The sequence below is a fragment of the Dasypus novemcinctus genome, chromosome 2 (genome assembly GCF_030445035.2).
Source record: "Dasypus novemcinctus isolate mDasNov1 chromosome 2, mDasNov1.1.hap2, whole genome shotgun sequence".
Lineage (NCBI taxonomy): Eukaryota > Metazoa > Chordata > Mammalia > Cingulata > Dasypodidae > Dasypus > Dasypus novemcinctus.
In genome coordinates this window covers 169,440,624-169,512,712 of record NC_080674.1, presented here as the reverse complement: position 1 = coordinate 169,512,712, position 72,089 = coordinate 169,440,624, and the positions used below count along the sequence as shown (strand labels likewise).

The window sequence follows — 72,089 nt, the reverse complement described above, 5'->3', positions numbered from 1 at the left end:
CAGGGAAGCAACATCCTACTGATGTGGCCCGATCAAAGACTCAACCATTGTTTAATCAAGTAAAAGTGAAACCTCTGGCTCCAATATCATCTAATAGGCCCAGAGGGACAGACCAGTTTAAAAACATAATCCAATATCTAGTTTTGGAATTCATAAACAATATCAAACTGCTACAGATATGTTGTGAGAATTTAATAAGTTAGCACGTGTAAAGAGCCTTGAACAGTGGCTGACACTTAGAAAGTGCCTACTCTTGCTTTCTATGGCCCCCAAGTTACCAACTAGGAGGAACTTGAGAGAAAGGGAGATCCCAAGATCAGGTGGGAGATAACCCCATTACATGCGCTATTACGAAGAGATGTGTTGTGGTTTTGCTTGGTTCCCAGAATGCTTTGTAACCAGTAGTGAACTAACTGCAGAAAAAGAGGCTGCTGGGACTTACATGGTAATAAGTCTTCCTGCAGAGTAATGGAAGGCATGCAAGCAATGACAGTTTTCATATAATCTGATCCTAACCCCCTCACTTGCAACAAGCATGCAAGATGTGCTAGTTTGAAATGGCATCTGGCCTCCTACGTCCAATCCATTCTCCAAACCACAGCCAGAACAGGCTCTCTGAAATGTAGGGCTCTGCAATGCCCATCATATTCCTGCTCCACAACCCACCATGTCTCCGCAGTGCCCCAGGACAAAGTCCAAGCCCCTTACCTAGCCCTTAAATCTCCAACAATCTTCCTCTGGCCCCATTCTCTACTACTGTCCCTCCACCATATGCCACCCCCCCCCCCCACATACACACACACACCATTGGCACTCTAGACTACTCAGTGCCCCAAATGTAAACCACATGTTCATATTTAGTGCTTTTCCTTAGTTGGTTTGTTCAGTCTGAGATGCCTTTCCTCTCTGGCAAATGCCTACTGATCTTTTTTATTATTATTTATTTATTTATTTCTCCCCCTCCCTCCATTGTCTGCTCTCTGTGTCCATTTGCTGTGTGTTCTTCTGTGTCTGCTTGTGTTCTCATTAGGCGGCTCTGGGAACAGATCCTGGAACCTTCTGGGGTGGGAGAGAGGTGATCATTCTCTTGCACTACCTCAGCTCCCGGGTCTGTTGTATCTCTTATTCTCTCTCCTCTGTGTCTCTTTTTGTTACATCATCTTGCTGCATAAGGTCTCTGTTTGGGTCAGCACTCCGCATGGGCTAGCTCCCCATACGGGCCAGCTTGCCTTCACCAGGAGGCCCTGGGTATCAAACCCTGGACCTCCTATATGGTAGATGGGAGCCTGATTGCTTGAGCCACATCCGCTTCCCTGCCTACTGATCATAAATGTAACCTAGTATGGAACCATAACACCAGTAGCCTTGCCTCTGTACTCCCCCACGCACTTCATATACACCTTTGTCAAAGCCAGTGGAGCACTGGCAAATGTTTTACAACCAGCTCCCAAGGGAGTGGGGGCAGCCCTGATTCAGTGTCTGCCAGTTTCCACTGTATAGATACTCCCAGCATGGCCAATTTCAAGCTATGACAGTTGGCACTCGTGAGCTGATACAAGCCAGCTCCAGCATGCCGTGTTCCATACCGTCCTGCCCCTCAGGGGCATGTACCAACCCCTAATAGAGCCCGCACAGCCTCTGTGTCTCCCAAGCAGTACCTCCCTCTCTGAAATGGCAATGTTTCCCGTCACATGAAAGAGCCACACTTACGCGCTCCAGGCCTTTGCTCAGGCTGATTCCTCATTCGTGAACACTTTCCTCTCATGGCTAATTTCTAGATATCCTTCAGGTCTCTGTTTAAATGCCCCTTCAGAAGCCTTCCCTGGCTGCCCCCACAAGTGGTTCCTAAAGGGCTTGTTTCCTTGCTTCTCTCCCTCTGGATAAGATGTGGCTCTGTCATTGACCATTGCCTCCTCAGCCCCTAACATAGCACAGTTTGTAGGAGGGGCTTAAAAACGTGTGCTGATTGAATAAGTAAAATATTTATTGATAAGTGGACATTTCACTGTATAAATGATGGAAAGCCTCTTGAGAGGAGGTAGCAGCTTCTTCATTTTCACATCTCTAACACATGGCACAATGCCTGGTGTCTGGTAAGTGCTTGACAGATGCCCGTCAAATGACGGCATAAATAAACAAAGCATCCCCGCTGCGATGTGCTCCCACTCTGTAGGTTTCACCCTCATCAGCAGACTTAAATGATGCTGCCGCCCAGTACACCTCTCACCAAAAACCAAGACTAACAGCCCATATTTACCACATTTAACTAGTATTTATTTACTACTTACTATCTCCAAGCCCTGCTCTAAATGCCTATAAATTCATTTAACTCTGAAAAGAGAAAAAGAAAATCCGTGAGGTAAGTGGTGTCTTAACTCTGTTTTACGGATGAGGGAATGAAGCCCAAGGGGTAAGGCAGCTGCTGCCGGTGTGCGCGTCCAGAATCCAGATTCTTAGCCTTTATGCCTCAGTACAGCAAAGCAACCAATCAGGAAGAGTATGTAACTACGCTACATCCAGGTGGATCATTCACCTAGGTATATACACACATGCATGCATATTTATATATTTATATCCCTTTATTTTAAAATATTTCTCAAGTACCCACTCTGTGCCAGGAGCTATTCTAAGAATGCAGCAATGAACAAGCCAAAGTGCTGCCCTCACATATCTTACCTTATGCTGGGGGAGGCAGATGATAAGAAGATAAATATAGAAGTTGTCAAAGTGGGTATAAGTGCTATAGAGAAAGACAGAGCAGGGTCAGGAGCTGCAGCACCCTGGAGTGAGAGGTGCTGTGTCATAGAAGGGGGTCAGGAAAGGCTTCGCCGAGAGGGGGACATTGATGCAAAGACCTGAAGGAAGAGAGGGAGCAGATGTGGGGAAGTCTGCAGGGGGGATGGGGGAAACCCTCCCAAGCAACGAGCAAGTTGCTGAGGCAGATGTGGGCTTGGAGTGTTCAAGGTCAGTGTAGTTAGAGCAGAATAATGGGGGAGGGTTGTTAGGAGATAGTTAAGAGCAGCCAGGGGTCAGATCCATCGTGAAGACTTGGCTTTTAGTCTGAGCAAGATGGGAAACTATTGGAGGGCTCTGAGCAGAGGGGTGATATGATCCAGCGAATTCTTTCATAGGATCATTCTGGATTGAGAGCACGGATCAGGAGCCAGAGGGCCATCCAAGCTCCATCACTAACTAGAGGTATGGCCTTGGGAAAGTAGCCTCCTCAAGTGGCTGTTACAAGGAGGAAGGCAAGTTAATACCTGTAAAGCACTCTGAAGAATGTCTGGCACGTAGGCAGCATTATTTAAGTATCTGTTTTTAAAAATGAATAAAGTAAAAACAACCGGCAGATTGTGTTAAAGGATCGCTCTGGCTATTATGGAGAATAGAATGACTGGAGCCGAGGGTGGAAACAGGGAGACCAGGTGCGCAGCTAAGATGCAGGGGAGAGACGGCGGAGACTTGGACCAGGAAGACAGCAGAAAAGTGATAATGTCTGAAGGTTTGGCCAATGACACTTAGTGGGGTGTAAGAGAAAGAAGGGAGTTGACAATGGCACCAAGCTTTTTGGCCTTAGCAAGTGGAAGTTTGGTGCCATTTGCTATGAGGGGAAAGATCCTGGGAAGAGACAGTCAGGGGTAGGGATGGGTTTGGCAGAGAAATTAGAAGTTCCGTTTTGGGCCTTTAAAGTTTGAGCTGTGGTGGGGCAGACATCTGAAAATGTCCAGGGGCAGTTGGATTTATGGGTCTGGAGTTCAGGGGAGAAGACTGGGCTGGAGACTCAAGCATGAGTGTCATTAGCAAAGATGGGATTTAAATAGAGTAACCACTTATACACCTGTGGATGATGGTGGCTAGCACCCCTTTTGCTTTCAGAAGTGCCCCAATTTGGGAAGTAAATTATAAGATTGCAGATATTTGAGTGAGGCTGGATGAGATCACCTGTGGAGTGAGAATAGCTAGTATACTAGATTCCTGGGGCTGTTGTAACAAATCATCACAAACTAGATGGCTTAAAGCAACCTCAGGGTATTCCCACAGTGCTGGAGGTCAGAAGCCCAAAAGCAGCTCCCCTGGGCCAATATCAAGGTGTCCACAGGGCCCGGCCAGGTGAGAATCCATTCATTGCCTCTTCCAGCTCCAGTAGCAGCTCACACTCCTTGGCTTGTGGCCACATCCTTCCCCTCGCTGCCTCTGTGGCCACATGGCCTCCTCCTTTTTAATGTGCCAATCAGCAGTAAAATCCCCTGTCTCTCTCTATGACTGCATTTAGCATCCACCCAGATAATCCAGGTTACATGCGCCTTCTCAAGATGCTTAACTTAATTATTAATTCATCTGCCAAGTCTTTATTGTGTAAGTTAGCACTTACAGGTTTAGAGATTAGGAGAAGGAGCATCATTCAGCCTACCACAGCTAGTAAAGAAAAGAGAACAAGGAGAACCCCAGTGTTTGGAGGCTGGGAAGAAGGGACAGAACCGGCAAAATGATTGCGAAGGACATGAAAGCAAAACCAAGGGAAAATTAAATGTTTGGTGAAGGAGAGAGTGTTCCACTGTGCCAAATACTTCTGGGAGTTTAGGTAAGATGAGAACCAAGAATTGGACCTTGAATTTTTAATGTGGGGCTCCTTGGCGACCTTGACTATAGTTTGTTGAGGCAAATGCCCAATTGCATCAGGTTCAAGAGAAAACAGGAGGAGGGGGAGGGAGAGACAGCAAATATGAAATAATTCTTGGAAGGACTTGTGCTGCAAGGGGGAGCAGAAGGGGGTGGTAGCTGGAGAAGGGTGTGGGGTAAAGGGAGGGATTATTTTTCATGATGAGAAATTTCCAACCTAGTTTTTTGCTATTGGGAATGAGACTGTTGTAGAAGAAAAAACTGCTTATGCAGGAGAGTGAGGGAGAACATTTGAGCAATGCCCTTAAGTAAGAGAGCAGAGCTGGGATCCGGTGCTGGTGGAGAGGTTGGACCAGATAGGAGCAGACACCTGCAGTAGCAGGAAGGAAAGCCGGGCTCAGGGGCAGTGGGTGGGTATGGAGAGTGGAGAGCGCAGCATTCCCCAGTGAAGTAAGAAGAAGGACCAAGGCTGAGAGTGGGGCTGGGAGGGGGAGGTGTTGGAAGACTGGGAAGAGCTCATGGAATAACTCTCTGGAGGTGCAGGAGAGCAAATGGCCAGCGGACATGTACCAGGCTTGCCAGGAGCATCACAGCCTGAAGTCAGAACTGCACTTGCCATGCGTTTTCCATGACTGAGCCACAAGGTCCTCACAACCACCCCCCACGGTAGATATTATTATCGCCACTTAGAGATGAGGAAACGGAGGCTCAGAGATGTGCAGATCTCACCAAGGTCGTGCAGGTGATAAGAAGTAGCAGGCTGAGTAAGGTGACTCCAAAATCACACACTAAGCAGTTTATCTTTAAGGTCCCTTGGGGAACACACAAGCTGGATCCATATGGCATTACAAATTAATCAGAATTAATCCATGCAGGAGTCAGGATGAGTGTGATAGGAGCTGAGGAGTTTAGACGAGGAAGTCAGCAAAGGCTGGGGGAAGGATTTGAGCCATGCTTTGACTAGCAACAGAAATCATAACATGCTTAGATTTGTTACAATTCTCATTTCACAAAAGAGGAAGCTTAGCTTAGAAGAGAAGAGCTGACCTCTCCAAAGACACACAGCTCATAAGAGGTGGAATTTGGACTTGCACATCAGTCCGCCTGGCCCCAGTGCCTGGGTTCACAGCCCCAGGTCCCACCACCTGACCTGAAGGGACATGGACTAACACAGATATACGTAAGGTTGGTATGCCCCCGGCAAGGGCGCCAGAGGGAGTGATTTGTAGCCATGCTGTGAGATCCTGCTCTCCAGGGCCCTGTCCTTAGGAATGGCTTGTCAGAGGGCACGGGAGAGGCCTACTCCGGGCCTGGGAATGCTCACTCACCTGCTTGCTCACTGTCACATCACAGGCACAGAAGGTGAGCCAGCCAATGGGTGGCCCAGCCATCTGGTGAAGAAGATGCGCAGAGAGAACATGGCTGGATGCCCAGACAGGCCGTTCCGAGATGCACCGATAATACATGGCACAGAACCTGGAGAATAGGCAGCCAGCTCTCTGAAGCTTCTCTGGAACAGAAAGGGCCTGGTACAGCATCACTCTGTGTTGGGGGACCCCTGTCCCCCACAACTGTGTGTTCTGTGGCGGGTGGTTAAGAACATAAGTGCCATATCAGACAGGCCTGGGGACCAGTTCAGCTGTGCAACTCTGGGGCTGTGAATTAACCTGCCTGAGCTTTAATTTCCCCATCTGTCAAAGGGAGCTGATGGTGGGGCCTATGAAAGGGCTGTTAGAACTAAATGACTCATTACACATACAGTGCTGAGAGCTACACTGGGCACAGAATTTGCATCCATGAAGTGATAGCTGTCATTGTCATCTGACCATTTTTTTCCTCCACACTCTACCACACACCCAGCCTCTCAGTGGCACGGCACCTTGCAGCAGCCACTCTCTCTTTAATCCTCAGAATAACTGAGTGACTGCCCAGAGAGACAAAGCAAGGTGAAAATGATGTCCAACTTGGTGTTTACGGGAAATAGATGAGCAGATGTGGGGTTGGACTGAATTTGGTCATTCTTTTTTTTTTTTTTTCCATTCAATTATCTAACAATTAGATGTTGAGGGGCAATCGCACGTCAGGCCCTGTTCTAGCTCCTGGCATCCACGGCAAACAGAACAGACGTGGTCCCTGCTCTCAAGAGCTCACCTCCCAGAACGGTGCTGACCACTAGGACTATCACGTGAGCACACAGGTGACTTTCATTTTCTTGTGGCCACCTTTTAGAAAAGAGTAAAAAGAAACAGGTGCAAATAACTTTAATGATATGCTTTATTTAGCTCAATATGTCCAAATATCATCATTAGTAACTAATTTATTTGTAGCAGTAGTAGTAATGTATTGATCAAATCATGAATACTTTTTCAAAATTAAAGATCAAAACTTATCTCAGAAGTGTGATAGTTGTATTGTGGTTAGGTAGAAAAATGTCTTTGTTCTTAGGAAATAGGTGCTTAGAGATGCAGCTAGTGTATCTGCAATGTATTCTAAATGATTTAGCAAAGAATACGCTTGCGTGCATGCACGAGTGCTTCTATGTGTACAGATAAAAGATAAGGCAAATGTGGCAACACGTAAAAAAAAAATTTTAAACTAGTGAATCCATGTGAAGGGTCTATGAGTAACCACTGATTTATTCTTGCAAGTTTCCTGTAGATTTATAAAAATTTAAATAAATGCTGGGGAAAAAGAAAAATATATCATTTCAACATGCATTCAATGTAAAAATATTAATAAGACTTGCAATCTTTTTGTACTAAGTTTTCTAAACCTGGTGTGTATTTCACAGATTCAGCACATCTCAGTCCAGCCTGGCCACATTTCAAGTGCTCAATCGCCCCACGAGGTTGGTGGCTGCCATATTGGATAGTGGAGCTCTGGCGTGTGTGTGAGGGGGGCGTCCACTAGATTTGATTGGAAAGACACAGTGAGGGCTTGTGGGGGGGACCCCTAGTGTCTACCACAGAGGAGGCACTTGACACACCTTGGATGAATGCAAAGGACCACAGGCCAGCGACCTGGGCTTCCCTCCCACTATTTGCGACATTAAGCAAGCTTCTTAACCTCTCTGTGCCTCATATCCTTATTTGAAAAATGGGAAGTACAGAAGTTCCTAATCATGGGATTTTGTGGGGATTAAATGCTAGAAGACCCTGCTGACCATGTAGAACGTTCTCACTACCTGTCAGTGATCACCATCGTCACATCGTCAGCATCACCAGCTCTCGTCACTCTGCCTCACTCTCAGCTTCATCTGCAGTCTGTGCTTTGCTTGGGCTCAGCCCTCAGCCTAGAGTACCCTTATCTTTGACCCACTGGTTCATCACACCCAACCCTGGGAGACTCCATGGCACAGTAGAGCATGCAAAGCTGTGTAGGGCAAACCTGCGTTCAGAGCCCAGCTCTGCTACTTGCTAGCTGGGAAAATTTGGGCAAGAACCTTACTTTGCTTTGTTTCTTCACCAATAAAATGGGTACAATAATACCCATCTTATAGATCATTCTGAGGGTTAAACAATCCCATAGATTTTAAGCATCTGACCCCTCACCAATGCCCCTCCTCTCTGCTACTTCAGATCTTCTCTGAAGTTTTATGGCCACAAAAACACTTAGGTGAGACTCTGTTCATAGCAGCTCTGTTCATAATACCAAAACTGGAAACAAACCAAATGTCCATCAACAGTAGAAGGATAAGTCAACTGTGATATGGTCATGCAATGGAATACTGTCCAGCAATGAAAAAAAACTACTGCCACAAGTAAAAACATAGATGAATCTCCCAGAAATAATTTTGAGTGAAAAAAGCCAGACAGAAAAGAGTGCATACTTCATCATTTCATTCATATGAAGTTCAAAAACAGGTAAGATAAAAAATGTGGTTTTTGAGGTGAGGATGCCAACTGGGATGGGAAAGGAGAGAGGCTGCTGTGGTATGTAAAACTTCATCAATTTTTATCATTGAAATTCGTGTACTTCCTTGCATATAAGTTATAACTTTTAAAAGTTTTTAAAAATGGAATTACTGTGGTTGAAGCAGCAAAGGGAGTCTTTTTTTTTTAAGATTTATTTTTTATTTATCTCCCCTTACCCCCCCTCCCCCCAGTTGTCTGCTCTCTGTGTCCATTCACTGTGTGTTATTCTGTGACCCCTTCTATCCTTATCAGCAGCACCGGGAATCTGTGTTTCTTTTTGTTGCGTCATCTTGTTGTGTCAGCTCTCCGTGTGTGCAGCACCATTCCTGGGCAGGCTGCACTTTCTTTCGCGCTGGGTGGCTCTCCTTACGGGGTGCACTCATTGTGCGTGGGGTTCCCCTACGCGGGGGCACCCCTGCGTGGCAGGGCACTCCTTGCGTTCATCAGAGCTGCGCATGGGCCAGCTCCATACAGGACAAGGAGGCCCGGGGTTTGAACTGCGGACCTCCCATGTGGTAGGCAGACGCCCTAACCACTGGGCCAAGTCCCCTTCCTGCAACGGGAGTCTTGAAGACCCATTTGTCAAGCCTCTACCCCGTTCCTCCTTCCAACCACCTCCTCAGTCTGCTCTTAGTTTCCACATCTTTTGGTCTAAACGATCTCTAAGGTCCTTCCAGCCCTGACAGTCTGTGATTCACCTTTAAAATTCAGATTCAGCCTCAGGTGACAGGTTCTTCAAGCAGCTGGCTCCCCATTCCACAGTCATCCTTTCTCCCCCTTGTTCTTGTTGCCTTCTTCTCTGCCCTCCAATCCCCAAAGCCCACTTGTTGCCCCCAGGGTCAAGGCTCCCTACTCACCTTCCCTAAGCTTCCCCATCTGCTGCCAACTTCCAAAGTAAGCCTCATGCCAGCTTACCACCTGATGATATGCACAGACCTCAGAGACTTTCCACCTAGGTTCAAATCCCTGACCCTCTCTCTGTAGTGAGATATGCTACTTATCTGTATGCCAAGGTTGCTAATTGTATATACCATGTTGAACTGTTTGGAGGATTAAACAGGTAAGTGGATAGCCACCTTTTGAGTAGACTCAGGAAGATTAAGCCACACAGCTGGTCACTGATGGAGTCAAGACTCAAACCCAAGTCCTCCCAACTCCAAAGACCATATGCTAAGCCTCTGTGCTACCAGAGAGATGCCCTAATCCTAAAGGAGTGAAAGTCTGCTGAGGTCACTGGTGTCATAGAAAGACCCTGGAATCAGATAGCCCTTGGCTGGAATCCTGGGATGCATGGCTAGCCAACTTTTTGTGATGTTGCACCAAAATTTTTTAACTTCTCTGTGCCTTAGTTTGCTCATCTCTAAATTGAGACAGCATTACGGAAAGCACTAAATGATCTTAATAACTGTAGGCAAAAGGAAAGAAAAGTTAACCCTGGGGTTTTCCAGCATCACAGGATTCTAATGGGGAATGATTTGGGGGAAGGGACCTTATCATCCATGCTTCACCCGGCTCTTTCTCCAGATCCAGGGGCAACCCCTTCCTAAGATCTGGGACTTTCTAAAAAATCAAATGATTCTAAAGTGCAAAGTGTTAACTTTCCCTGTGGTTCTGGTCTCTCTTCCTCTGTTTCCAGTTTTAAAACAGTTGCTAAAAACTAACCTTCCCTCTCAGCCCGCCTTCCTCTTCTTGTTGCTAAGACAAAGCCTATGAGAGAATTCAAGGCCGTTGTAATTTTCAAGTTGCCCATCTTTCTAATTCCCTCTTCCTTCTTGGCCTTCTGCCTTACTTTCCCTCCTGGCCTCACTCTGCTCTACAAGCACAACTATGCCTTGAGTGAAGAGAACTGGGGTGGTAGCCTAGACCCCATGTCTATAGCATTCCCAGGTTGCCACAGGGAGGAGGTGGCCGAAGCAGTGACTTTGAGGGAGTCATAAGGGAAGAATTTGGCAGTCAGTGTGGTAACAAGAGGTGTGACTCATACACCAATCTGAGCACACCCTTTACCACCCCTGAGAGGTAAGTGGGAGCAGGCATGATATCTCACTCACTTCCACACAAACCTCTGAAGCTGCAAGTTCTCCTGGTGACCCTCTCCCCTCCTGTCCCCTGTTCTGTTGCCTTTGATGGGCAATGTAATGAGATTCCCCCCACTCCCCAGACCTGACTAAACATCAACATATGAGGTGGGCATATCCAAGCTGCTGGGGCAAGTTCAGCCTTCCTGGGAGGGCATTTTGACCATAAAAAGGAGTGTGGGGGGACGTGGGGAGTGGGGTATGTGGGAACCTCTTATATATATATATGTATTTTTTTTATTTTTTTTATTTATTTCTCTCCCCTTCCGCGGCCGTTGCTGCTCTCTGCATCCGTTCGCTGCGTGTTCTTGTGTGCCCACCTGCATTCCTGTCACACAGCACCGGGAAACTGTGTTGCTTTTTTTTTTGTTGCATCATCTTGCTGTGTCAGCTCCCCATGCATGCGGCGCAACTCCTGGGCGGGCTGCACTTCTTTCACGCGGAGCAGCTCTCTCCATGGGGTGCACCCCCCGCACATCAGGCACCCACACACAGGGGATATCCCTGCGTGGCACAGCACTCCCTGCGCACGGCAGCACCGCACGTGGGCCAGCTTGCCACTTGGGCCAGGAGTCCCCAGGTATCAAACCCTGGACTCTCCATATGGTAGACAGGTGCTCTATCAGTTGAGCCACAACCACTTCCCATTTAATGTAACATTTTGAGTGATCCATGTATCTTTTAAAAATAATAATAATAGTAATAAAATGTTTAACTTAAAATAGAGAATTAAAAGAGGGATACCTGATAATTCTGGTTGTACCCAGTTTATTAAGGAGCCTCAGCTCCTCAGGAATTAAAGCACAAAATTGCCGCTGATCATGTGCTATCAAACTTTCTTTAATGATTCTTAACATTGTCTCCATCCAATCCATCAATTTCCAGTTACTAGTGGTTAGTCACATTTTGTTTTGACAGGACTTAATCCTGTACATTTCAAAACTGTAAACTCATTTTCAAAAAATAACTCTCTTCTTTTCACCACCCCTCACCCCGAACATACACACAAATGCTCGACTTGTGTCTCGAAGCAGCTTAAAGTATTTGGGCGGGGGTGCAGAGCATGGTGTGTTTTCACTACTCCCATCTCCTCCACAACATGTCCTCTGGTTTGGGGGCAGGACGAAAGGAGGAAAAGGCAGGAAACGGACTTTGGTCCAGTGTTTAGGGCGTCCATCTACCACATAGGAGGTCCGCGGTTCAAGCCCCGGGCCTCCTTGACCCGTGTGGAGCTGGCCCATGCGCAGTGCTGATGCGCGCAAGGAGTGCCGTTCCACACAGGGGTGTCCCCCGCGTAGGGGAGCCCCACGCGCAAGGACTGCACCCATAAGGAGAGCCGCCCAGCGCGAAGGAGGGAGCAGCCTGCCGAGGAATGGCGCCGCCCACACTTCCCGTACCGCTGGCGACAACAGAAGCGGACAAAGAAATAAGACTCAGCAAAAAGACACAGAAAACAGACAACCGGGGGAGGGGAGGGGAATTAAATAAATAAAAATAAATCTTTAAAAAAAAAAAAGGAGGAAAAGGCAGAGATTTCTCCTTACTAAACTGCCCATCATGAAGAGCCGATCACCTTTCTTTCAGTGGTTGCTGCTTCCCTGGATAGAATGGACTGGCCTTCGGCTCCCTCTGTGTGGCTGCCTCTCAAGGCAGAACACACGTTCTTTGCAGAGTATCGGGGGCCACCTCTTGTGTAATCACCTACCTAGGTGACCTGCCTCAGACTCTGTTCTAGTTTGCCAGAGCTGCTATGACAAATACCCCACAATGAGTTGGCTAAACAACATGAATATGCTGTCTCACCATTTTGGAGCCTAGAAGTCTGAATCAAGGTCTCGACAAGCCACGCTTTCTCCCTGAGACTGCAGCATTCTAGTGCTGGCTTGCCACAGTCCTTAAGGTTCCTTGACTTGCACCTCTGTCCCCACCACATGGCTCCTCCTTCTGGCTTCTGCTTCTCCTGCTCAGTCACCTGTACCTTACAGAAGTACCTTATAGGAATTTCAGCCATATGCATTAAGGTCCACCCTATTTCAATCTGGACTCACCTAAATAGGATCTTGCAAGATTTTATTCACAGATAAGCCAGAAACTTAAGTAATAATAACATCTTCAAAGCCCTAATTACAAAGGGATTCACACTCACAGGAGTGTGCATTAAGACTTGAACGTGTCTTTTGTGCAGTACATGATTCAATCCCAACAAGCTCCAACTGCTTCCTTCCTTCTCCCCAGCCAGAGACAGTTCACCCCATAGCCCTCATCTCCCTCAGTGGGAAGCCCTCGTGGGGAGAAACACTAGACAACTCAAGCCCCATTTTTTTTTAGTGTGGTACATTTGTTATAACTGATGAACACATATTGGCACATTGCTACTAACCACACGCTCAATAGTTTACATTATGGTTTACATTTTGCACAGTAAATTTTATAGGTTTTGACAAAATGTATAATCTTTTTTTGTATTTTACTCATTATTTTTAAAGTTATCATCGTTATGTCATTTTCCTATTAATTGTATTTGGATATTTTGTTGCTTCTATTTTGAAGAAGTTTTGGATCACAGAAGGGTTATAACTGTGGCAGGTGAGGATCACTGAGGTGTGGTGTCCGATGGGGAATGCATGGGAAGAGGTTCACTTAGCGTTTACCTATAAGGCATATGTGTTCAAGTCTCCATGGGACATAGTTATAATGGGTGGAGTTTCACACATAATAACCAAAAGAATATTGATTTCCCATCCTGGGGGGAAAGGGAGAAAGGGTAGAGACAAGTGAGTTCATATGGCTAAAAGACTTCAAAGTGCGTCGCTTATGCATGTCCTAGCAGGATCTCATCGACTGCCAATGTAAATATTGCCTCATATAACAGGGCTCCTGAGGGCTCTAGAGACATCCAGACACTCTAGGCAGGGCAGACAGCTCAGGAGTTTGGCACCCTGCCAGTGGGCACTCCTTTGGAATTTATGCTCCCTAGTATGACAGCGTAGGACTCAGTTGTTGTTTCCCTACACATGGCTCTTCTGCCCTTTCTATTTGAACCTAGAGTAGTACTAGCATTGATAGGTATATGTCCAAGAGACTTAAATCTTTGGGCTGTCCATATGCCAGCTAGACCCTGAATCTCAGCAGAGTTACAACACCTACACTCCAGTTCATAGGACTCACCCAGGACAATTAACAAGGAGATGATGATGGACAACACTCATCCCAAGGAACAGAAAGAGTCTGCAACTGTAAGCAAGATAGTTCCATCCATCTGCCCCATGGGATCTAAGACCCCTCTCAGTTAGAGGTGGAGTGGGCATCACCATCCCAGAACCCTCAGGATTGGGGAATGAACTGTGGGCTAAAGTAGGCTTACTGGTATCCTAGTAGAGACTTATTGTGATTCTAGCAATTGAAGATTTTATATCATTGATGTTGATACAGTGGCCACTGGAGGTTCTTAGCGGAGGGAGAGGGAAAAACAGGTATAATATGGGGACATTTTCAGGACTCGGGAATTGTCCTGAATGACATTGCAATAACAGATACAGGCTATTATGTATCTTGTAATAAGTTACAATTATGTGCAGAAGAGAATGTAAACTACAATGTAAACTGTAATCCACACTTAGTGGCAATGCTTCAAAATGTTTTCATCAATGAAACAGGTGTACCACACTAATGAAGGATGTTGTTAATGTAGGACAATGTGGGAGGGCTAGGGAGCAGAACATGTGGGAATCCTCTACATTTTTTATGTAACATTTATGTAATCTAAGTATCTTTAAAAAAAATAAAATAGATAAAAACACTTTTTAAAAAAGTATAATGGTCTGTACCCTCATTGCAATATCAAGCAGAACAATTCCAATGTCCCAAAAAAGCCCCATGTTCCACCTCTTCTTCCCTTTCCCTCCCCTTAGAACCTCTGGTGGCCACTGCCTTTGTATCAATGTTACAAGTTCTTCCATTACTAAAATAATAATGTCTACTTTAGTCCATAGTTGCATTCCCCCCTTATGTTTGTTCATTTCTCAAACTTGAGGATTTGGGGATGATGATGTCCATTCTGCTTCTGATTGAGAGGGTCGAGTCCCATTTTTTAAGGTGTTTTCTCAACCCAGGGGAAATGTATGTGTCCTTGTCACACCTGAAGGCTACAAGTGCCTGTCACCTGCCTATTTCTCCACATTCCAGACCACCAGGTATCTGTTGATCCATGTTGCTGCCTCCCTTCACCCCTCCTCCTTGCCTTTGTTATCTCCCTTTTCCAGCCGTTGCTATCCTTCCCGCCAGTCCCGTCCACTTAGCCAACTCATAATCTGCCCCCTTTCTTAATCACCGCCTACTTCATAGCTGCCTGCACAGTTCCGCCTATCCACTACCGCCCCGTAGTTTACTCGCCCCAATTCCTACCCCTCCCTTGACCCGACCTTATATAATCAAGTGTATTTCCGCAATAAATGAGACTAGCTCATTCTCACAGGCTGTCTCCGTGGTTTTTACCGCGCGTCCCCCACGCCTGGAGAACCTAGGCCTACGCGTTGGCCTAGGGGCTCACCGCCGAGCCGTGGAAGCCCGCCCGGTCCTCGTAGGTTGCTAACTTAGAATAGCAGCCCACAGCAGGGGTTGCTAACTTGGAATAGCAGCTCACAGATCCATGCTTCAGAAACTGTCAAAGGAAAGATAATCACCAGGTCCCAATTTAGTAGTGTAGGACATTGATGGAGTAAGACTTCACTAAGTCTCCAACTTTTCAAGTGATTCTCTTTGGGCCTCCATCCCTTGACTTTACGGAAGGGAAATACCCTTTTCTATTCTCCAGTAGAGAAGTGATGAGAAAGGTCCAATAATCAGGGACTGTATAAATAAATTATGGCATACCCACAGAATTGACAAGTTGTTTTAATTACATGACATAATGTTCCTAATAGGCTAAATGGAAAGAACAGTGTAGCCAATTGCATTTTCCAAGATGGCTGCAACAATATTTCCCATCTGTGTGCTCTTATTACAGTACAACCTTGACACTCCTTCCATCAAATGATGGGTTGTATGTCACCTCCTCTTGAACCTGAGCAGATCGTTGTGTCTGACTGTATCTTAAATATGCCATGTGCTTCCACCTTGTTCTCTTGGAACCCAGCCACCAGCAGTGAGGAAGCCTTAGGCATCACATGGAGAGGCCATGAGTAGGTATTCCAACAGGCAGCCAGTTGAGGTCCCAGTTGATAGCCAGTCACTGGCAGACACGTGCGTACTGAGCCCTCCCATGACCAGTTCCCAGCCTTTGAGACACCCCCAGCCTTTGCACCTCCCCAGCTGAGGCCCTAAGCCTCACGGAGCAGAAATAAGCCATCTCCCATGTTGCTTGTCCAAATCCCTGACTTACAGAATCTGTGAGCAAAAAAAATCATTGTTGCTTTACCCCACTAGATTTTGCTTGGTTTGTTATGCAGCAGTAGTAACTAGAACAAGCATGTACGTACAGCATGATCCATATATTTCAAATGGGTATGATATATATATAGAAGAGTGAAAATATTTAAAACTAAAGGTGACTGGGAAGCGGACTTGGCTCAATGCATAGAGCGCCCACCTACCACGTGGGAGGTCCGCGGTTCAAACCCCGGGCCTCCTTGACCCGTGTGGAGCTGACCCACGCACAGCGCTGATGCGCGCAAGGAGTGCCGTGCCATGAAGGGGCATCCCCCGCATAGGGGAACCCCACATGCAAGGAATGCACCCTGTAAGGAGAGCTGCCCAGCGTGAAAGACAGTGCAGCCTGCCCAGGAATAGTGCCGCCCACACGGAGAGCTGACGCAGCAAGATGATGCAACAAAAAGAGACACAGATTCCCATGCTGCTGACAAGAATAGAAATGGACACAAAAAAAGAACACACAGCAAATGGACACAGAGAGCATACAACTGGGGGTGGGGGAAGAAGGGAGAGAAATAAATACAAAATAAATCTTAAAAAAAAAAGCTAAAGGTGACTGTAGTTGCCTCTCTTCTAATAGAAGCAGCGTAATTTAAATGGAGAAAATAAATCTCTATAATGCTCTATTCCCCTCGCAAAGATGGGTGGAGAGAAAGATGAGACTGTCAAATCGTCTACTTTTTTTCTCTATTGGTAAAGATGGAAGGCTAGAATGGATGACCTTGGTTTGAGCGGTATTCATTAGTTGGTCTTTAGATATGGAAAGGAGACCCAAGCTCAGAACTGTGTAGGACTTGGAGAGCTAAATTACTTTCTATCACAAAGTGAGAGAATTTGAAAGTCATAAGGAACAGAGAAGACAGGCAGTGAGGTGGAAGGCTAGAATCTTCAGAGCAAGGTGGTCAGTGAGAAAGGAATTCCCTTCAGCAAGGTCTTTTCCTGTAGAGAGATATCTAATACCTCATTTTAAATTCTTGGTGTTATATGATTTTTTAAAATCCCACCCGAATCCCCACCCCTGCAGTGAAGTCTGCTATACACACACTCATTGGGGGAAAAGTCCTGCTGGGATATAGATCATGGGCAGAGGGGAGCAGATGTAACTCAAGTGGTTGAGGGCCTGCTTCCCACGTACAAGGTCCTGGGTTCAACCTCTGATACCTCCTTAAAAAAAAGAAAAGAGCTTTGGCTGAATTCCACAGGGAGTCAGCGGGTGCCGAGGGCTGCGTGCAGCCCCTGGACTCCTCAGAAATCCACAACTCCCAGAGTCATCCAGGAGAATGTCAGCCCCAGAAACTGGTGGCAATCTTGGGGGAGACCCTGGGCTTCCCGTGGAAAATAAGATAAAAGCACTTCAGTCATGTGTATGTAAACCCAAAGTTCAGGGTGACCTCGACTGGCATCTGAATGACAAACGAGAGTGGCATCTTGCCCAGGGGTTAGGGTGTCAAGTCTGAGCCCCAGGTAAAAGTTTCAAAGAGTCAAAATATTCTTGAAATGCCTCAGCCTGATACCACATGGGCGATGGGCATTACTCTGTCAATTCAATCAGTCATTGTTTCCCTGAATGTTCAGAGAGACCCCTGACTCTCAGCTAAAGTAGTTGGTTTGAGATGCTCACCGGGAAACTGAGGCCTATGGAGTGAACAGCAGATTCCTAGGGAATCCTCTGATAGAGTGGAATGGGGACCAGCATTGCCCATGCTTTGAATCCTCTCTCTTCCTCTCCTCTTCTCTCTCAAACTCATACAGTTGCGCTCACGTCACTTGACAGCATGTGAACAGCAACTCCTCTCAAAAAATATATTAAACATTAAACGTTAGGCCAAGAAAAAAAAAATACCAGAAGGGAATACACCAAAATTTTACCAGGGGCAGTCTTTTTAAGTACTTGATTTTCCAAAGGTTTCACAAGAAGCCTATAAAATGTCTATGATGGTAAATACTCCATCGGGTAGTTCTTGGGATTGGTGGTGCTTAAAACAGAGTGTGTGTGCACAGTAGGCCTTCAATTTGTATTGCCTTATTATTATTATCAGAAAAAATAAAACTTACAACTGTGTGAGCAGAAGAAAAGAGTGGACAGAGGAAACGGCCTGTCGGCCAGGGATTCCCCTCCCACCGCGTGAGCCCGTGGGAGGCTTCATGGTTTCTCATAACCCCCGGATGACTTCGGTATTTTTGCTGAGGGAGGATCCCAGAGGATTATGTGGGCAAGATGTCAGCCAGGAGTAAACCCCTAAAGGGTCCAGGAACCCGGGAAGAGAAAATGAGAAGGTGGAGAGGGTAGGGGAGGTGGAGACAAGAATTTCCAGAAGGAGCTGGATTAATACTGTCATCCTGGGTGGGGAAGCTCTGGGCTGACCTCCCTCCAGGGGCTCAGGAAGGAGGAGGAGGGAGAGCAGTCAGGAGCTCCAGCTCTGCCTCCCCTCAGACCCGGACTGTGAACCCCAGGGCTGCCATTTGGACAAGGTCCCTAATCCATCTCCACCTCAGTTTCCACATCTAGACAATGAGGGCGAATAACATGCGTAACATTGGGATGTCAAGAAAATTTTGAAAGGTGTCGTTCAGTGAGTGCTTGAGCACAGGGCCTGGCAGCCAGAAGGATTTTGATAAATATTATTTGTCAAATAATGTAAGTAGCAAAATAGCGTAAAATGTTATGTCATTTTACCAGTGTCATTGTCTGCCCCTGAAAGATTACACATGGTAGTAAGTACATGGATTGATTCTTGGTATTGCAATTTACATACATAGAGTACTTTGCTGCTTAAAAATAGATCTTTGCAATACGGATTGAAATGTGTCACCACCTATTACCTATCAAATTCACAATAATATTGCCCAGTGTTTGTGAGAAGGTGCAGAAACGGGCACTCCTGTGCTGCTGGTGGGAATGTAAATGGTACAACATCTGGGAAGAGCAATTTGACAATACGTCTCAGGTGCCTTAAATGTGCCCACGCTGGGGCCACGTGGGACAGACAGGAAATTATGTGGTGGCGAGAGGTAGAGAAGAGATGGGAGCCGGCAGAGGTGAAATGCAGAAACCAGGATGAATCCATGGCATCTGCGAGCCTTTAAGGAGTCCCAGAAACTCCAGGGAGGAGCTATTATAGAACGGTCCTGTGTGGCCAAGCAAAATAAGGGCTCAGACCACGGCTATTCAGGTGTTAAAAAGGACGTGAACCCTTTCAGGATGGAAACCCTTCTTAAAAGGGAACCTCGAAATGCCAACTGCACACCCCACTCGGAGGTCTCACAGGTGTCTGCAGCTCACCATCCCCATCATGGGCCTCTTGCTTGCCGACCCCACACCCAGAGCTGTTCCCCTCCCACGTTCCAGTCTCAGCAAAGGATGCCCCGACACATATAGTAGCTCAAGCCCCGACCCTAAAATGCAGCCTTGGCTTCTGCTTTCCCTTCACCAGCATCACCGCCAACTCCACCCAGGACCCCCACCTCACCCAGTCTCTCGACAGGTCCTGCCTCTTCTTCCAAAGCAAATCCTGCATCCAGTCACTTCTCTCAGTCCCCAGTGCACCACAGCACCTCCCGCTGGGCTACTGCAATAGCCTTGTCGATTACCTTACTCTTCACGGCTCCCAGCCACTCTCCATGTAACGCTGGATGCTCCTTTAAGAACATAAACGAGGCCGAGTCGCTCAACCAGCCAGCTTGGTTAACAGTCGCCAGTCTCTTTACGTTGTCCACCTCTCTGTCTGTGCCTGCTCTCCATCCCCTCTCAGCTCTACCCTGCTCTCACGTGGACTCTTTTCTGTTCTGCGGGCGCAGCACGCTCAGGGCCTCTGTCCTTGCTCATCCCTCTGCCTGGAAGACTCTTTCTTTGGCTCCTCTCAACACTCAGGTCTCTTCTCAAAGAGGTCCTCTCTTGTGCACCAACTAAAAGAGCCCCTCCAGGCGCCAGCTCATTGCCTGGTTCTTTTTCTTTCACAGCACTTACCTCGACCTGAAATTCTTTGCCCACCTGTGAGGGGTTTCTGTTCCCTCCTCCTGCCGCTAGAATGTGAGCCCCGTAAGGACAGAAGCCCTCTTGCCCTGCACTAGTACAGTGCCTGGCACATGGTAAGGGATCAGTAACTGGTTGTAAACAAATCAATGAATTAATATTTGGGTCACATTAAGTTTCTGGCCCTCCCATGCTCCAGCTTCCTCCAGTCATCTATGAACACAATTTTGGTGGTAGGATGGAGGGGACAGAGAAGTGGAAGAGGTGTCAGCCATAGGATCTGATGGCAAGATGGGCACAAATGCTTCTTGTTGAGCCAAGGGGAAAACCACAGAGAGCTCAGGATTTGGTCTGGAGTTGCAGAGCAAGCCCACGGCAGGACCGGCCCTTGACGTTTGTCTAGGTGATTGCGCCACGCGTGTCTTGTTCCCAACACTGCAGTGTTATTTCACAAGGGCGTTCAAAGAACGCGAATTAACTCCATCCCAGAGGACCTCCTCTTGTGACACCAGGTCGCGTGGCACGTAGGAAGTTGGCCAATTAAAAGGCGTTCCGAGGATGAAGCGTTGAAACACCACTGGCTTGCGCAGCAGAGCCGAGCTCCCTTGGCTCAGTATTCAGAGCATTCCACTCTTCAGTCTTTTTCCAGATTTGCAATCTCTCTCTTGACCTCAATTTATCTGCGTGGACAATGGGAAGGAAATGGTCAGCGAAGTCCCTTCCAGCCCTGAAGTTATAGAATGCTGCCCTGTGACATGAATTCCTTCCTCGGCAGCACTGGCCCACTATGTCCTTCCTGCCCCCCGCCCCCACCTGTACATACAGCTAAGAACATCGCCTTGGCTTACACTGCTCCACTACCGACAACGCTGTCACTTCTCTGCTTTTTGAAATACTGTGTATTTCCATCGCTTCACAGGGCAATGGAATGTCTATTCCCAGTTTTCTTCCTTATTTGTCCCAGCTGAAAATCTCGCCTTTTTATAAATTCTTGAAGCATTTATTATCTAATTCAAGGGTTAATAAACTAGAGCCCACAGACCAAATCAGCCCACCTGCTAAATCTTTTTATTTTTGTAAATAAAATTTTATTGAAACACAGACACACCCATTCTTTTCCATGTCAGCTTATGGCTGTTTTTGCATTATAATGGCAGAATTGAGTATTTGTGGATAGGGTCCACAAAGCCTAAATACTTACTATCTGGACCTTTATGGAAAAAAATTGCAGACACCTCAGTCCCTTGACCAATCCCTGCTTCTCAAGCTTGGTACCCAAAGATCCAGACAGAGGGTGTCCAAAGCCATGGGGTCAACGTGGTGTACCTTCTTGCATCATCAATGCTATTAGAAGACAGGGAAGAAAAAAATTGTAATCAAATACACATGTGGACATTAAAGCAAACACATTTATATTAAAGAGTAGAATTCACCATCTGCATGAAATTACAAGCTAAAATCCTCAACATGACTGAAATTTCAGGCTTGGGGTGGACCTTTTTATATTGTTACTGCTCCTCTACTGTTACAAATATTTTGCTATAAAATTTGGGGAAACACAGATCTATGCTCTTCTATTTGAGGTGAGAAGATGTGTCTAGTGGGTTGTATCCTCACCACATCTTGCACTGTGATTTACTGTAACAACCTCAGAAGGCTAGAATCATTCAAGCTAGGTGCTATAAGGCCTTGCCAGGGATGTTTTTATGGGATCCTGTCTGAAGGCAGAGGGCTGGCCCAGATGACTTCCCTGCAGAAGTCATAGTCACTGGGGGTGCTTATTAGGGCCTTGACTATCACTATGACAATGAAAAGCTCAGCAGGATTTTGTTATATTAACAATATTCTCAGCAACGTCATCACTAATTTCTAGGGCAAGTTGTTTTCCTCCCAAGCTGAAGACACAACCAATCTATGGATAAATGACCTGGATGAGAACCTACCCAGGGTCATTTTGTTTTTGTTGTTGTGGTTGTTGGTTTGGGGCTTGGTTTTTGCATTTTGTTTTGTTTTCTTTCTTGAAGAATTTTTGGCTTTATTTTATATGCAAAGAGCTAGCACTGCTCCTTCAGGCAGGAAGATGTCTTGGACAGGCCATTCGCAGATCACTTTGTCCAGCTTGGCGATGCCTGTGTCCTTCATGTACTGAAGGAAGCATTGGCGGCACATGTTGAGGCCGTATTTGCAGATCAGACTGTGCCAGGGCAGCAGATGCAGCCAGAGCAGGGATCCAGGCCAAATTTTTGTGGGTGGTTCCGGTAGAGCTGCTGGTGACTCATCTTGCTTTTAGGGATGCCAGAAGACAGAAGATGGTCATTTCACTGTTTTTGTTTGCCTTTTCCTTTTTCTTTTCTTCTTTCTTTTTTCGTTTTTCTCCTTCTGAGGGAGGGGGGGATGAGGAGGAAATGCCAGGCATTCTATGCCGTCCCTGGCCCCCCACATCACTGCCATTAAGTCCCACCCCACATCCTTCACCCCAAAGGCTGTTTCTCCCTGACCCCTTCTGGGATCTGAACAATCACCATTTTGTTGTTTGTTGTTATTGTTCACCTTTGTTTTGTTTTTAAAGAGCAAATGTTCCTAGGAAAGGATAGAATATTAAGTTACTAAGCTTTTAGCAAGAGTTGGAGGTGGTTTGGGCAAAGGGAAGCAGCCCCAGACTCACAGTCAGAGAAAATCTGAGGCCAAACCTCAACTGTGCTGCTGACCTACTGGGCAGCCCTCAGTAAGTCACTTGCCATTTCTGCACTTTTATTTTCTTTTCTGTAGCATGAAAGAGGGAGACTGAGTGATCTCCAAGGGCTTTCCCAGCTGCACAATTCTACTGTTCAAGAAAATATAATTAATCACATGGATGGGCCTCGAATACATAAACCTGATTGAAAAAAAATGGTAGTTGCAGAAGGAAACATATTGCATGATACCACATTAAACTTTTAATTAATTTTTTAATGTTTAAGGAATATATTTAAAAGTCTTCCTCCCACCCCTCCTTCTACCCCTCTTTCATCCCACAGGCAGAACTATTAGTTTTTGTATGTAAATGCTCAGTTTCTTTTATGTACATATGAACAAATATGAACACTTATTTTCCTATTTGCTACACAAAAGATAGCATACTGTACATATTTTTCTGCACCATGCTTTTTTTTCAGTTAGTATGTAATGGAGAATTTTCCATATTAGTTCAGAGAGTATCTTCATGCTTTTATTTAACTGCATAGAAATCCATTACATGGCTACATCATATTTTATTCAACTCATCTCCTATTGATGGATATGTAGATTGTTTCTGACCTTTTTATTTCAAGCATTGTTACAGTGAATAATCTTAAACACGTGTTCTTTTGAAATTGTGCCAACATATCCATAGACAAATTCCCAGAAATGGAATTTCTTTTGTAATTTTGTACATTTGCATTTTTTATAGAGATTGTCGAATTGCCCTCTACAGAGATTATAAGCATTTACTCACCATGATCAAACTTTGAGTGCCTATTTTCCTACAGACTCTTCAACCCACTGTGTTATCAAATGTTGGATATTAGCTAATGTGACAGGTTAAAACATGGTATTGCAATGTGGTTTAAATTTTCATTGCTCATATGATGATTGAGGCAGAGAATCTTTTCTTATATTTAACAGCCATTTGTCTTCCTATTTTTGTAAATTAATGCCGTTATGGGAAGCAGATGTGGCTCAACCAATTGGGCTCCCGTTACCATATGGGAAGTCCAGGGTTCAATGCTCAAGTTCTCCTGGCGAGGGCAAGCTGACCCATGCAGAGTGTTGGCCTATGCTGGAATGCCACCCCACGCAGGAGTGCCCCACTGGGTGGGAATGCCATCCAGCGTGGGAAAGCCGCCCTGCTCAGGAGTCCCGGCCGATGCTGAGAACTGGCGCGGCAAGAGGAGAGAAAATAAGAAGCCATAGCAGAGCGGGGAGTTGAGGTGGCACAAGAGAGTAATTGCCTCTCTCCCACTCCGGAAGGTCCCGGGATCAGTTCCTGGGGTCGCCTAATGAGAATACAAGCAGACACAGGGGAACACACAGCGAATGGACACAGAGAGCAGACAATAGGGGGAATGGGGGGTAGGGGGGTAATAAATTTTTAAAAAATCTTTAATACCATTAGCCCTCTTTCACATATGGAAAATTTTAAAACATACAGCACCATGAATTGTTTATGACCATGGGTGTATGTAAGGGAGGTATAAAACGTGGTTGGGAAGGACACTCCAACCTTACCTGAGAGCCTGCCTTGGAGGGAGGAAGGCAGGGGACTGCGAAGAGAAGGGACACAGAGGGACTTCCACTGCATGTGCAAGGTCTCATTTCTAAAAATGAATAAATAAAGAAGAAGAAGAAAACATCAAGGAAAAAGAAAAGTGATAGAGATAGAGGGAGGGGGGAGAGAGGGAGAAGGACAGAAAGACTTTAAAATCAGTCAACCTGCCTGAGCTTGAATTCCCAGCCCCACCATACAGTCTGTGGCCTTTGACAACCTCCTAATCTCACTCATTCTCAATTTCCACACCTATAAAAGGCATTGTAGATAATATCTAGTTTACAGAATTAGTGTCATGACTAAAACTAATCCATGTAAAACTGTGATGAGCACATCACGGTTGCTCAATCATCACCGTACAATTGTTAATATTAATTTGGTTCTTATAATTCATTGTGTATAGTGCCTCAAGCCAAAAGAAAAGGTCTGGCTTCTTTCCCTCACTCAACTACCTCTTCTTCTCTTGGAGTTCCCAAGGGTGAGCTTCGTCCTGGGATTGCCACGCCAATGGTTTCATCCTCTCTAACCATTTTACAAACGTCCACCCCAGACCGCCCCTGTTGGCATGACTTATGTGAGCGGGAAGCCCGAGTGTGAGAGAAGCAAGGCCGTGGACAGGAGGGGGAGTTTCCTCTGTGTTGCAACCCCTGTTGCCAAGAGCTGTGACCTCGCCTAGCACCCGATGAGACTTTGGTTTCCCACTGAAGCACCATCTAGAAGGTCCAAACCCAGTATATTCCTTCCCTCGGAGCAAACCATGGGCAAGAGTCTCACCATCAGCCCTGAGCAGGGGATGGCAGGGAGAATTACATCCATGGATTACCTGCAGCCTGTGATCCCTGTGGCCTCGGAAGAGGTCATTTCCTCCCCATCACCTTGGTTTGCCTTATATCAGCTGCCCCCCCACCCCACAAGACAATGCTGCTTCTGGCCTCTTAAAACCTTATTTCCCCCAAAGCCTTGGAGAAACAAAAGAAATGTTCCCTTGAACTAACCTCCTTTCATCAGGGCAGGGAAGATGATGATAGCAAGCTTTGTACGCGCCTTCTTACACGATTGGGTTATTCCTTAGTTGAAATGCTTTCTGTTCTTTTTCATTATCTTGATCCTAAAATATCAGAAAACTAAAGAGGAGAAAAGAAAAGAAGAAGGGAGGAAGGAGGATGTCAAAAAGAAGGAAAGGCAGAAAAAGGGAAAGGCTTGAAATAAATAGCATCTTGGCAACACTTATTAGAGTTCTCCAGAGGGGAGGTTTCTGAAGCAATCTAAGGGTACGCGTGGGGCACCACCAGGTGCCTGAATGGCTGAACTTCTACTACAGGAGACAACACTGGCACACACAGCTCATGCCAGATGACCTGTGAGAGAATATTGGGTGAGCCTAAAGACCCGATAACATCTGGAAGTTTCTCCAAGCCAGCAAAGACAAAACCCTTCAATTCCTTCCATCATATAGGCAACAATGAAACACACACACACAAAAAAAGCCCATCAATCGACTAATGAACATCATGAGGAAAGATGTTCTGATTACTCACAGCAGGTGCTCTATCCTTAGCGGAAGTGATCTGCAGGGAAATTGCAAGGCACCCAAAGTTTAACCTGACATTTGTGAGAGTTTCTTTCTTCTTTTCGTGACCTGAGTTTCTTAAAGCCAGGAACCTCCTTCAATAACATCCCTCCCAGGCCCTGTCAATTCCTCTCCTCTCTTCCTTTCATCCAAATTTCCCTTTCTTTGACCACATTCCCCAACCCCCAGGCCTTTTGCTGGGAGATAGCTACCTATTTTGAGAAATCAATTTGCCTGGCAGTGATAATGGATGCTGTGATAAGCAGAATAATTCACCCCAATCTCCCCCGAAGATGCCCAGGCCCTAATTCCAGAATCTGCTGGCAAAAGGGACTTTGCAACTGTAATTAAGATTCAGGACCTTGAGATGGAGAGATTTGCTTGTATTTTCCAAGTGGGCCCAATCTAATCACAATCTACTTAAAAGTGGAGAACTTTTCCCAACTGGGTTAGAATATTGGAAGCCCAAGAGGGACTCACATGGCTGGCTTTGAAGGTGGAGGGAGCAGCCACGAGTCAAGGAAGGTAGGGGCCCTGGAAGCTGGGAACAGCCCTCAATGACAGCCAGCAAGGAAACGGGGATCTCAGTCTTGCAATCACAAGGGGAACTGAATTCTGATGTCAACCTGAAGGAGCAAGGAAACAGATCCTGCCCTAGAGCCTCCAGAAAGGAGTGGAGCCCTGGCCCTGATTTTAGCCTGGCAAGACCTGAGTCAAATGTATGAACTTTTTTTAATTAAGATTTACTTATTTATTTATTGTCCCCCCTTCCCCTCCTCCCACCCTGCTGTGTGGTTTTTTTTGTTTTTTTTTTGTTTTTGGTTTTTTTTTTTTTGCTGTCTGTGTTGCCTTCTCTTCTCATTTCCTCTCCTCTAGGATTCACTAGGATTCGACCTTGGGGACCTCTGATGGGGAGAGAGGTTCCCTGTCAGCTATACCACCTCAGTTCCTGGTTTCTGCTTCACCTTGACTCTCCCCTTGTCTCTCTTTTGATGTGTCATCATCTTGCTGCATGACTCCCTTGTGCAGGGCACTGGCTCCCCACGTGGGCACTCGTGCGGGCACTGGCTTACCACACGGGCACTCACTTTGACCTACAGAACTTTAGGATAATAAATTTGTGCTGCTTAAGTCATTAAATTTATAGTAATTGGTTATTTTCCAGAAAATTAATAAAGGTCCTTACATGAGACTCAGTTGGTGGAACTATTATGATGCCAGAGGAGAAAACACTTATGTATTAATATATATTAGAACAGGCAGGTTGTTTTGCCACGATTCATAACCAAACATGTCATCAACTTCCTTCTTTGCCCTGCTCTGTAAGTATTTTATGGAGTGCCTACTGCGTACTAGGCACATAGCTCCCTACACATACGGCCCCTTCTAAACCATGCCTATAGAAAGTGGACACAGACAGCCAGTGAATCAACCACTGTTCACTGAGCTTCTATTATGTGTCCAGTACAAGGCAGCTCAATCAGAATTCATGGAAAGTTTCTTTTAGCTGCCAGATAAAGGCTAGAAAGCCTGAGACACCAAGTCTGGCAAAGGAGGATTAGACCCAACAGCTAAAACTTATTATTATCTCCCTTTCTTTTTTTAAAAAAAGATTTATTCTGTTTATTTCTCCCCTTTCCCCCTGTTGTCTGCTCTCTGTGTCCATTCCTGTGTGTTCTTCTGTGCCCGCTGGCATTCTTGTCACGCGGCACCAGGAAATTGTGTCACTTTTTTTTTGGTGCGTGATCTTGCTGCATCAGGTCTCCATGTGTGTGGTGCCACTCCTGGGCAGGCTGCACTTTTTTTTCACACAGGGCGACTCTCCTAGTGGGGCGCACTCCTTGCACGTGGGGCACCCCTATGTGGGGGATATCCCTGCGTGGCACGGCACTCCTTGCATGCATCAGCACTGCACGTGGGCCAGCTCACCACACAGGTCAGGAGGCCCTGGGTTTGAACCTGGGACCTCCATATGATAGGCAGATGCTCTATCAACTGAGCCACAACCGCTTCCCTACTATCTCCCTTTTACACGAGGGACCTGAGGCTCAGAGAGACTTCATGGCTTCCCACACTGCAGCTGACCAGATACATGGCATTTTTGTTTGTTTGCATTCCATTCTTTGCAGGTCAGATGGAGCTAGTTTTATCTAGTCCAATCTGTGAGTGGGGGAGAGTGTAAACTACAATGTAAACTATAATCCATGCTATGTGGCAAATCTCCAAATGTGTTCATCAATTGCAATGAATATACCACACTAATGAAAGAAGTTGTTAATGTGGGGAAGGGTGGGAGGTGTGGGGAGTGAGGCATATGGGAATCCCTTATAATTTTTTGTGTAACATTTTGTGTAATCTAAGTATCTTTTAAAAAAATAAAAAATACATTAAAAAAGATAATCCAATCTGTTCAACTTTGCTAAGAATAAAGCAAACTCCTTGGCTTTACCTGATCCAGCCCCTCCCTACCTTTCCAACCTCATTTTCAACCAGTTGTTATACTTCAGTAATATTCACCTTGTTTCTATGTCTCAGACACACCAGGCTTGTTCCCACCCCAGGACCTTTGCATTTGCTGTACATTCCCCTAGGACTGTGCATACCTGGCCCTTTCTCATCATTCAGATCTCAGCTCCAGTGTCACCTCCTCAAAGAGGTCTTCCCCAGCCACCTATCAAAAGTAGCAACTCCCATCACTGTCTGTCACTTTATTTTGTTTCATTTTCCTTATAACTACCTGAAAGTTATTTTTGTAATTGTTGCTTTCTTGGTTATTAGCTGTCTCCTACAAAAGAATATAAATTCCATGCAGAGATGTTATCTGTCTTATTCCCCCAATATCCCCAGATCATAGAACCATGCTTAGCATATACTAGATGTTTATCAAATATTTGTTGAATAAAAGGATCTTTATTGTAGCATTGCTTATCATATAAATGATAGAAACAGTATAAATGTCCATCAGTGAGAAATGGTCAAATAAATAGGGAGTGGGAGGAAGAGATGAGATGTGGAGGCGTTTTTGGGGGTTGGAGTTGTCCTGGGTGGTGCTGCAGGGACAGTTACCGGACATTGTATGTCCTCCCATGGCCCACTGGTGGACTGTGGGAGAGTGTGGGCTATGGTGTGGACCATTGACCATGAGGTGCAGTGGTGCTCAGAGATGTATTCACCAAATGCAATGGATGTCTCATGACGATGGAGGAGATTGTTGTTATGAGGAGAGGAGTGGGGGGAGAGGGGTGGGAGGGTATATGGGGACTTCATTTTTTTTAATGTAACATTAAAAAAATAAAGGGTGGGGGTGGTGGGGGCGAATGGGGACCTCATTTTTTTTTAATGTAATATCTTTTTAAAAAATGAATAAATTGAGTAGAATTTGGAAAAAAATAAAATAAAATAAAATAAAAATAAATGAAGGTGCATAAAATGGAAAATTCTACAACCATTAAAAAGAGTAAAGTAGACCTGTAATTATTAACAAAAAAAGAGTATCATCAAAGCAATAAATGTACTATAATTTTAGTTTTGGAAAATATCAAAAATATATATCTATATGAACGTTTGGAACTATACACAGCAGTAGTTATACCTGGGGAACCAAGACTATAGGTAGAAGGGAGGAGAGTAATTTTCTCTTTTGACTGACTTTACACACTCAGTATTGTTAGACTGTTTTACAATTTGCTTTTATAATAAAAAAAAATTGTTTTACATCTGATGAAGTATTTAGGGGAAAGTGCACTGAACTGATGTTTGCAATTTGCTTCTGAAATATATGTGTGTGTATATATATATGTAATGTACAAGGACAGATGGATATAAGGTACACAGTTGCACAGATATGTGACAAAGCAAGTATAGGAAAGGTTAATTATGGACTCTAGATGGTAGGTATGTAGAGATTTACTAGATACGTCTTTTAAATTTCTGTATGTTTAAAAATAGTCACAATAAAACTCAGAGCAGAAGTCTTACTGTTTATTCAATGTACGTTTCTTGAAGGCCTGTTTTGCGCCAGACATGAACTGTAAGCTTCTCGGATGTTTTTCTTTGTGCTGCAGCAAAGGCACCTGTGGTGGTTTTGAAGCCGAACAGAAAAACATGTTGCTGAAGTCAATCCATTCCCGTAGGTGTGAACCCACTGCACGTGGGGCATTTTGATGAGGTTACTTCAGTTAGGGTATAACCCACCTCATTCAGGAAGGGTTTTCATTCTCTTACTGGAGTCTTTTATAAACAAACGAATACAGTGAGAAGGGAGAGAAGGCCACAGAAGCAAAAAGCTGAAATCAGCGAAGCCCGGAAGAGAAGGGAGAGACCAGCAGCTGTTCCCACGTGCCTTGCCGTGCAACAGAGGAGTCCAGGATCACCAGCAGCCGGTCTTTGGAAAGGAAGCATCGCCTTGATGATGCCTTGATTTGGACATTTCCTTGGCCTCAAACTGTAAGCTAATAAATTCCTGTTGTTTAAGCCAACCCATTTCATGGTATGTGCTCCCAGCTGCCTAGGAAACCAAAACTGCACCTCCATGTCCTGCAGACCAGACACCATCCTCAAGCCCCCTCCTCTTCATTCATCCTCCAGTTAGGGCCACACTCCAGGCCACATGCCTCTGAGCAGCCTAGAAAACGAGGGTTCACCATGAAGCTGCCTACATTTGGATCAAAGTTTTCCTTATAGAAGAGAGCCCAGCATCCCAGGTGAAGGTTGGATCAAAGTGTCATAGAATCTGTATCAGTTCAGGTCCCACCAGAAAACAGGCAGTACACTGGAAATGGTTCACAGAGCTAGAGAGAGGGGTGGCAGAGCTAAGGGAGCAGCCAGCGACGGAGACATGCCCAGGGATGCCCTGACCACCTGGCTTAGTTTCCAGGCTGCTGTAACAAATACCGCACAATGGGCCAGACAAAACAGCAGGAATGTACTGCCTCGCTGTTTCAGAGGCTGGCGGGTCCTTCTGTGTTGGGTCAGCAGCCTTCTGGCTGCCCAGCAATCCTCGGGTTCCTTGGCTTTCCTATCACATGGCGAGGTCCCCTCCTTTCTCTTCCAGGTCCCATTGATTTCCAGCTTCCACTTCCTCCCCATGGCTTTCTCCATCTATGTCTGAATTTCTTCTGCTTACAGATGTGGATTAAGGCCCACCTTCATTCAGTTGGGCCACACTGTAACTAAAACAGCACCCTCAAGGGGTCCTATTTACAGGGAAGCAGATGTGGCTCAACTGATAGAGCTTCCGCCTACCATACGGCAGGGTCCAGGGTTCGATCCCCAGGGCCTCCTGACCCGTGTGGTGGGCTGGCCCGTGCACAGAGCTGCTGTGCACAAGGATGCCATGCCACACAGGGGCACCCCCACGTGGGGATGCCCCACGTGCAAGGAGTGCGCCCTGCAAGGAGAGCCACCCCATGTGGAGAAAGCACAGGCTGCCCAGGGGTGGTGCCGCACACACGGAGAGCTGACACAGCAAGATGATGCAACAAAAAAGAGACTCAGGTTCCCGGTGCTGCCGAGGATGCAAGCGAACACACAGTGAGTGGACACAGAGAGCAGACAACGGGGGGGGGAGGAATAAATAAAGTAAATCCTTAAAAAAAAAAAAAGAGGCCCTATTTACAATGGCTTCTCTCCCGCAGGAACGCAGATCAAGACAAAGGACATTTCTAGACTGGGGTACGTAACTCAGCCCACCACATCCCTAGGCCTGAAGGGGCAGGAATGTCAGTGAGATCAAGGGGCTGCCCCATGGGAGTCGTGGGTGTAGGAAGCAGCCACTTCAAAGAAGGCAGTGAAGAGGACACTGAGGGGCTAACACTCCTACTTCGCGCTCCTCCTTCACCCCCATCTTCTGCTGATGCCTCCTGTTAAGGGTGGAATTGTACCCACCCAAAGATATACTGAACTCCTAATCCTTGGGACTCGTAAATGTGGCCTTACTTGGAAATACGGGCTTGGCAGACGTCACCAAGTAAAGATGAGGTCATCCTGGAGTTGGACGTGTCCTGATCCACTGTGGCTGGTGTCCTCCTAAGACGGGGAGAAGAGACGCAGAGGGTTACAGAGAAGAGAATGTGAAGGGGGAGGCACGCCGGTGGCCCCGTGAAGGTGGAGGCAGATTGGAATTATGCTGCCACAAGCCAAGAAGAAAAAAACACTGGGGGCCACCAGAAGCCAAAAGAGTGAAGGAAGGATTCTTCCTTATAACCAGAGCACAGCCTGCTGGCACCTTGATTTCAGATGTTTACCTGCAGAACTATGAGAAAATTCATTTCTGGCATTTTAGGACACCCAGTTTGTGGTACCTCTTTACAGAAGTTCTAGGAAGCTGGAAGCCAGAGAGCAGGGAGTCCAAGTGACAGCATCTTTGGAGGTCGACATGCCAGGACACAAGAAGGGCAGAGCATGGACCTGGGGTGGGCTGGAGATATAGATGGGCAATAAGGAAAACATTTTTAAGAAAGCTAAAAAAAAACTAGTGAGAAAGATGGCATCATCCCACTTTAACACAGATGAAGGAATGGATGGAGACTCCTGGCAATGAAATGATCGTTTGCAGACTTAGAACCCAGATATTCTAACTGCAAAGTGCTTTGCTTTCCCCTCTCCACCTTTGTGCCTCTAAGGAAGGTATTTATCCAACAGAGAAGAGTGAAACTTAGTTTTGTTAAAACCATTCTTCACATTCTTCAAAACCATCAAGGTCATAAAAAATTAAAATAAAAAAGGAAAGCAGAAGAAGCTGCTGCATACCAGAGGAGACTAGGAAGACTTGACAAGTAAATGCAATGTGATACTCTGCATTGGATCCAGGAACAGAAAAAGGACATTTGTGAAAAAAACTGGTGAAATCCAAATAAAAGTCTGTAGTTAAGAGTAATGTACCAACATTAATTTCTTTCGACAATGGTACTTTGGTTATGCAAGATGTACACGTCAAGGAAAACTGAATTGAAGGATATGAGGGAATTCTCTGTCCTACCTTTGCAACATTTTTTGCAAATTTAAAATACCCAAAATGGAATACATTAATTGGATACATGGTAGATAGATAGAAAAAAAAAAGTTAAGGACAAAATGTTACAATTGGGAGACTTGTTATAAGTCTTGTTACTTGTTACAAGGACAAAATGTTACAACTTGAATTAGGCTGATCTTACTGTTTATCATCCAATAAAGGTCACTTTGAGAATGAAAGAGACTGTTAAAAATAATTAATCTGGGTGTGCAAGCAAAACCAAGACACATGGCCACTCTACTCATCTATTCCAATACTCTCAATTTACAGATGAGGACCCAGAGGCCCAGAGAGGTAAAGTGAGTGGATCAAGGTTGCACAGGAGGTTAGGGATAGGGACAGAGATAAAACAAAAAGCCCAGGTCAGGGTCCTTGATCCCTACCACTGGGTCACTCTGCAGCTCCGGTGTCTTCCTCTTTCTACCCCAGTCAGGCTCAGTGAACCACCCTGCAGCCCTCACATTACTCCGGGAAAGGTCAGCTCATTTTTCTGTCCCAAGAGCCATGCGGTTGGAAGCTCCTTCTTTTCTCCTGTTTTTCCTTCCCCCTTTTTGTAGCCAAATGCTGCTCTGGTTGGAGGGGAAGCACTAAGGTGTCTGTGGGGTTTTACTGCTGTTTCATTACATAAGTGAAAGCCCTACAACACATCAGTCCCATTTCGTTGCCTCCTTGGTTGGCCCAGGGAGGCTCCCAGGACTTCTCGTCACCCCAGGGCGCAGCCAGCTTGTCTCTGGGGATGGGCTGCGGGGACTTCAGGGAAGTATCCATTTGGTATATTCCTTATCCAGCCAATATTTCTTGAGCATTTGTTATGTGGCAGGCACTGTGCTGGGCACATGGTGTAAACGATTGGATGAGAAAGGCATGGTTGCTGTCCTCATAGAGGTCACATTCTAGAAGGAATAATAAACACACAAATAAATTACAGACCGCGACTAGTGCTCGGAAGGAAACAGTGCTCCAACAAACAGTAATAATAGCTAATCTCAATTAAATTCATCATTTACCTGCAACTGCTTTTTTTTAAATAAAGGTCACATGTTCTTTATTTAGTCCATATAATATACCACTTTTAGAAATTTAAAAATTATTTAAAAGAGCATATTAAATGGCAACTCTATGAAGTTTCTCTTCATGAACAATGTCAAAACAAAAATTTTTGAATTACAAAATGTTAAAAACTATGTAGGTACTGAATCATTTCACTAAAGCATAAAGTTACAGGTATTTTCTGAAGAAAAATAGCTGTGCCACTTATCTATTTTTGCTGTTTCTATGAACTTTTTTATTCCGTACATAGGGCATTTTGTACAAAATACGAAGTCTACATTTTTATTACTTATTACCATAAAACAAAGATACAATGTATGTACAATATTTAAAAAGCAACCCCTCTTTGAGGTAAATACTATTACAATCTCCATCTTATGGATAAAGAAACTGAGGCACAGAGAGGTTAGGTGATTGCCCAGGGCCAAGGAGCTGGTATGTGTCAGAGCTGAACCTGAGCCCAGGGCCTAGTTCAGAGCCTGCGTTTTCAACCACCAGCTCTACTGGAGGGGGTACCAGGGCTGTGAGGAGAGCCCACACTTTAAACAGGTCAGCAAGGCCTCTCTGAGGAGGTGGCATGTGAGCTGAGATGAGGCAGAATGAGCCGTGGGAAGAGATGGCTGAAGAATTTCCAGGCAGAAAGAGGAGCCTTGTCTGTGCCAAAGGTGGGGAAGAGCCTGGCAAGTTCTGTGAACTGTGCGGAGGCCCGGAACTCTGGGCCAGAGGGTGGATCGCATTCAAGGGGCACCTTACTACAATGCATCTTTGTTCTCTCATTTGGTCATCAGACAGCCGCGTGATACCGGGAGGCCAGTGTTAGTATTATCCATGTTTACAACACGCTGTTCTGAAAACATTGTGTCTGGGAACGTGGAGAACAAGGTGAGACCAGAACCCCGTCTTTGGACTCATGCCAAGTACTTTTCTCCTCAGCCTCCTCGCTGAGGAACAAATTGCCTCTTTGCTCCCTCTAGTCCTAATTCCAAGGCACCGTCGCAGGGCCGCCACCTCTTATTTCATTCTCCACCAGCTCTTCCACCTCAGGATTCACCTCTCCAGCTCTCTCAACAACTCAGTTTCTGGAGGAATCTGATAAAATAAGAAAAAATCCCATGCTCATCTGTTAATGGCTAGTGGAGCCCTGATGGAAACCCACAGACCAGCTGCCTTCACATCCCTGGAAGATCTGACAGAGCCCTTCCCTTCCTTCCGGCTTCAGATCAGCCTCCAGCTGCCAGCATTTCCTTCTCCGCCAGAGGAAGTCTCTAGCTAATTAACGGCGTATCCCCAGAGGAGGCTTGGCCGGCGTCTGCGTTGGCTAACAGGCGGCAGCTGGCAGGTGCCAAAACCCAGGCACCGTTCACGTCTGTGACTCTGTCCGCATTCAGAAACCAGCCCAGAACAACAGGGCCGCCCCCCCCCCCCCCCGGGGCTCGGAGCTCCTCCGCAGGCACACAGCCCCCCGAGCCCCAACACTGCCTTCCTCTGCACCCCAACTAGTACCACCCCCCAGGCCCTCGGCGCCCGGATGGCCCAGACCCGCGACAGCTCCGAGGCGGCCTGGGTCCTCCCACTCCGTGCTGGGGCTGCTCGCCTGCTTGTGATGACCTCCCCCTTCTGCACCTGGCTTCACCCTTTACAGCTGCCAAGACAGATCAGGTGCCCCCCTCCCAGGAAGCCCTCCGGCCGTCTTCGAGGGTCTGGGCCATGGCTGTACTCTGTTAAGCACCGTCCACGAAGCATCTCAACCTGATAGTAATTCAAAAGGCAGAGTATTATTCTTCCAGTTTCACCAACGAAGAAACGGAATGACAAGCAAATGTCCACAGTACAGCAATAAATGTTGGAGGTGAGAGACAAGCCCAGGCGGTCAGATTTCAGGAGCTGTATCAGCTGTTTTGTTTTTTGATTTAGCCATATGTAGGCAATTTTATTAGAAATGTCTCATCAATAAATAACATTAATAAATTAAGTATGTTGTATTTATAAGGAAAATATATAACTTGGACCTGTGAATAATGAATAGATCAAATCTTTTTTTAAAAAAAATATGTTATTCTACAGACTAGTAAGTTTTCAAAACAAAACAATACATACCTTGAGGTAAAATCAGATGTGCAGATAGGAAAGGGCAGATAACAAAAAATGGACAGCTCTAATTTTTCCAAGTTAGGACATGAAAACGAAGTCAACCTCTGACTATTCCCAGCATTCTTTTATAAAAAGACATTTTTCCACAAAAAAATTATGTCTTACAGTGAAGTCTTTTCTGGTTTTTGATCAGAGTGAAAATAATATGAATGCAGCAGTAGGGAATGGAGAATACTTCTTCAAGAAATTTGACTTTGAAAAGGATGGAGGGGAATTGGGAGATGGAAATTTAAAGCAGGAAATTTTTGTTTGCTTTTGTGTGTAGGTGGGCTGATAATTACATATATTTAGAATTGAGGTAAGAGAAAAATAACTGATGGCTGAAGACACTGGAGCCAGTTCTAATGACTTGTACCTGGAGAAGCAGAAAGTCTTTGATCTGGAGAAGGATCCTGGCACCAGCTTTCCACAGACGTTGTTTCTAATCTGCCCCGTGGAATGGCAAACCCCAGGCCTCTGTTCCAGGCAGGAACTTCAGCGGGTTGGGGTTACTGCTGTAGCTGGGCCAGGATGCATCCCCGAGGTCTCTTCTGTCCTGGAAGCATTGTTTACAGAAGAAACGCTTCCTTTGGAATCAGCTTCTGACCTGATACGTGACAGGTCCAAACGTTTTGCCGGCACTTGTTTTACCTGCCAGATGTCGACATTTCTGGTGTGTCTAAAATGGGTCCACGTTGTCTCCAGGTGGGGTTTGCTGATGGGCGCCGCCTCAACCTCCAGGATGCTGTGCTCGTGTGGTCAAATTCTCCCTTTCTCCAGATCTTTTCCTTTTTAGGCATCAAGTTGTGCATCTCAAAATTGTAATCACCTACTCTCAAAAGTACTAGGACTACAGCACCCAGTATGGGACTTTCCAATCCTCTCAACACAAGGCTTTGGTTGAGCAGAAATATTTCCCAGAAATGACTTCTTCTGCAGCCCAACTGGACAGGGAGAAAGAAGTTTCCAGAAGAAGAGGAAAGAAAAGATCATGGGACAATTCTCTAAAGCAGCTCTTCCTCTGGATGAGGTGATTTGATCGCCCTCATCGCTGTGCTCACCATCACAACTAACATTATTCAGGCCCCCACTGTGTACCTCACAGAGTTCCAAGCCTTTGACATGCATTTGCACATTGAGCTTCCATAATAATCCTACAAAGTTTTGTTACTATGAGGTAGTTGTGAATATCTCTATTTTGAAGGCCTGAACACTGAGGCATGGACAGGCTTACTTATTCAGCCAAACCACACAGCAGACAATGCACATGCAATGCACTAAAATTACCCAGATTAACTGAGACATTAGTAATCTACCAACACTCCTTCTCCCTCTCTTCCATAATAACACAGGGTTATTGTTAAACACGGCAATGTGCCCAGCTAAAAAAAAAACAAAAAAACACCAAAGTAAAAGCTAAACCAGAAGTATTTTCCAACCTCCAATGCAGATAGGGCAGCCAATGAAATATAACTCAATATTGTTGGAATGCGACTTCCAGAAAAGGTATTTAAAGAGGGAGTACTCAGCTAGCATGTAGCCTTCTGCCTTTTTTCCTTTCTCCTACTTCCTCTTAGAAGCATGAAGTCTAGATATCCAAGAGTCATCTCATGAAGCAATCCCACAAAAAATGGCGGCGCAGCGGAGAAAAGGCTGGGTTCTTGATGAAAACACAGAGCTGCCTGGCCAGCTAGCACTGCCCAGCTCCAAACTTCAAGGAATTTGGAAGAAAGATAAGCCCTTTTCTTGTTTAAGTCACAGCAACTTTGATTCTTTATTTCTTGAAGCCAAGTGCAATTCCTGGCTCAGTTACGTGGCCATGCATCTGACCACCCGTGCCTCATTTGTGTCTGTACAGATGTACCTAGCACAGGATCATATTACTGATCTGAATTGACCCTGGATATTATTTTGCCATTTCTTTTCTCTTCCTCCCAGGTACAGACAAAGGAGCTAATACTACCCAAGAAGTTTCCCTCCTTAAGAGAAGGAGAAAGGATGGCATGAGGGAAGAAGGTTGGCTCTAAAGATACGAAGCACAGCCACCAGGATAAACCAGCCCAGCTTCCAATCTGCACAGGTCTGAGGAGGGCAGTGGCTAGCTGAGTGACAAAAACTACCTTTGCTCCTCTACCTGGGAAACCCAGGGCTAGCAGGCATATTAAACATGGAGAGTGAAGTCATCAGAGTACCTGAGATGGAGCTGGCTGTCAACTTATGCAAAACAGCCAGGCTCCCCTGTATTGCATTTTGAGGCACACTGGGAATCACCTCACTTCTCCACCTCTCCTCTCCATACCTGGAATCTGTCCAACAAGGCTGTGGATACCACAGTTATCTTTAAGGCTGTGCCTCTGGAATAATGAGGACATGGCTGTTGGGCAAGTCAGAAGAGTTAACCTCTGGGAATCTCAGTTTCCTCATCTGTAGATTGGAAATAAAACTACCTACCCCTATTTCCTTCAGGGAGCTGCTTAAGAGGGCCAAGTATAATGATGATGAGAACGCCCTTTTGTAAACCGTAAGACATTCTGGGGCCTCAGCTTCCACAACTATAGAAAGTTTCTTCCAGTTCCCAAATTCTATATTCATTACAAGCTTTTTTACACTAACAAATAAACCACTGATCCTTTTCTAAAATGAAAAATGTGGGAGGGGGGGTGGGGGTTCTGTAACAGTGAAAAGAGAAAGCCAGGGCTATGGAAGACAAAACACGTAAGAGACCATGCAGTTAGCATAATATGTGGCACTGGGCCATGGGAGGAGGGAAAGGACTTGGGTGTTTTTGTTTATTTGGTGGGGGACTCCTCTGAAGATAGAATATTCAAGCTCCAAATGTTCTTCCTTAGCTCAGACATTAACAAAAAAAAATTGTTTAACTGTAGTTAGTTCTTTTAGGGTTAGGGCACTAGGAGTTAGGAAGGGAGGACAGGGACTTTTGTTTTTTTCAGGACACAGTACAATAGTCATCATGAGTTTAGCAATTTATCGCAACCACATCTTGTGATTAAGAGCATCATTTTCTATTTTCAAATATTTAAAAATAACCTCCATGTTATCGTTTCTTTTAGATTTTCTAAATAGTTTCATCATTTGAAGTCTAGGTAAGAGACTAAGCTTAGTGAATGTTTTTAAATTCAGGAACAATTTTACTGAAAATTCTGGAGTGCTACTGAAAACTTTGGAATCCTAGTAACTTACAAAAGAAATATGCCTTTCCTTGGGGTGATTTTTACTCTGTGTGTGCACGTATGTGCACATGCCCACGCACGTGTTCCCCAAAGTGCACACACTCCATTTGATTTCTTCTCCACTTCTGTGCAGTTTAGAGCCGACAGCGCCCGACTTCTGGCAGGTCCATTCGGTGGATTTCAGGAATGGAAATCCCGCGGTGTGCGGAGAGAACTAACCTGCTTTGTGTCATCTTACCAGAAGTGTGCTGCCCTACGCTGGATGTTGACTGAAATCTAATCCCATCAACTTTTCCTGAGGTTGGGCAAGGTGCGGTCTCCTGCTATGGGCTTCCCTTTGTTCTTTTGAATCTGCTGCATTATCAGGGGTGATGGCATAGTTGTCTCCTGAGCGGTTGGCAGGACCTTGAAATAGCTGTTGTTGGTTGGTTGGAGTTGTCATGCACTGGGGGCAAAAGAAAAAGGAAGTCAGGTTTCTTTTTTCCTAAAATCTGTTCAACAGGAGGCTCTCTCTGCTGCAGAATGAGACTCACTGAGGGGACCTGAGAGTCGTGGTACTTGCCTGGTGAATCACCGTTGAGACGCAGAGTTGCCCGTGTTTTCACATCATACGATCCCATATTCTCTTCTAGAACATTTTCTTGAAAATGTCATCTTCTGCTATGCTTAAGATGGGACTTTTACTTCTTATACCTTCCTAGGTATTTTTTTTCTCTTTTTATCATGAATATATTGTTTTCACAACTTTTTAAAAGTATTGACATGGTTATGAGGCGCTTACAACGTGATTAAAATATTAACTACTTAAAATTGCCATGTTTTTTGTGTTTGTTTTTTTTTTCAATATGAGGCCATCACAAGATACAGAAACTCAGGATTTTCAGTCCAGTCATTAGGCTCCAGCCATCTCATTAACACCACAGTTGATAGGAAACAAGGCTGGGTAACTTGCCAGCTCCTGTCCCGCCCTGCCTCTGGCAACGAGAAAGACTAAGAATGGTTCCTTGCGTGTAGTTGCAGGGATGTTGGGCACAGATGTGTGAAATTCCATCATTTGTCAATCCCCCAGGTCCAAGAATAGGAGGGATGTACTTTAACCCAGTCAGAGCAGTAAGTCATGGGAAGAGTTGCACATTAGCTAATGTGCCCACGAGGAGAGATTTGCGTATGTGATTAGCTCATTGCCTCCACTCATTCCTCAATCTGGAGAGAATAGACAAAGATGTGCTCGTTTTAATGGAATGCAAAAAAAAAAAAAAAGTTAAATTTATAGCTCAAAAGGACCTGAGGGATGATCTAGTCAGGGGGGGTGTACACTAGAAAGCTCTGGTTTTATTTGTTCACCAGTGTCGTGATGTGTGTTCATTGAATATGCACCATCTATTTGCTCACCTTCTCCTCCTGGCTCTCTTATACCTGTCAGCCTCCCACAGTGCTGCATTATCTGTTTGGCCTCTTGAGTGGTTCTGCTAGGGGTAGTGCAGGACCCTTCGGTTAGGGCTAAGCATCTAAACAGATGACCAAGGGATGCTTACGAGGGGTGCAGGGTACCCCAAGGAAAAGAGGATGCCAAAAGGGATAGGAAAGAATTGGACAGACAACACAATCTCTCTGAGTCTTGGGGATTTCTTCTATAAAATGGAGCTAGGAGTAGCAGCTCTGCCACCACCTCCACCCAAGCCCCGGGTGCTGTGTGGGGTTGATACCAGTCATCTGGACACCTGATTCCTCACAAATGGGCTACTGAATGGCAGAGATCAGTCATCACAAACCAGCCAACAGCATCTCACTGGTTTCTTTTCCCTGCTTTGTTCTTTTGGAGAACAAGACATCCCACAGCCAGATGCTTGACGTGGGAGTTGTCCCTGGGTCTGTTCACTGTCTCCCCATGTACCCCTAGCCACCCAGTCATCTCAGCAACCCAGCAAGACTTCCGTCCATTGGAGACAAAACCATCATTTGACAGCACGGAGCGCCAGCATCACCGTGGGGCCTCATGAGCTGGGTGCCAGCTCCAGCAAGCCAGCCGCAGGACTCCTGGGTCCTGGGCCAGGGTCCTACGTAACTTGACTTGACAGAGCACCACGTCGCAACAGAAACCAGGAGGGCTGGCTGGGCCGAAACCTCACTGGAAAAGACTGACCTTACGTCTGAGCCCGCCTCTTCTTCCTCTCCCTCCTCATGATATTATCTTTCTTTGGATTTTCCATGGAATTTCCTTTCTTAACATTTGGTTCCTTGGGGTTTGGGTATTTTACATTAATTTCCTCTTTGTCACTAGGTTAATTTCACTCTTCCTTCCACCGCCTCCTCCCCCTGCACATTTCTTTTTCTTCCTCCTTTTTCTCTTCCCTGACTTCTTCCTGTAAACATTCCTTGAAATGCTTCCATAGAGACCTGTCAGAGAGAGAGAGGGAGAGAGGAGTTTGTGGGTTAAAAGGAAGAAATTTGGTGTCAGCTCTGAGACTGAAGTGAAAATTTGCCATTCAGGAACTGTGCCACTCTGGGCACATTACCTAGGGCACCCGAGCTTCCTCATCTTGACAGCAGATCCAGCAAGCCTCCTTTCACGGGATCCAGTGCAATGCTCTGTATGCAAAGCGTTGTCTTAGCAAAGTGCCTAGGATATGACAAACTTTAAATAAAATTTAGCTTAGGGGTAAACGTATTAACACGATCTTCATTCTTTATCATGGTTTAAATCAGTAGGACTCCAACTGTGTTCCTTGAAAGACTAAGGCTCCAAGTCTTGCCCGGAAAGGGAGGGTGGGGAGTGGGTGCCAACAAGCTGAACCCTACAACCCCTGCCCCCTTTCAAAACAGATTCTATTTTTCCTCCTTTTTCACATGTTGGATATGTGGGTAATATTCTCACAAAGGCTTCCATCGCTATACTTTTATGTTTCTGGAACTGGTTTAAGCTCTTTTTTCACCCGTTCTTTTTTCCAGAATTATTTCCAAATGAGAAAGTCCCTGGAATCTGACAGGTCCTTGTTCTACTCCCCATTGCTTCCTTGCAACTTGAACCGCCACCCCCATTAAAATGTAACTGACATTTCTATTCTGTAAGGAAGAGTTAGAGGCGTTTAGCCGCCAGCGGACTCTCTTGGGAGTTCTTTTCACAGGTCTCTGCCGATTGGATAGTGAATGACAGTTAGTAGGTACTTGGTTTCTTCTGAGGAAGGCCGATTGCCCATTTTCTTTACTATTAGAGGAATGTGGTTGCATCCAGAATTTCATGCAAAGGCCTGAAGTTTTGAATCAAATCTGACAACGCATTCTCTATACTAGGCAATGTTGTTTCACTACCTTAAAAAGTAATTTACCTTAAATCAGAAAAAAAAAAAAAAAAAAAAAAACCTGACCTTTTTGGAGGCAGACCAGAATGAAAGGTCATCTTTGTGACCTGTAACTCCTTTTGTGGCCTCCTCGAGGTGCAGGCCCTGGAACCCAATTCCCACAAACGTGTACAGGCTTTGACGAGGTTCAGAGTTTCTGTCCAGTCAATTCAGATGCCTCCTTCTGCCCCCAGATCCATGTTGCATCACCACATTTATATGGTGGTGTCTCTCTTTTGGTAAGGGAGGTAGGAAGTTGAAGGGAAGGTATCTAGGGAGAAGAGAAAAAATCTGAGATGTGTGACCCTCAGTCCTACATGGTTATTGGCTCCAGTCGTGCGAGCATGTGGTTTGAGGTGCGCCACTGTAAGATAATTTTCCTGAAAGATGATGTGCTCAGGCAGCCCTGGTCCAGGCCTCAGGAAATCAAGGGGGGCACGAGAACGCAGTCAATGACAGCATGACAATTTCACAGATCAGTGTATCCCTAGTGCTCAGCGCATTGCTGGCAGAAACTCAAGAAAGAGCTGCTGAGTAAAGAATGAATGAAGAAAAAGCATAGAAGCGAGCCGGTCTCCCTGCCTTCCCCACCTACCCCATGGCCGCCCACAAGGGGCTGCTAAGCTTTCGACTCCCCCACCGTTGCCCTCCAGTCCGTCCTCTACACTGCACCAAGCATGACCCATTGGAAACATAAATCAGGGCTCCTTACTTCCCTGCTTCAAATCCTTCACTGAGGATGTAAAATAGAACCCAAAAGCTTTGCCTGTGGGACCTAGCCCCTGGCTAGCTCAGAGGCCCCAGCTCTTCTCTTCCCCTCAATCTAACCATTCCAGCCACTCTGACCTTTGGCCTGTTCCCTGGGGAAGCCAAGCTATCCCTGCCATAGGGCCCTTGAATGCTCCTCCTCCAGATTTTCAAAGGAAAAGAAACTTTCTTGTCATTTCCATTTCAGCTCAAAGGATGCCTCCAAAGAGTGGTCTTTCTTGAACACCCAATCTTTTTTTTTTTAAGATTTATTTATTTATTTATTTATTCTCTCCCCTTCCCCCCCCAACCACCCCTGTCCCACCCCAGTTGTCTGTTCTCTGTGTCTGTTTGCTGCGTTTTTCTTCTTTGTCCACTTCTGTTGTCAGCATCATGGGAATCTGTGTTTCTTTTTTTTGTTGTTGCGTCATCTTGTTGTCAGCTCTCCGTGTGGGCGGTGCCATTCTTAGGCAAGCTGCACTTCCTTTCCCGTTGGGTGGCTCTCTTTATGGGGCGCACTCCTCGTGCGTGGGGCTGCGTAGCATGGCACTCCTTGCGCGCATCAGCACTGAGCGTGGGCCAGCTCCACACGGGTCAAGGAGGCCCAGGGTTTGAACCACGGACCTCCCATGTGGTAGACGGACACCCTAACCACTGAGCCAAGTCCGCTGCCCTTGAACACCCGATCTAAAACAACTTTCCATTCTTTATCCATCATATCACTATTTTCTTTTTCTGATGCTAAGCACTCGGAAATTATTGTGTTCATTTATTCACCTTAAATAATTATTGCCATTCTCTTGCACTAGAATATAAGCTCCTTCCCTATCTTGTTCACAATTGATGATTCACCGATGCCCACAACAGAGCCTAGCGCATAGCAGTCGCTCGAGAAATAGTTTCTGAATGAATGAATACATGCAGCCTTGGGCCCCTGAGGGCTCTGGGCAATACCAACTGAATTCTTTCATGAGGCCAGGGCATAAGAGGCAGCATATAGATGCCTCAAATAGCAGGGCCAGCAAGGAAGAAATGTGAGTGATGATAGCTAACCTCTGTAGGGCACTTAATATATGCCAGACTTTTTCCCAATTACAATTTATAATTTATTACCTCCTAATTCTCACAGCCACCTTTTGAGGTAGGCGAAGTTATTATTCCTATGTTATAGATAAGTAATTGGTTCAGAAAGGGTAAGCAAAGTACCCAAGGTCTAAAAGCTAGAAAATGAAAAATCAGAGAGTCAAACCCAGACTTCTAACCACTACACTACAACTGTCCCTCTTTTTTGTTGTTTTTTTTTAGAAATTTATTTATTTATTTTTTATTTTTTTTATGCCTCCCACCGCCCCAAGATGGCTCCCTTATCTGTCTGCTCATCTTCTTTAGGAGGCACCAGGAACTAAACCCAGGACCTCCCATGTGCGAGGCAAGTGCCCAACCACTTGAGCCACTTCCGTTCCTGTTAGTTGCATCATCTGGTTGCATCATCTGCTGGTTGTGGTGTCTGTTCATTGCAGTGTCTGCTTATTGTGGCATCTACTTGTTGCAGCATCTGCTGGCTGTGGCATCTGCTTGTTTTCTTTAGGAGGCACTGGGAACCAAACCCAGGACCTCCCGTGTGGGAGGTGGGTGCCCAGCTGCTTGAGCTACATCTGCTTCCCCACTGTTTCTCTTGAGCTGACTTTTTCAGGAGCACACGTGGGCTACCACCATCCCTAGGAAGAGACTACAGGTGGCCAGTAGAAGCATGAAACAAGCCAGGTAATATTACAGGTTGAATTGTGTCCCCCCCAAAAAAACAGGTTCAAGTCCTAACCCCCAGGCCTATAAATGTGACCTTATTTGGAAATAGGGTCTTTGAAGGTGTTACTGGTTAAGATGAGGCCAAACTGGATTAGAGTGAGCTCTAATCCAATATGACTGGGGTCCTTACAAGAGTTGGAGAATTGGACACAAGCAGATGCAGCGGAGCTCACCATGGGACCATCAAGGCAGAGAATGTTATGGATTGCTTGCAAGCCTTCGCCACAAGCCAAGAGAGAAGCACAGAACAGATCCCTAAAGATCTCAGGGGGAGCGCGGCCCTATTGACACCTCACTTTCAGACTTCTAGCCTCCAGAACTGTGAGACAACAAATTTCCGTTGTTTTAAGCCACTGAGTTTATGGTGCTTTATTACAGCTGACCTAGGAAACCAAGACAAGTATTGATTTCAATGTAAATACAAATGTGTCTTCTCCATACTGGCAAAGGTTGAAGCCAGGGGTATTTATACATGATGAATGATCTCATGATGAATGGAAAATGCCCTCACACCTGAGTTTAGCCCCTTGGCCAAAACCATGTCTAGTCAAAACCCATGTCCATAGCTGTAGCAATGCCAGGCAGTGCCTCTGCTGCCACCCTGGCTCCTGTAGCTCATAACCTGCACATCAGGTCCAGCCTGTTTTCTAGAATCCTCACAGCATGGCCCACATAAGCAATATCTTTTTAAAGATTTGTTTTATTTTTTTTATCCCCACCCCCCTTGCCACCTGCACTTGCTGTCTGCTCTCTGCATCCATTTGCTGCACGTTCTTCTCTGTCTGCTCGTCTTCTCTTCGCACCTTCTCTTTAGGAGGCACCAGGAACCAGTCCTGGGACCTCCAACATGAGAGAGAGGCATCTAGTCGCTGAGCCACCTCAGCTCCCTGGTTTGTTTTGTCTCTCACTGTCTTTCCTCTGTGTCTCTTTTTTGTTGCATCACCTTGTTGCATCAGCTCATAGTGCAAGCCAGCTCACTGCAGCATGGGCCAGCTCACCTTCCCAGGGAGGCCCCAAGAACCAAATCTGGGAACCCCTATATGGTAGGTGGGAGCCCAGTCACTTGAGCCACATCTGCTTCCCCACATAATCTATTTTTTTTATTATTACAATTGTGGCCAACATTTAAACTTGAGAGATTCCACATGTAAGTTGAAATTTCTGGCTTCCCTCAAAACAGCATTCAGAACTGATGAGGCTCGTCCCACTTTTGCACCTGGCAGAGTCAGCTAGAGCTGAATGGTGGCTGTTCCCCTGGAAAGGAACAGGTGATGCCAGTATATAGTCTCCACTACTTCCTAGTTTGTCCTTCGTACCCAGCCTTACACCTCTGCCTATGTGTACTAATTTACATTCGCTGTGCGGATTCTGGACACTTTAGTTTGTGATCTCTGGTAGGCATTCACCACCAATATGCCGTGAGAGCCCATTCTGTTACCATCCTACAACTCGACCGAACAGCCAAGAGCTCAGCCACATAACTGGGGTTCAAACCTGAACTCATCCCTGGCACTACCACTGGCTCTGCCGCTTGTCCTCACTACTCCACAGTTTCCTCAGATGTAAAATGGGAACAATAATAATATACACCTTGCAGGGGCAGTGAGAATTTTAATGGCACATAGTGAAGTGTTCAAGAAATGGTGGCCACTAATATCCTCGAATGACTGCTACATTTATAAGAAGAAAAATAACATTTGGCTTCACATTTTACAAAGCTCTTTTCTATACATTATCTTGTTTAAACTGCTCAACAGCTCAATGAGATATGTGTCATCACTGCCATTTTGCACATAAGAAAATTGAGGCTCAGAATGGATGATTTTTTACAATTGGGATCATATCACTATCAACTATTCATGGAGCCCTAATGTTGCTAGGCATTATGGAAATATGTTATCTCATGTTCTCTCCAGAGTCCTGCAAAGTGGGTACTGTTGTGCTCATTTAACTGATGAGGAAACTGCAGCCCGCAGCTCTAAATAACTTACCGAAAGTCACTAATTCTTTAGTGGCAGAGACAAGGATTCACTTCCAGGCCTGTAACAGCCTAGAGTCCAGCTTCTTCTACTTCATCATGCTTCTTATCAATAAAACCAAGATTCACACCCAAGTCATCTGTGACCAAACGTCAGCAGCAGTTCCAGTTTACCACTCTTCTCTGTATCATGTTATTCTCCTATTCAAAAACAAATCAATCAATTTTGAAATGGCCCATTCTATCCCAAACCTCCCCGTCTGCCTTTTTTTTTTTTTAATTATTTTATTTTATTCTTATTAAATTGTCTTTTTTTTTTTTTTAAAGATACATAGATCACAAAAAATCCCAGTCTGTCTTTCAGGTCTCCTCTACTTGGTATCCAACTTGTAAAAGTCTTTATACTAGGGGGTTCTTATCCTCTCCAGGGCAGTTAACCAGTTATTGTCACATGGCTCAACCTCCATGGGGGACCCAGACACAAGACCAGCAAGCTTACACATGAAAACTTGGAAGGATTCGCCAGAATCTTTCCACAAAGAATATTGAGCCTTCATTTGCATGGCCTTGGGGCCCTTAACTGTGTTGACCTTGTGAGTTTCAGTCTTAAAGAGATTGTACCCATAGTAATAGAGTTTAATTACAGTTAGAAGTCCAAAGAAAGCTCACCTTAATGTTGGGTTAAAAAATAGAGAAGTATTTTGAATATTGATTGTATATTGATTATCTTTAAAAAAAAAAAAACACTGAGCAATAACTTCTTCCAAATGTCGAGCACATGAAATAATAAAAACAGTAGCTAAATGTTTTGATGGGAGACTACTACAGCATATTTTAAATGTCTGATTCACTTGAAATTTGCTTTATACAATGATTGTATGATTCATACAATAATTCTTACTAAAATAACTTTGGTCTTGAGTGATTTCATAGCATCAGATTTTGATTCTAACAATACTAAAAAATGAAATGACTTCAGGCTTCCACTTTGAATGTAGAAAGATAATTAAAAGTTGATGCCACCTGAACAATAAGAAAGAAATCCAAAATATCTTTAAAATTATCATTTTTGCCATTAGGGAGATGAGGTTACTGTATGAAATGAGGGGCACGTGAACAATTTTAATTTTTGCATGGCATGTGAGGAAGAGATGGCAGCCATAAAAGCAAGCAAGGCCCTCCTCCACCCCTCCCCATGCAAGTGTCTCCCTCTCCTTCCCTCGCTCTCTCTTACGTGAGTTATAGCAACCGTTGCCTTGTGAATCAAGCACCGTAGTCACCGTAGTCCTGGCGACTGTTACCCATCAACAACGACTATTCCTCTCTTCCTCCTCCTCCTCCTCCTCCTCCTCCCCACCACCACCATCTCCATCACCCACCACCAACACCACAATAATCCACAGCCCAGAGACCATCATGCAGACATCAGAAACCAGGTCGGACACAGGTTCAACAGTGACTTTACAAACATCTGTGGCTAGTCGAGCAGCAGTACCTACACAGGTGCTACAGCAGGTACCAGTACAACAATAGGTACAGCAGGTACAAACTGTACAGCAAGTACAACACGTCTACCCAGCTCAGGCGCAGTATGTGGAAGGAAGCGATACTGCCTCTACCAATGGCACAATCTGAACAACAACTTATCCTTACACGGAAATGCAGATGTACAGCCAAAACACTGGAGGGGATTACTTTGATACTCAAGGGAGTTCTGCACAGGTCACTACCGTGGTCTCGTCCCACAGTATGGTGGGCACCGGTGGGATTCAGATGGGAGTCACAGGAGGACAACTTATCGGCAGCTCTGGGGGAACCGATCTGATCAAGAATTCAATGGAGAATTCTGGTCACTCAGTGACACACACAACTCGGGACTCCCCAGCAAGAACTGAAATGGCGATTGAGATGCTGCAAAAGTTGACGGTCTGTCCGCTCACAGAAGCTCTCTTCTCAATAGCCATCTTCAGTGGCTGTTGGACAATTACGAAACAGCAGAAGGAATGAGCCTTCCCAGAAGCACTCTATACAACCACTATCTACAGCACTGCCAGGAACACAAACTGGATCCGGTTAATACTGCATCTTTTGGAAAACTAATAAGATCAGTTTTTATGGGGCTACATACCAGGAGATTGGGAACTAGAGGAAACTCCAAGTACCATTACTATGGGATTCGTGTCAAGTCAGAGTCCCCTCTTTTTTTTTTTTTTTTTTTATTTATTTAATTTCCCCCCCTCCCCCGGTTGTCTGTTCTTGGTGTCTATTTGCTGCGTCTTGTTTCTTTGTCCGCTTCTGTTGTCGTCAGCGGCACGGGAAGTGTGGGCGGCGCCATTCCTGGGCAGGCTGCTCTTTCTTTTCACGCTGGGCGGCTTTCCTCAGGGGCGCACTCCTTGCGCGCGGGGCTCCCCCACGCGGGGGACACCCTTGCGTGACACTGCACTCCTTGCGCGCATCAGCACTGCGCATGGCCAGCTCCACACGGGTCAAGGAGGCCCGGGGTTTGAACCGCGGACCTCCCATATGGTAGACGGACGCCCTAACCACTGGGCCAAAGTCCGTTTCCCAGAGTCCCCTCTTAATCACCTGCAAGAAGACATACAGTATATAGCTATGAGACAACAATCCATGCAACAGAAACAAAGGTACAAGCCTATGCAGAAAGTGGATGGGGCTGCAGATGGTTTCACAGGAAGTGGTCAACAGACAGGCACATCTGTTGAGCAAACTGTAATTGCCCAAAGTCAACATCATCAACAATTTTTAGATGCATCTCGAGCCCTTCCAGAATTTGGAGGAGTTGAAATCTTTTCTCTGCCAGATGGCACCACCTTTGAGGATATCATGGCACCGCAGAGTCTTTAGCAAGAGCACTGTGAGGCAATATTGGACATTGTTGTGAATCTTCAGTTTAGCCTGATAGAAAAATTGTGGCAAACATTCTGGCGCTATTCTCCCTCTACTCCAACAGACAACTACCATTACTGAATCAAGCAATGTGAGTGAAATAGAAAGTCTACCTCCAAAGCAAAGCTGACAACTCTGTGCAAACATGTGTCTATCCTGAAATGGATGTGTACCTGTGACCATAGGATGTACAGGCTTTGGTAGAGATTCTCATGCCCAACATCCTTAGAGACCTATTCCTTGTGTCTTGACCCAAGCCATTCGAAATTTTGCAAAAAGCTTGAAGGCTGGCTTTCCAATACCATGAACAATATTCCACAGAGAATAACACAAACCAAGATTGCCACTGTAACTGCCTTTGCCCAGACTCTGCTAAGATATACATCACTCCATCTCCTGGCCCAGGCGGCTCGTGCAGTGCTTCAGAACACTTCACAAATAAACCAGATGCTCGATGAACTCAACCGTGTCAACTTTGCCAGTGTCCAGGAGCACGCTTCCTGGGTATGCCAGTGTGATGACAACATGGTTCAGAGACTAGAAACAGACTTCAAGATGACACATCAGCTGCAGAGCACCCTGGAGCAATGGGCTGCCTGGCTTGACAATGTGATGATGCAAGCACTGAAGCCCTACAAAGGAAGATCCAGTTTTCCTAAAGCAGTCAGGCAATTTCTGTTAAAACGAACTTTCTACAGCTTGATAGTTATTCAGGACGTAACCTTATGCAGCGCTGCTAGCTTTGGCTCCTTTCACCTGATTCGTCCACTCTACGAGGAGTATATGTTCTCCTTAGTAGAACATCGTGTTGCCCAGGCAACAGGAGAGACACCTATAGCAGTGATAGCCATTTGGCAATTTAAATGTTGTGTCACCTGGAAATCGGGATAAAGATGAAGGCAGTGAAGTGGAAAGTGAAATGGATAAAGAACTGGATGACTCTTCAGAGCCTCAAGCCAAAAGAGAGAAAACAGAGCTGACCCAGGCCTTTCAAGTCGGCTCTATGCAGCCTGTTCTCTGAAGTGGCATGCAACCAAGCCTCCTGAATCCAATTCACAGCGAGCACATCGTCACAAGTACTCAGACTATTCGACAGTGCAGCGCTACAGGAAATACCTACCCCGCAGTCTAATGAATATTAAAGCCATTTTTCCAGCTTACATTAACCCTGTTGATATTGGGCTTAAGTTGAAAAATTAATAAGCCTGAAGGTCAACTGTTGTCAAATTCTATCTGCACTGAACATTACCTTTTCAGAGCTGTGAAATGGAATGGGTGTATGTATTTTGCTGGGTCTTTTTTTTTTTTTTTAATGTAAACAAATTATTTGCCTCTCAATAATAAGAGTTGGTTTTTTTTTCCCTCAGTTTCAGGTATCAGGAAGGATTTTTGCAACACTTAATGTCAATGCTTTTGTCTTCTTATAATTAAAAAGTAATTTACAAAAAAAAAAAAACAAGTAAGAAGAAAACAATGAAATGTTCATGAATTCTTAGAGGCTAATTGTGGGCTGGTATGAACCCCCTGGGAGCCACAGACACATGAGGAGTCCACACCCACTCCTTAACTCTTTTCCATGAGCTCCTTAAGAGCATGGTACTTAAGAGAAAGACTGAAAGCAGGGCAGAGATATGAGAGAACTTCCTCAGTGGTGCAGGAGTGTTGAGCCTGCCAGGGGTTGAGAGATGAGCAGGAGTATCTGAAGAAGCCCATCCATCTCTGGGTCCTACGTAAGTACAGGTGATGGTCAGTTGCCTCAGGAGTACAGCACAAAATCCATATGTAACACGAAAACTTCTGTAATATGAAGAAAAAAATCTGCTTCTGGAGAAGGGTTAAGAAACCTACTTGAAGTCTGGCACTTGACCTGCTTTGAAACAGGCAATAGCTCCTATGAGAAGGACAGAAAATTCACTCATATTAAAGATCCCCCCCTGCCACAAAGTAGAGTTCATCTGTCAAAGGTGGGTATAAACTCACCTGTTCCAGTCCCTGACCTGTAATAGGAGTCAGAGGTTGCCTCCTCCTGGCAGAGGAGCAGAAATGTGGAAAAAGCCTCATTCCTGCAGCTTGGTGCACAGGGCCTAATACTGACTCTGGAGAAGAAGATACAAGTTACTCCCATTTTCCACCACACGTCTGGCCCTGAGTAACAGCAACAGCAATCTTTCACTGAAAGAGGAATGTAATAGTGGAGAGGGGCTGGTAAAAGTTCAGGACGGGGCAAGAACAGTGAGAAAAAAATTCTTCAGAATTCCAGGACACGCATTCAGCACCTATGAAGCAACAATAACAAATTCAGCTCAACAAATTACTAAATTGACTCAATTCCCCACATTAATGGCTTGACAGAAGAAGAGCTATGCTATTCTGAGCATTAATTACTATTTACCTAAGTCTCTTGTGTTTTTTACCCTGAATCTAGCATTCAATTAAAAATAACAAGACACACAAAGAAGCAAGAAATTTTAAAAATCCTATTGTCAAGAGAAAATAGATAACAGAACCAGACTTATGCATGATCTAGAAGTTAGAGATGTTAAAATTACTAGGATTAATATGATAGAGGATCTAGTGCAAAAATGTGGACAAAATATATGAACAATGGAGAATTTCAGCAAAGAGATGGAAACTGTAAAAAAAAGTTAGGTAAAGTGCTAAATATGAAAAATACAATATCATAAATGAAAAATTCCTTGGTCAAGTTTGCCAGCAAAAAGAACACAGTAGAAGAAATTATCAGTGAAACTGAAGATGAAAATATATAATCCCAGAAGACATATAGACAAAGAATGGAGCAGAATGAAATAGGTGAATGGATAATGGCCATAGGGGAAATAGACAAATCTGATTTCAACATTCTTTTCTCAACTACTGAAAGGAAAAAAAAAAAAAAAAAAAAAAAAACAGTGTGATATAGGAGACTTGAACAACACAATCAACCAACCTGACCTAATTGACATTTGTAGGACACTTCATCCAACAAAAGATAATACACACTCTTTTCAAATGTTCATGGAATATTCTGGGCCATAAAACAAATCTTAATAAATTTTAGAGGATTGAAATTACAGAAAGTACTTTTTTCTGACCACAAAGAAATTCAACTCTGTATCAGCTACAAAGTGGGAAAAAGAAAATCTATTTGGATAACAAACAGCACACTTTTAATTAACCTGTATAGCAAAGCATACCGCATTTTATTGTACTTTGCTTTATTTGTGTTCGGTAGACACTGAGTTTGTTCTTACAAATTTAAGTTTTGTGGCAACCCTGTGTCAAGCAAGTCTATCGGTGCCGTTTTCCCAACTGCATGTGCTCACTTCGTGTCTCCGTGTCACATTTTAATTAAGGTAATTATATTCTTCTTTTGACACAATGTTATTGCACACTTAATAGACTAAAGAATAATACAAGCATAACTTCTATGTGCACTAGGAAACCAAAAAGTTAGTGTGACTCACTTTATTGCAAAATTCACTTTATTGTCATGGTCTAGAACGGAGCCCATAATATCTCCAAGGTATGCCTGCACATGAAAATGAAAATAAAATATAAAAATTTGAAGGATCCAGCTAAAGCAATACTTAAAGAGAAATTTATAGCGTTAAACGCTCATGTTAGAAAAAGAAGAAAGATTTAAAACCAGCTGTCTATATCTCCACCTTATGGAAATTAGAAAATTTAGAGTAAATGAAAACTAAATAGAAGGAAGAAAATAATAAAGAGCAGAAATCATTGAAATAGAAAAAAGGAAAATAATGAATAAAATCAATGAAATCAAAAGCTGGTTTTTGAAAAAGATTAATAAAAGTTATAAACCTCTGGGCATATTAATCAAGAAAAAAATGGCAAGAAATCCAAATTACTCACATTAGGAATGAAAGAAGGAATATCACTACAGATTTATTAGATATTAAAGCACACATTTAAAAGGATAAGAAAATAACAACACTATGCCAATAAATTTGACAAATTAGCTGAAAAGGACAAATTCCTTGAGGAATGCAATTTACTAAAACTCACTCAAGAAGAAAGGGATAATCTGAATAGCCTTATATCTATTGAAGAGATTGAGTTCATAGCTAAAAAAATTTCCAGACACAAATGGCTTTAGTAGGGAATCTACCAAACATTTAAAGAAGAAATAATATCAGTTCTACTCAAATGCTCCCGGAAAATGAGAAGGAAACACTTCACAATCATTTTGTGATGTAGGATTGCCCTGATATTAAAACCAGATAAAAAGTTACAAGAAAATAAAACTATAGACCAATAACTCTCATGAACCTAGAACCAAAAATCCTTAACAAAATATTAGCAAACTGAGTCCAAAAGAAAAATGTATGTATCATGCCCACATTGGGTTTATCCCAAGAATGCAATCTTGATTTGGTATTTGAAAAGCAATCAATGTGAGTCATTATGTTAACAGACTAAAAAAATAAAAGCCATGTGATCATCTAAATAGATGCAGAGAAAAAAAAGATATGACAGTAGTCAAAAGTCATTCATGATCAAAAGTCTCAGCAGACTGGAAATAGAAAGGAACTTCCTCAACCTGATAAAGAGCATCTTCAAAAAAATCTACAGCTAACATCGTATTCAGTGATGAAAGAATGAACACTTTCCACCTAAGAGTGGAAACAATGCAATGATGTCTGCTCTCACCATTTTTATTCTACATTATACTGAAGGTCTTAATATGTGCATTAAGGCAAGTATAATAAATAAAATGTTCCAATATTGGAAAGGAGAATTCCCTTTATTTGTTGAGGGCATGATATTCTAAAAACAAAATCCTAAGGAATCTACCCAAAAAACCTACCAGAACTTATGAGCAATCTTAATATGATTGTAGGATACAGGGTCAATGAACAAAAATCAATTGTATTTCTATACACAAGCAATGAGCAACACAAAATATTGCTGCAAGAAATTTAAAAAGATCAATAAACAGATACACCATATTCATCAGTCAGACGAGTCAATATTTTCAGGATGTCAATTCTCCCCAAATAGATCTATAGATTTGACACAACCACAATCAAAATCCCAGCAGAATATCTCCTTGAGAAACTGGCACACTGATTCTAAAATGTATGCTAAAATATAAAGGAAATAGAATTGTCAAAACAATTTTTAAAAGAACAAAGTTGGAAGAATTTATCAATGATTTCAAAATTTACTATAAAGTTGGTTATCAGGATGATGTGGTATGAATCTTAAGGATAGACATATAAATCAACATAACAGAATAAAGAGTCCAAAAATAGATCCACACATAAAGTTGTCAATTGATTTCAGACAGAAGTGACCATTTTTCCCCCATTTAAAAAAGGTTCCAAGGGGAAGCAGTCTTCTCAATAACTGTTGTGGAATGATTTAATATTCATATGCAAAAAAACATCTTAAGCCGTATCTCACACCATATATTACTCATAATAGCCACAAACTGGAAACAACCCAAATGCCCAGATGGATAAACAAACTGGACATATAACAGAATATTACTCAACCAAAAAAGTTCAAACTAGTGATAAATTAAGAAATATGGATAGATCTCAAAAGCATTTTGCTCAATGGTTTGAGTGCTGCTTCCCGTGTACAAGGTCCCACGGTCAAGCCCTGTTATCTCCTAAAAAATTAAGAAAAAGCAATTTGCTAAAGGGAGGGGGTGGAAAGGGTAGATGCAAAAGACTACATGGTATATGATTCCATTTAAAAGTCTAGAAAAGGCAAACGTGTAAGAAGAGAGAACAGATCTGTGGTTTCTGGAGACTTGGGATGGGGAAAGAGGATCAGCTTCAAAGAAGTGTGTGGGGCCTTTTGAGGGGGCTGGAAACATTCTGTTTTGAGTGCAGTGGCAACTACTCCACTGTCTGTGTTTGTCAAAACTCATCAGACTGTATACTTTAAAAGAGTGAATTTTGTTGTATTTAAATTATATCTCAGTAATTTTTCAATCTCTTTAAGAATGTTACCATTAGGGGAACTGCATAAAAGGTACACTCTGTAGTATTTCTTACGGCTACATGTGTCTCTACAATTACCTCCAAATAAAAAGTGAAAAATCAATAACTTTTTTTAAGTTATAAGAGATTAAAAGTCTCTTTAAGAGAAGGATGAAGAAGAAAACAATACTTTTATTCATAATAATGATAATAAAACAAGAATCAGAACTCAGTAAGAATATAAATCACACACCTAAGTCCAGAGTTCAAGGTGATTTATTCGTGTAAGAGGCAGAGATGGCTCCTCCATTCTGAGCTTGCTGAATTTGTCACCAGGAAGCTGCTACCAGGGATGATTCCATTGCTCCCTGAGACTGAGAGGCACCCTGCAGTCCTCATGCAACCAACCTCAGCCGGAGGTCTTTCAAAACCAAGTTCAAGGTGACAGTACCTGTCAAGCAGCCAAGTCAAACCAACTGTTCCAAATCTCCCAGCTGGACTTTCCACCAGAGGAGAAGGCAACCCCAGGAAAACTGCCTAATGAGAGACTGGGAACCCACAGAAACACTTCCCCAAAAATCCACAGGGCGCGAAGCGGTGGAACCGTCCACGGCCGTTGAGGAAGTTCCCCTTTCGGGCTCCATATGCCGGGCAGACTTCCTCCCTTTGTCCCAGCAGACTCGGTTTCAGTAACCACAGGTGGGCATCTCTACAGACCCAGCAGGGTGAGGCATTCTGGCAGAAAGCAAAGGCACAAACAGTCAAAGGGGGCCTGAACTTCAGTTTGGGGGGGAAAAAACCCTTCTGTACACTCATACAGAAGCTAGAACTTGATTTTCATCAGAAGACCCAGGTTCCATCCCTGCTAGGTTGTTGGGGAACCTTACGTAAGTCCTTTAACCTCAGTTTCCTCATCTCCGGTGGTGATAATAATAATGTTTCACAACATAGATATTAAGTTGAAATGAGGTCACAGATATGAACTCATTGGGTAAACTATTCAAATGTTAGAGCTTTCTTTTTCAATCACATAATTTCCCCAAGTCAGTGTTTCCCAAAGACTGGCACACATCTCCCTGTGGGTATATAAGAAAAATTTAGGTTATCATAGACTTTTTTTTTTCTTTCACTTACTTGTTTCACATCATGTTTTGAGGTTCATGCCTATTTTTTAAAATATTTTTTATTCTTTTTTTTTTTAAGGTACATAAATCACACAAAATGTTACAGTAAAAAGTATAAGAGGTTCCCATATACCTACTCCGCACACCCCCCACTCCTCCCACATCAAAAACCTCTTTCATTAGTGTGGTATATCATAGACTTTTTATTCTAAGATTTACAAACTTAATTTAAAGGCTCTTAGAAAAATGTAAGTAGCCAATCTACCTTGATAAGATGAGGTTATATTTAATATTGAGTCAAATTGAAATCCACATTAAATAAATACATTAGGTTAACAACTGGGGGGGGGATGTAGTAAGTAAAGATGGCAGAAGTCATGAAGATGAATAAAATTTGAGAAATACTGCTCCCAGCTCTGAGAACGAGGCCTGTGAACCTCATCCCTGGGTCTTCTGGAAGGAGACCTGCAGGCCTTGTACGTTATAGACCTCAGAGCTCTCTTTGCAAGCACTCTGGAGCACGTCATTTCTGACCATAATAAAAGATACAGTATACTTCTCCTAAGGATTTGCTTTATCTCATGGACATTGCAAATTATGACATTGGTCAGATTTCCCTATTTGCCTTGACAGCCTAAAAGCTTAAAAGCACAACTTGTCAAATATGATAGAATCGTGTCATATTCATTGTTTATTAGCCTCGCTCCTATTTTATGTCCCTAGCTTATTGTCACTTATTCCTTTCTCTTCTACATTTAACTTATTGTCTTCCAATATTGTATATCCTTTCATGCCACCTTAAATCTTCTTTTTTTTAATAAGGCAAGCTACAATATTTTAAATGTCCTAGTCTTTTTCCTTTAAGAAGATATCTTTATTGTAAAGTAAAAGTGGTCCTTAAACCCAAGGGATGAATTTGAGTATGCTTGGAAAAGAGTGAGATAATTAGTCATGTTAGTATCATTTTGAAATTAGTCATTGTGAAAAATCCATTCTTTTCAGTGTTACATCACTAAGGTACAAAGCAGATAGTTAAGACTGATTTCAGACCTGGGTAACCCCAGGGACTAAAGTAAAATGGGAAGTGGGTGCTGTGGTGGAACTGGGCTTCCTTTTTCCTCAAAAGCCAAGGTTTTGCTAATAATAACAACAACAACAAAAACCCAAACTAAAATGATACCAAAATTTGGCGTCACAATACTCAGAATGCCCTAAACTATAGGAAGTGATTTTGTTAAAAGTTCTTTTATCGAGTTTCCTTGGCCAGGAGACTTTTCCTGACCCATCTGCTTGTACTTATCAGTGTTTTCTTCAGCAAAAGAGATGAGTATTTGTTTTGCATCAGCTCAATCCTTTTTTTATTATCTTGGTTACATTACCTATTTTTTCTGAGGCTCAGTTTCTCTATAAATTAAAGATAATAATTCCTAATCTTTCTATTTGGGCCTGAAGGAAAAATGAAATATTTGCCAGGACTCTTTTAGTTGCATGTGACAAAAGCCCAACCCAAACCAGCAAAAGAAAGATGATGGTGGGTTTAGGGATTATTACAGGTTATTCACATGAAGATTGAACAGTCAAAGCAATGCATGAAGGTAGAGCTCAGAGGCATCTGAAACTAGAAACCGTAATGACACCCAGACCTTCTTTGTGTCTCTCATTTCCCTTTCACCCTGCCGATCAATGTCATTCTTTCTTAAAATAGACCAGCCAGGAACATGGCCACCCATAGCCCTACTACCTCAACTCTCACAATCCACAAACCCATAGAGGAACTAAGACTCACTCTCTCTAGTACCAAAACTCAAAAACCCTACAAAGATGTCTGACTAGGCAATCTTGAGTCAGGTACCCATTACTTGGACTCATCAACTTGGCCATGTGATTGGTATTATGAATGACCCCAACTAGATCAAGTGCTTGTATTTGAGCCAATCTACACTGTCCAGGAAAGAGATCTATAAGATGACAGTTCCCACTCAAGGCACCTGATTAAAGGAAAGGAAGGAGCATTTCCCAGAAGAAAAAATGGGAAAAGTGGACTATTACAGGCAGAAAAAAAAACAATTGAGGATTATTACAGGGAGGCTTAAAAACAACAGGATCATTAAACAAATACATAGTTTAAATAATTCAAGACTTCAAGACTCATATCAAATGTTATCTACTCCAAGAAGCCTTTCCTGATAACTCAGTTATAGAATCTTTCCCTCTCTGGCATAAATTAAGTTTATGTGAGGTATACCTCCCACTGAATTATATTTAATTTTTCATTTGAGTATATACTACATTAAATTGTTTTCTAACCAACTGACTATTCTAAAATTTGTCTTCTCCACCTGATTTTTCCTTGATGACCAAAAACTATTTCTTGCTGCTGTAGTTAAAATGATTGGTGTTAATTTACAATTGTTCCCAGGAAAGATATTTGCATTTTAACTGGGGTATACTACCAGCAAAGTCTTAATCCAAAGGAGTGATACTAATGTTGGAAATTTTAAACATATGCAGGAGGACATCTTGGATAATCTAAACTAGGGTCCTAAGTTGCTGTGGTTACAGACATAATTCCCACCATATTACTGCTGTGTGTGTCATAATCATCATCAACATCACCAATTTTTGCAAAATCTGAATAGACTTTGCACATGAAAAGATGTGTGACCTTTTGAGCCCTCAGGTGAATGCAAATCAGAATCATGATGAGATACTACTTGATACCCACTAGGATGGCTGGAATCAAAAAGTCAGTGTCAGCCAGGATGGGGAGCAATTGGAAACTTCACGCACTGGTGGTAGGAATGTAAGATTGTCCAACCACTTTGGAAATCAGTGTGACAGTTCCTCAGCCAGTAAACATAGAGTTATGAAACGACATAGCAATTCCACTTCTGGTACCTACCCAAGAGAAATAAAAACATATGTCCACACAAAAACTTGTACTTGAATGTTTAGAGCAGCATTATTCCTAATAGTGAAAAGGTGGAAACAACCCAAGTGTCCATCAACCAATTAATAGATAATTAAAATGTGATATATCTGTAGAATGGAATATTATTCAGCCATAAAAAGGGTGAAGTGCTGATACCTACAAGATAGATGAACCTGGAACAGACTATGCTAAGTGAAAGAAACCTGCCACAAAAGACCACCTATTACATGATTCCATTTATATGAAATGTCCAGAACAGACCAACCCAAGAAACAGAAAGTAGATCCATGGTTGTTTAGGGCTGGGGGGGAGATGAGCAGATCTTAGAGTGACAGCTAAAGGGTTCAGGGTTTCTTTCTGAGGCTATGAAAATATTCACTGTGGTAATAATTGTCCACATTTAGAAATGTACTAAAAACAAGTGAATTGTACACTTTAAATAGGTGGATTGTATAGTATGTGAATCATATCTCAATAAACCTATGGTTTTAAAAAATGAAACAAGAAACAAATTGAGATGCATCGAGGGTAAACTACACACTAGATTTCAAAGACAGCACAAAAAGAGAATGTAAGGGAATCAGATGTGGCTCAACCAGATGGGCTCCCACCTACCACATGGAAAGTCCCGGGTTTGGGTCCCAGTGCCTCCTAAAAGAAGATGAGCAGATGCCACCCCCTTCTGCAATGAGCTAGATGCCGCCCAAAGCACAGTGAGCAGATACCACAGGCCAGCAGATGCTGCAGGCTGCAGGGTGCAGTCGTGGCTCAGGCTGATGGACACTTACCTCTCATGCAGGAGGTCCCAGTTTTGGTTCCCAGTGCCTGACAAGAGAACATCAGGGCGGTGGGGGGATAAATAAAGTAAATAAATAAATCTTTAAAAAAAGAGAGAGAGAGAATTAACAAATTTTTGTATTGATTACATTTTGAGATGATAATATTTTGGATACACTGGATTAAAGAATGTATATTTTGTTTTCCTTTTTAATGCTGCTACTAAAAAATTCAAATGTACATATGAGACTCACATTATATTTCATTTGGACAACACTGCTGTAGAGGTCTACAAATGACTAAAACTTCTGTGTGTCGATTTCCTCACCTGTTAGGGAAAAGTTATAATAGTACTGACCTCACAAGGCTGTTTCAAGGATTAAATGACATGATGGATTTTAAGGAACTTAGCTTGTGACTGTTAGCTCTTTTTAATATAAATGTTAGCTATTATAAATCTTAGCTCTTATTATCAGGGAAGCCTCTCAGTATTACTGAGTACAGCAGTCAGAGTAAAGAAACCCTAACATAAACTTAGACTTTCTTTTACGCTTTAAAAATTATTTTTAGAACTGAAAGAGCTCTTAGAAACCATCACATCCAGGAATTATAAACTGTCACCTTGCAGAAGTGTTGTTTGGCCAACACTGGTTTTAAAAATCGAATCTGGGAGGGAAAAAAATCGAATCTGAACTCCTTTGTTGTGGGAATGTTTTTCACTTTGCCACAGGTCCAACCACTCTTTTTCCTTTGGCAGAGACTCACCTTTGGGTTACCTCTTTGGTGCTGGCAGCATTTGAGTCTGGACATGATCCTATGCTGATCCAAGCCCCTCGCTTTCCTGATGAAGGGGTCCTTGGAAGAGGACACTCTGCTCATAAGACCGTGACTGGAATCCAGTCTGCAGAGTCCCAGGCCAGTACCTCCCGCATGCAGTGCAGCAGAGCGGGCTTCCTCATTCAGGGGGCAGTAACAAAGGGGCCCAGTTCGGTTCTAGCACGAGTCTAACGTGGATCTAACAGGTCCTCAGGGACCTGGGGGGGACATTGAGTATTTCTTTACTTTACTGCCACTGGGGTAAATAAATAATTTCCAGAGCTCATGATACCTTTAACAGAGACAAGTGAATCACCCTTGGGAGGGCGGGGGGCACCTGGAAGTCAGTAGGTCCAAACAGCCTGCCCTAAGAAGCCCCAAGTCCAATCATGTGAATCTGCCCATCAGCCATTCTGCACTTGGTCCATTTCCCTTTTATTTATTAAATAATTTTCTTCCTCACATTTTCTTAGCAAATCAATCTAAAAATTCAACCTTTTGATTCCCAAGCCCCATAAGGTGACCTGGGATAATTGTTCCCATTTTTCTGTTGAGAAAACTGGGCCTACAAGAGGTTAGAAATTGTACTGCTAAGTAAGGCACTCAAGGCATATTTTGTTTTTTTCATATCTAAATAGCACCTGCACTGTTTAGTTATCATTTTTCTTTAAAGGCCACTTACTGTTCTTACTTAAGTCAACTGATTTTGAAAGGAAATTTTACTTCATTACCAGATATTTAAAATTTTGAATGGAAAGTTTGATATTTAAATAGAACGCTAGTGTCACTTGCCGTAAGTAGAAGATGAACAAATACAACACAATGAAGTTAAAACAATTCTAATTAGAAACCATTGCCTGGACAGCTCTTGAATTCCAATGCTCACACCACATCCAAGAACTATTAAATCGGCATATCTCTGTTGGCGTGCAGGAGGCAGACCCAGGCATAGGTATTTTTTTTTTAAGATTTTTTTTTTAATTTATTTCTCTCCCCTTCCCTGCCCGTCCCCCCACCCCCCCCAGAGGTCTGCTCTCTGTGTCCATCTGCTGTGTTTTCTTCTGTGTCCTCTTGTATTATCAGGCAGCACCGGGAATCTGTGTTTCTTTTTGTTGCGTCATCTTGCTGTGTCAGCTCTCCGTGTGTGCAGCCCCACTCCTGGGTAAGCTGCACTTTCTTTCATGCTGGGCAGTTCTCCTTACGGGGTGCACTCCTTGCGTGTGGGGCTCCCCTACACGGGGGACACACCTGAGTGGCACGGCACTCCTTGTGCACTTCAGCACTGTGTGTGGGCCAGCTCCACTTGGGTCAGGAGGCCCTGGGTTTGAACCTTGGACCTCCCATGTGGTAGGCAGATGCTCTATCCATTGAGCAAAATCCACTTCCGGTATTTTTAAAAAAGCTCTCTCCAGGTGGTACCAGTGTGTAGCCGGGGTTGAGAACCACTAAAAGACACTATGGCCTTTTGAAGCTTTGAATCTGAGGCCTGCTCTCTGTTGAAAGGAAAGATCAGTAATTATGGAAAGGTGTTAAAGATACACTAACCCAAAACTGAGACGGTCTCCTTGCTATCATCAGAAAATTGAAAAAATAACTTTTGAAATGGGGAAAAGTTCTCATCTGTGATTCATTGCTGGTAGTGAGTTGTTCTAATCAACAATCATCTTCCATAGCATTTGCCTTTCAAGAAACACCAGACCTTGAAGACAAGATTCAGAGATACTCACAACAATGCTGAAGAACCGACACACTAGTCTGTCCTCCCCTTTTTGGAACCCCCATGCTCTTGAGAGACGCCCTCCCCTCTGTTTGAGAACATATCGGGCCTCCCCAGGATGGGAGTCCAACACCTTCCCGCTCATTATGCGTGTCTCCACCCACTGATATAACACACTAGGACAAGATGAGCACTCATACACTCCCTAGAAGCCTGCCCCAGGTGTGCCCTGTGCTGAATGTCCCCCCATCCAACACCCTAAACCAGTAACTCTTCCTTGTCATATTGTCTAAAGAGTGTTCTCAGCACTTTAGTTTCAACCATGTACAGCCAATCTCCAGGTTCACCTGCTCCCTCCCCCCAGTTCCACAGATCTTTTGACCCATCCTCCCCACCCTATTCCCCTGTCCAGCTGGGCTTTGGCTCATGACCTTTTTTTTTTAAAGATTTTTTAAAATTTCTCTCCCCTTCCCCCGCCCCCCATTGTCTGTTCTCTGTGTCTATTTGCTGTGTGTTCTTCCTTTGTCCACTTCTGTTGTTGTCAGCGGCACGGGAATCTGTGTTTCTTTCTGTTGCATCATCTTGTTGTGTCACTCTCTGTGTGTGCGGCACCATTCTTGGGCAGGCTGCACTTTCTTTCGCGCTGGGCGGCTCTCCTTACGGGGCGCACTCCTTGCGCGTGGCGCTCCCCTATGCAGGGACACCCCTTCATAGCACGGCACTCCTTGCACGCATCAGCACTGCGAATGGGCCAGCTGCACACGGGTCAAGGAGGCCCAGGGCTTGAACCGTGGACCTCCCATGTGGTAGACGGATGCCCTAACCACTGGGCCAAGTCCGCTTCCATGGCTCATGATCTTCATCTCCCTTTCTATTTCCTGTAAGTCTACCTTCCAGACTCTAGCTCTCTGAGTCACCTTGATTTGCTTAATTCATATGGGAGTGGTCATGTAGTATTTGTCCTTCCATGCCTGCATTGCTTCACTCAGCATAAGGTCCTCAAGTTCATCTATGTTATTCTGTGTGTTAGTAGTGTATTCATTCTTACAGCTGAGTAGTATTCCATTGCATATATATATACCACATTTTGTTTAACCATTTATATGTTTTTGCTTTGTTTTTTTTAAAAAAGATTTATTTTATTTACTTATTTCTCTCCCCTTCCCCCCCACCCCAGTTGTCTGTACTCTGTGTCTATTTGCTGTGTCTTCTTTGTCCGCTTCTGTTGTTGTCAGCGGCACGGGAATCTGTGTTTCTTTTTGCTGCGTCATCTTGTTGTGTCATTTCTCCGTGTGGGGGCGCCATTCTTAGGCAGGCTGCACTTTCTTTCGCACTGGGCGGCTCTCCTTACAGGGCGCACTCCTTGCGCGTGGGGCTCCCCTATGCGGGGGACACCCCTTCATAGCACGGCACTCCTTGTGGGCATCAGCACTGCGAATGGGCCAGCTCCACACGGGTCAAGGAGGTCCGGGGTTTGAACCACGGACCTCCCATGTGGTAGACGGACGCCCTAACCACTGGGCCAATTCCACCACCTAACCATTCATATGTTGATGGGCATTTGGGTTGATTACAACTTTTGCAATAGTAAATAATGCCGCTATGAACATTAATGTGCATGTATCTGTTTGTGTCCTTGTTTTCAATTCTTCTGGGTATATACCCAGCAGTGGAATTGCTGGGGTCATATGGCAGATCTATAGTTAGTTTTTTGAGAAACCACCTAACTGTCCTCCACAATGGCTGGACCATTCTACATTCCCACTAGCAGCGGATGAGAGCTCCCGTTCCTCCACCTCCTCTCCAACATCTGTAGTCCTCAGTTTTTTTAATAGCTGCCAGTCTAATGAGTATAAGATGGTATCTCATTGTAGTTTTGATTGGCATTTCCCTAATAGCCAGGGATGCTGAGTATCTTTTCATGTGCTTTTTAGCCATTTGTATGAGGATCTGTATCAGAACTCTCAATATAGTTTCATTGATCAGTATGCCTATCCTTGTGCCAATACCATGCTGTTTTAACCACTATAGCTTTGTAGTATGTTTTAAAGTCAGGTGGTGTGATCCCTCTGATTTCATTTTTCTTTTCCATTATGTCTTTGGCTATTTGGGGCCTCTCGCTCTTCCAAATAAATTTCATAGTTAGTTTTTCCAATTTAGTAAAAAATGCTATGTTGCTTTTTATTGGGATTGCATTAAATCTGTAGACTAGTTGGGGTAGGATAGATATCTTAATGATATTTAGTCTTCCTATCCATGAACAGGGAATATTCTTCCATTTATTTAAATCTTCTTTGGTTTTCTTTAACAGTGTTGTATAGTTTTCTGTGTATAAGGCATTTACAACTTTAGTTAAATTTATTCCTAGGTATTGGATTTCTTTTAGTCACTGTGGGCCCTGAGGTGAGGGGGCGGGAAGAATAGAATAGATGGAAGAGGGGGTAGTTTGGGGCAATGGAAGTGTTCTGCACAATCATGCAATGATGGCTATAGGCCATGTTAAATTTCACCAAAAATTTATAATGGGCATTTGGGTTGATTACAACTTTTGGCAATAGTGAATAATGCTGCAATGTCTGATCTAAAATGTAAATAAACCATATGTAAACTACTGACCATGGTTAGTATGGTCTAAAATGTAATCCGTAATGTGAACTACTGATCATGGTTAGTAGCTATGTTTCAATATCTGTACATCGGTTGTAACAAATGTACTATTTTTATGTAACATTTTATGTAATCTATGTATCTTTTGAAAATAAATTTAAAATACACTAAATGAAAAAAGAAAGAAAGAAAGAAATATCTGACCAAAAGACTCCAGAAGGACTGGTTTCTATTCCAGTGTCTTTTAAAATGACTCCAACAAGGTAATTCTGGAGAGCCCCGATCACCTCTGTGTGTTCTCCAGCAGGGATCCAAATGCTTGCATTGACATCATGCTTTCAGCCCTATCTTTCTATTTCAAAATGAATCTCTCCAGGGTTCACCTTTGAAAACCTAAAATCAAAAACCCATCTCTGTTGCCTTTCATTTCCTCTCCAGAAGCCCCTCGTTTTCACCCAGGAATGTCTGGCTTTGGAGATGGTTTAAGTAAGCTGTACCCTTTTGGATCTTAAAAGGAAGTATCACCTGTACTGAGTGATAATACTTTGACAATGCTCTTTCATGATTTCTTACAAATGTTTCACAATGCAAGGTATTAGTGGTGGGGTGATGTATGGGCGCCCTTGTATGATGTTATGCATGTTGTTTTGTAATTCCCAACTCTTACTATACACATATTGTTTACATAAGCTCACATATGAATGATATACTTCAATACACTTTTTTATGAAAAAAAAAAGGAAGTGTCACTAGGGAAGGGGGAAACACGAGAGAGGCTACAGTAAGCCACATGACTCGCTTCTGCTATATGATTTCTTTCTTCCCCCACCTCCTAAAACACACAAGTTCCCAACCACAGCCTGTCCCAATTGAGGGATGAGTCTAGAATGAAAGCTGGATTTTTGGCTGGAGACTCCAGATTCCTCCTCTGGCCTGGGACATCACCACCAGAATGGGGTAACTGCCTCCATGGACTCATGTTTGAAGAGTTTCCCCGAGAAGGAAGGCATGGCCTCAGGAGCAGGCAGTTTGGCTCACTAAACAGGAGTTGAGCAAAGCTCTGATCTCCTTGCTTCCTGTATTTAAAACCTACAATGCTGACACACTGTCTGCCACCAGCCACCAGACAGCCAGGCCATTTTTCTGTCTTGTCAGCTGAATCCTTCTCCCCTATTTCCCTGAGTCGAAGATCCATCCTGGAGGCCTCTTCCATAGTCCCCATACCAAAGCTACACATCCCACGTCTGAATATTTGCTCCTGTTCTGCCCACAGTCTGGAATATTCTTCCACCCAATGCCCACCTATCCAAAACCCACCCATCCTCAAGGCTAACTGAAAATGTCAACTCCTCCAAGAAGCCTAAGATGATTACCCCAAATAGTAATGGTGAAAGAATTAATAATAATAATGTTATTAATATTAATAGCTGGCATTTACTGAGTGCTTGCAATGGGAAGGCACTGGACTAAGAGCTCACGTGTGTTCTCTCTACCAAATCATGCACTATGCATTACCTCATTATCCCTGCTCTGCCATGATATGTCTCCAAGTTCCGTTTTCTCTCTATGCCTCATTTTTCTCAGACATCAAAGGGGATTATAATAACCTTCTATATGAGGTTGTTGTACAGTTAAAATAAGTACCTGACATGTGGTCTTTGCTCAATAAGTATCATCATTACTTCTAGTAACAATTCTAAAGGTGTGTGTTAATATTATTCCCATGTTGCAGATGAGGAAATGAAGGCACAGAGAGGCTGGGAAAGTAGCCCAAGTTCAGGGAGGAGCAAGAATTTTACTTCCCTTTGGTCTTAATGGGTTCTTCCAAAGCACTCAAGTGTTCCTGCCAGGTATTTGTGTATCTGTCCACACTTACTTTTCCAGTTCATTCCCCATTTATCCTGATGGGGACTCTAACTCCAAGAGAACAAAACTAATTGCTATCTCCTGGACACTCGGCCGCTAAATTTTCTCAACTCTGAGCCTTTGCCCCTCATTGCCCCCTCTCCATCCATCCCTCTTCTCCTTCTTATCACAGTATAGCCCCATTCTTGGAATCTACTGTGAATGTCTCCTCTTTCAAGTAATCTGCCTCCATCCTCCCACGTAGATGTGGTCCCTTTGTCCACAAGGTCCCCTGAGCCCTTCATATGGACTTCTTCCAGCTTTTCTATCACCCTGTCCTGCTTAATAACCATCTGGGCACATGGCTTATTTCGCCTGCTATACTGTGAACTCCTTATGGAAAGAGCTTCCCTCTCAACCAAATTAGGCATAATGCATTCAATAAAAGTGTACTGAATGGATGAATGGATGAATGAATGAACGAATGAATGAATGCACTTGTCTCAATATTGCCTCAGCATGGATCTCTGGCTTCCTGGGTGTGGTTCGTATCTGAACGACCTTGAAAAAACTTTGATTCAGAGCCCTTCAAAGAGGAGATCATTGTTCATACATTGTATTTTTTTCATGAAGAGCAAGGCAATACCAAGAACAATCACATTCACTATGGTACTTATTGCAGAATTCTGAACTATATTATACCTGGGCAAACCTTATACCCTCTTTCCAGAGGTTACAAGCGGGCAATATAGTCAAATTCAACCCACAGGCCAGTTTGTGGTGGTTTTTATCATATTGTTTTTAATATTGAACTTGCGTCCTTTTCTTTACTTTTTTCTTCTTTATTTTCTTTTAAATGTTACATTAAAAAAATATGAGGTCCCCATATACCCCCCTTTCCCCCCACACATCAACAGCCTCTTCCATCATCGTGGCACATCCACTACACCTGGCAAATACATTCTGGAGAATACAGTGGTCCACATTTAGTGCTTTTAAATGGGACGCGACCTGTCAGCACAGGATGTGACCTGTCAGCATTTTCCTGTCTCCATACTCTCTGTGATCATAAACAGGACACCTTTCACTTATTTACCTTTCTTGGTGGCCTTAAAGACCCCAGATTTTGTCATCTCTGATGATTTAGTATAATAAAGGGCCATTGTTTGAAGCCTTAGCTTCAGAAAGTTCCAATGGAACAAAAAGACATGTTCAGATTGAATAACATAATTTTCAGTGGCTATAAAAGCACATGAGGTATGAGCATCTGGACCTATAACCCAGGTCTATCTTGGTGTATTACTTTTATGACCCAGTCCCCTGAAAAATTCTTGCAGCTTTCAGAAGTATCAGAGTATCCACTGGACAATATCTTTATAATTATTGATCATCAGAGTATATTGAGCACCAAATTTGTGCCCAGCCATTGTTCTAAAGACTGAAAAGCTTAGGAAGAATAGATTTCTTGACTCAAGGGAGTTACAATCTCTTTATATTGTACAGAAGTTTCAAATTCATAAAACTAGCTTCATGTGTACTGCATGTCTTTTGTGCACCGGGTTCTGTAACCAGAGCATGTGAGTATTCTATGTGCAGCATCTAGTCCATTCTCACAGCAGCCCTTTGAGATTGGCACTAGGAGAATATCTCCCTCTTAATTTAAGGAAGCTGCAGCCCAGAAAACTTGAGTACCTTGTTCAAAGTCATATAAATGATGAATGGGGAAGTGGACTTGGCCCAGTGGTTAGGGCATCCGCCTACCACATGGGAGGTCCTCGGTTCAAACCCGGGGCCTCCTTGACCCGTGTGGAGCTGGCCCACGCTCAGTGCTGATGCGCACAAGGAGTGCTGTGCCACGCAGGGGTGTCCTCGCATAGGGGAGCCCCACACGCAAGGAGTGCACCCCATAAGGAGAGCCAGCCAGCGCGAAAGAAAGTGCAGCCTGCCCAGGAATGGCACCACACACACGGAGAGCTGACACAACTAGATGACGCAACAAAAGAAACACAGATTCCTGAGCCACTGACACAACAACAGAAGCAGACAAAGAAAAAGATGCAGCAAATAGACACAGAGAACAGACAACCGGGGAGAGAGGGGAGAGAAATAAATAAATAAATAAATCTTAAAAAAGAAAAGAAAAGAAAAGAAAAACAATGAATGGTAGGGAAGCGGACTTGGCCCAATGGGTACGGCGTCCGTCTACCACATGGGAGGTCCACAGTTCAAACCCAGGGCCTCCTTGACCGGTGTGGAGCTGGCCCATGCACAGTGCTGATGCGCACAAGGAGTGCCGTGCCACGCAGGGGAGTCCCCTGAGTAGGGGAGCCCCACGAGCAAGGAGTGCGCCCCATAAGGAGAGCTGCCCAGCACAAAATAAAGTGCAGCCTGCCCAAGAATGGCACCACACACACGGAGAGCTGATACAACAAGATGACACACACAAAAAAAACACAGATTCCCGGTGCCACTGATAAGGATAGCAGCTGTCACAGAAGGACACACAGCGAATGGACACAGAGCAGATAACAGGGTAGCCGAGAGAAATAAATAAATAAATAAATCTTGAAAAAAAAACAATGAATGGTAGAGTCGCTATTTAAGCCCAGGCATCCTGGCTCTTGGGGACCACTCTGTGGCAACCTCAAAAGGCAGCATGAGGTTACCATGAATGCAATACCTGGTGAGGAAGGCCAGCAAAAACTCTGATCATCCAAGTTTGAAAAGGCCGTTTCACTGTGTCCCATCCCCACCCTCATCCCCCAATAACGTGAAGCTTTTTCTGCATGAATGAACCATCACAACCACTCTCCATGCAGCCTACCACGTAGCTCAGGGGATCCAGGAGGAAATTCAGATGGTCACATCTCACAAAGAGAACTCTGGATGTTTAACTTCATAACTACAAGCGCAAAATTTCCAAGCCTAGGATTTCCCTTAAGGAGGTATCTCACTCTGACCATTGCTGAGGCAGGCCAACCTAGAAGCTCTCCCTCATTCAGAGAGTATTTCTTCACGCTCACATGGTTGACCAATGAGATCACATCCTGCCTTCAGGTGGTGTTATGGATTCTGCAGCTGGGTCAAGTCATCACAAGGATGATGTAAGGGTACCCACCCAGCTGCCATGGGAACCAGTTTCATCAGCGCCTCAGCCAGTCTGATAGATTTGCATACATGATGCCCTGCAGAAAGAGAAAGCTAAACTGACTTGAAGTCAACTGGTTCTCCTGGCTACTATCCTTTGACACAGTGTGCAATTTACACTGGAGCATTCCAAGGACAGGCTGGCTCACTAATCCTCACACTTCCTTTCACTCACCAAGAATGGCAACCAGCTAAGCAAATAGATGAGAGGAATCAAAGGGATGTGCTGGTGAAACTGGGTGTGAATACCTTCTCTACATTTTAACTCTTCGTTTCTTTAATTGTCTCTTGTAGGATGCTCCAGGTTATAGAGGGCAGTGCCCTGGGATTTAGCCAGCTGAACTGCAGATTCCAACAATTCTCAATCCTTCAGAATCTTGGCACTCATTTCTTCATCGAGGGCTCCAAAATCACAATTACATATCGTATATTCATTTCTTCTCCCTTCCACCTTGCATGCTCTCATTCTATTGCTGCACATCTGTCGGCGTTCCTTACCCATTTCCTCCTCTCCTCTACCCAAATTAGCCAGGCTAGATTAGCACACTGAGTCCTCCCAGCCCTATTGATTCATGGAGATATAGGATACAATTACCAGAAAGAATAGCAACTTTCCTTCCTGGAATTGTCTCACAAAATGTTACTATGTGTTTGAATATAGTTTTCAGAAAGGGTTTTTGGCAAAAGAATATCTTGGTTCCATATTCTAAAAATATGTCGAATATAGGGCAACACCTGTAGCAGTGATGAAAGGCAAAATGTCAAAAACAAAGCTTTTTCATTTTTTCATTTCTTTGATACCCCAATTAATTTTTCCTTTATTTAATTTTTCTAAATTTCTATATATTCTATATCCAACCTTTAAACCCATCACTATATTCCATTTTTCTATCAGTGGAACCTGGCAATATATTGGGCTTCCTTTTTGAAGAAGTTTTGGACTGTAGAGAGGTTCAACTAAGGCAGAGGAGGAGCACGTTTGTGGGGTGTCATTAGTGGGGGGTACATGGGTTGGGAGGAAGTTCTCCAGGGCATGTATACAGGGTACATAGAAAGGTTTGGATATTTTTATATTGGTTTCAGCTGGAAACAACAGATGAGAGAGTGCTGAATTCCTGACCAGGGGAGCTCTATC

At 44.0% G+C, this 72,089-nt stretch overlaps 1 long non-coding RNA gene and 1 pseudogene across 1 annotated transcript; one reads left to right on the top strand and one right to left on the bottom strand.

The window, feature by feature from the left end:
- Positions 1-36,002: 36,002 nt before the first annotated feature.
- Positions 36,003-47,802, bottom strand: LOC131274599 (uncharacterized). Its single transcript, XR_009181874.2, has 4 exons — positions 47,142-47,802; positions 42,625-42,868; positions 41,776-41,879; positions 36,003-41,656 (listed from the first exon to the last, which is right to left on the bottom strand). It is a non-coding gene; the product is annotated as an uncharacterized lncRNA (long non-coding RNA).
- A 1,849-nt stretch (positions 47,803-49,651) lies between these two features.
- Positions 49,652-51,056, top strand: LOC101442274 (transcription factor RFX3-like; annotated as a pseudogene).
- The last annotated feature ends 21,033 nt before the right edge of the window (positions 51,057-72,089 follow it).